At 40.1% G+C, this 72,089-nt stretch overlaps 1 protein-coding gene across 2 annotated transcripts; it reads right to left on the bottom strand.

Moving 5' to 3' along the window:
- Window positions 1–11,598: 11,598 nt before the first annotated feature.
- On the bottom strand, window positions 11,599–70,455 carry POLD3 (DNA polymerase delta 3, accessory subunit). 2 transcript variants are annotated; one of them, XM_020989572.2, is made up of 12 exons: window positions 70,266–70,455; window positions 65,068–65,123; window positions 59,047–59,149; window positions 49,151–49,190; window positions 47,118–47,247; window positions 39,780–40,044; window positions 38,096–38,168; window positions 33,780–33,945; window positions 30,654–30,760; window positions 22,027–22,139; window positions 20,351–20,429; window positions 11,599–12,948 (listed from the first exon to the last, which is right to left on the bottom strand). In XM_020989572.2, exons 1-12 carry the CDS (start codon window positions 70,323–70,325, stop codon window positions 12,746–12,748), a joined length of 1,395 nt encoding a protein of 464 aa, XP_020845231.1. In that variant the 5' UTR covers window positions 70,326–70,455; the 3' UTR covers window positions 11,599–12,745. The 2 variants fall into 2 exon arrangements, with proteins under 2 accessions (XP_020845231.1, XP_020845230.1); XM_020989571.2 differs by having other exon boundaries at window positions 47,118–47,250; window positions 70,266–70,454.
- Window positions 70,456–72,089: the final 1,634 nt, after the last annotated feature.

The raw sequence follows: 72,089 nt of genomic DNA, 5'->3' as shown, positions 1-72,089 counted from the left end.
GTAATTAATGTCTGACCAATAAAAATAATTGTTTGCTAAAACAGATAAGGAGGGGAAGTTCAGTGTGGTCTGATGCATATCCTAGATTCGGGGAGAGCCAATTTTGAAAGATTCAGGATTGTATCCCACAGCCTATAATTCTGCTGGGGAAGTCAGCTCAGAAGTAGTGAGATGCTCTCAAAAATGAATTCTGACAACACAAACACAAAGAAATAGGAGTGGTCAAGGTACAAGGAACTCACTGACCAAATCAGCTTTTTTAAAAATGGAAGAAAAAAGTAAGGGCTGACAATTGAAGAAGGAAACAAGAGATTGTATTGGGCCTCCAGGAATATCAATAATTCTGAAGCCCAAAATGAGTTGAGGTCTACAGTGAATGCTATAAGACAAAAAAAGATGACTTCTTTAGTTAGGTTAAAGCTGTATCTGTAGCAGAATGTCACAAGATTCCAGTTTCTCATCCTGTTTTGTTCATCTTTTTTTTAAATCAGCCACTTAAGTGAAGATGCAGGGGGCATACTTATCAAATTCTCTCCTGTGAAAATAAGCAAGTTGAATTAGGTAACCTCTGAGGTCCCTTCCAGTAATAAAAAAAAAAAAGTATAGGCATCTCTAGCTTTGCTCAATTACTATTGTTCACATGCAGAGGGACCTGGGGAGTCTGCGGGTATGATGCACTACGAAGCAATAGCTCATGGATTAAAAATAGAGAACACCCAACAGCCTAAGGAAGGGTTGTTGCCACCTGGCAACAGAAAGCATCTTTTCCACCTGCAGGTCCATGTCTTGGCATAGTCAAGAGGTGTGAGCTACGTGGCAATGTTGGGAACTGAATTTCATACAAAGGGTCAAGCAAAAGGCATTCCCCCAAGTTGGATTTCTTTTCCCAGTGGGAACTATTCTTCCTGATTCAGAAATTTAAAACTTAATCAACTGACTTGTTCAGGGAAATGGGTCACCCTTAGTTACCTGAATTTTCTGATTAACTGAGGATTAACCAGATATTCTTGTGTTTCAAATCTTGCTGAAAAGACTTATAAAAACATAATAGACTCATAGGATGCTAGACTGGAATAAACATTAGACTTTAGAATATAGAATGTCAAAGGTGGGAGAGACCTGATTCTAGTACATTTCTCTCACTTTACAGATGAGGAAACAGTCTCCTATGGAGGAAGGCGATTTGCTGCTCAATGGCAGAGTTGGTCTCAAACTCCTACCTCCTAAGTCCAAGTTGAGGGCTCTTCATCAACCCAAAGTGCTCTATTGATCCGAGCAACTGTTCTAAAAGTGTGTTCTAGCAGTAACTTATATGGAAAAGGGGTCATCTTCTCCATCAACTGTTGGACAACTACTCCCCAACAGAGCAAGCAAGCCAGCCCAGCTAAAGCAACAAAGCGCTGAGCAAAAGAGAGTTGGAGAGAGAAAGAGCAAAGTAGGGGTGGGGATAGGGGAAGGGGAAGCAGCTTGTTCCAAGCAAGTCAAACCATGACTACCATCTCTCCTGATACCCAAATGGAAATAGCCTAGGACTCTGAACCCAAAAGCCTTCAGAATGGCAATGTCCTTCAGACCACCTTGCTTCACCAAATCATCTGAGATAAGGGTCACCACTCTACCCTATGCAGCCTAGCTGCCCCCATAATCAGGGAGACAACTGTGATGCCAAGGAAAGACCACTGGATTTGGAGTCCACAGATCTGGGTTTGAATCCTGGCTTTGTGTAAATCACTTTGCCATTATGACGCTAAGTTGGTTGGCAAAATGGGACAGAACACTGGGCTCAGAGTGAGGAAGACATGAGTTCACATCTAGCCACAGATGCTTACTAGCTGTATGACCCTGGGTAAGTCATGCCTCCTTCTCCTTCAGTTATCCTCATAGGAATAAGAATAACCCACCTCCCTGGGTTACTGAAAGGCTACAATGAGATAATATTTGTAAAATGTTTTGCAAACCTTAAAGCACTATATAAATAAATAATATAAACAAACATTTATATATAAATATTATTAACACTGTGTGATCCAACATGACTAATATGAAAATGTTTTACATGATTGCATATATATAACCTAAACCAAACTGTTCACTGTTTTAGGGAGGGGGGAGGGGAGGCAGGGAGAAAGTTTGGAACTCAAAAATTTTTTAAATGAATGTTAAAAAATATCTATGTGTAATTGGGAAAAAAAATACTATTTATTTAAAAAAATTAAAAGTTAAAAAAAAAAATAAAGCTGCATGCCCAGGCAAGGAATTTAACCTCTTCTTACCCTGTTTTCTAATCTGTAAAATCATGAGGTCAGACATGATGGACTGACTCTAAGGTATCTCCCAGCTTTTAAATCTCAATCACTTCAAGCGGTCAGGCCCAACTATTTGGAATACTGAAAGAAGTAATGGCAGGTCTGCTGAGCTGCTATAAGTTATCTGTGGGGAACAAAAGTACAAAGGTCAGAGAAAAAGGTCCCATGATAGGACAAAATATTTATAGCAGTCCTTTTTGTGGCAGTAAATAAAAGGAAATGCCCATCAGCTGGAGAATGACTAAAGAACCCGTGGCACATGAATGAGGGAATATTACCAAACTATAAGAAATTATGTCAATGAAGAATTCAGAGGAGCATAGGAAGAGCTATGTGAACTAATGCAAAGTAAACCAAATAGAAACAGAACAACAGTATACACAATGACAATATACTGTTAAAGGAAAGAGCAAAATACCAAACTGAGTGTTTTTTTTCAATTATAATAATCAAGTTTGAGCCTAAAAAAGAGATAAGAAAATGTACCTCCCTCCCTTCTGTGCAGAGGTGGGGAACTAGGAGTATGGAATACTGCATATACTATCAGACTCGATTAATGTGCTGGTAAATTTTGTAACTTTTTTTTCTTTTGTCTGATTTGTTACAAGGTTTAGCATTCTGGGTAGGACACAGGAAGAGATATATTTGGAAATGTAGGTGAAAAAATAAAAGACAGAAATAAAAATTTTAAGACACATGTGAAGAATGGGATTGGCAACCACAATGGCTGTCCTAATTTTTGGAAAGAGAAGGGTAAGGGTGGCGTGAGGAGGATGTATTCTTTCAACTATAACTTGGTGAGTATGACTCCAATTACTGTCAAAACTCTGGAACGCTTTAGTAAAGGGCGTTTTGTAAGAGAAAATGATTTGTTCTCTCCTGGTTCTCCTCCTCCATGTCTTGACTGCATCTCAGTCTACTATGCTGTGCTGGCTCTTCATCCACAGCCAGTCCACTTACTCTGGGTATCCCCAAAGCTCTGTCCTGAGCCCTCCTCTCTTCTCCCCCTATATTTTTTCACAAAGTGATTTTATCAGGATTCAATTATTGTCCCGATGCAGATATTTCTCAGATTTATCCAGGCCACATTTATCCAGATTTATCTGACCTCCTGTTTCACATCTGCAAGTATCAGAGCCAACTGGCTGCATGGTGGGTAACAGGGCTGGGCCTAGAGTCAGGAAGATCTGGGTTCAAATCTGGTCTTGGATACTAAGTGTGTGACTCTGAGCAAGTCATTTAACATCGTTTGCCTCAGTTTCCTTAACTGTAAAATGGGGATAATAATAGCACTTAGCTTACAGAGGTTGTTGTGAGGATCAAACAAGATATTTGTAAATGCTTAGCACAGCACCTGGCACACAGTAGGTACTTAATCAATGCTTATTGCCGTCCCCTTCTCTACTTACTGGCCATCTCCAACTGAATGTTCAGTAGACATGTCAAACTCAGCATGCCCAAAACTGAATTTACTTATCTTTCTGCCAAGAACACCCCACTCTTCCTAATTTCCCTATTGTCAAGGGTATCACCAACCCCCCAATCACACAGACTCACAACCTAAGTGTCATCCTTCACTGCTCATCATTCTGCCTTTGTAATACCTTTAATACGTGGCCCCTTCTCGTCTCCAACACCACCACCCACATGGTGTCAGCCTTCATCATTACTGAATGACCTTCTGGTTGGCCTCCCTGTCTCAAGTCTCTTCCCGCTCTAGTCCATCCTCCAATCTACATTTTCATTGGGTTCCCCCAGACCAGGGATTCTTTTCCTCTTTGTCTCTTCGTTTCTTCAAGTCTCAGCTAGAAGTCCAACATTCTGCAAGCAATTCCCAGTTCCTTTTTATGCTAGTACCTTCCCTCAGGCTTATCTCTAATTTACCTTTATATATCTTATTTGTATATAACTGTTTTCACGTAGGCTTGTAGATCCATGTAGATTTCATGTAGATTTGTAAGCTCCTTGAGGATAGGGACTGGTTTTTTTTTTTTAATCTCCAGCTGAAGTTTAGTGCATTTCCTGGAACACAGTAGGCACATAATGTTTGTTGACTGGTTTGTTACTTGTATGACTGGTGATTACTACTAGCCAGAATGGTTTCATATAATTAACTTAATTTCTCCTTTTGACAAGACTGTTCTGCTCATATATTGGAGGAATGGTGTTAAATACAGGCTGCTTAGATTCTACTCCGGCACTGGACAAAATCTTTCAAGCCGTTCTAGTGAACATGTAAGATAGATGTGAAACGAACAGATGAATTCGTCAACTGGTTAAATCACTGGGGCAAGAGTGTTGATTAACACGTGGATGTCAGCTTGCAAAGAAGTCGCTAATGCAGTGCCAGGGAGCTCTTCCTGGCCCCATTCTATTTAATTTTTTAATCACTTCTAACTTGAATAAAAGCATAGATGCTTATTGTCAAATGTGTGGTTGACACAAAACTGGGAGAAATAACATGTCAGATGACAAAATTGGGATTCAAAAGGATTCTCCTGACAGATCAGTTACCAAGATGAAATAAATGTATATTTCAGTGTATTCATGAAATCATCCATGTGGATATTGCCTCCAATGGTAACCCATTCATACCTTCTCATCCCGTGGAAGCCTAGTCCTTAATCTCTCACAAATCCATGATTTTTTATTCCATCTCTCTCTCTGCCTCACTGCTCTCTCCAACCTATTCTTTGCTCTCACTGAAACTTCCAATCCCTCTACCCTTCAGTGCTTTCTCAGACCAGGTTGTTATGAGGGTAAGACATTTGTAAAGTGTTTTACAATCACAAAACGCCAATATGTGCAAGCCATCATTATCAGATGCACGGTGGACATAAATATAGTACTGTACAACATGCTAGCAGGCACTGACAATGACTCATGAAGAAATGGTATAAGATGAAATCTAATATGGATAAATGTAAGGTCTAACACTTGGGGTCAAGTTCTATTCAACAAACATATATTAACCACCCGTGTGTAAGCCACTGTGCAAGATGCTGGTGATATAAATACAAAGAATTTCTGCCCTCAAAGAATGGCATGCAAATTCTACTGGGGTATATGATGTACACAAATAAGTATAGACAAGGAAAACTGATGGAGGAGAGAGAATAACAAGTTTTGAAGGAAGACCAGGACTCTGGAGAAGCAAAGAAGAAAGGAAGGGAAAGCATCCCAGGCACGAGAGATAGTTTGTGGGAATGCAGGAAAAAGTGTCGAGTTTTAGAAACAGCGAGCATACTAGTTCGGCTGGAATGTAGTTTGTGAAGGAGAATCATGTGAAATAAGGCTGGAAAACATTTTTTAAAAATCAACCACACAAGTACGGGATGAGGGAAATGTGGCTAGACAACAGTTCTTGTGAAAAAGATCTTATAATTATTCACAGAATTACAAGATTTTTTTTAAACCGCAATATCTAGTCCAACTCATACCCCCAAAAAAAGAATCCTTACTACAACATAACCATCACTGATTCTGTGGAATGTACTTCTGTTCTGGTGGACTGAAAACTCAAGGAGTCAACAGTATAATACGGAAGCCAAAACACAAAGGGAAATAAGATAGACAGACAGACAGAGAGACAGAGATAGAGAGAGAATATAATCACAGATGGCACTAAAAGCATAGTATACAGAATGAGGGGATGACATTACCATTTAGTCCATCCTGGAGTACTGTATTCGGTTCTAGGTACCAAATTTTAGGAAAGACACTGACAAGCTGGAATCTGTAATCAGGATAGTGAGGAAATTCAAAACCATGCCACAGACTGAAGCAAAGCTATTTAAACTGGAAGGCTTAGGGAAAAATAAATGGAAAGACGAGGACTCTCCACATATTGGAAGAGCTATCGTGTGTTTTGTCTGAGCAGATTTCAGCTTGACATATATAACAATTTTCTATCAATTAGTTTTCCAAAAGTAGAATAAAAGGACTGTCTCTGTTAGTGAGTTACTTGTGGAGACTTGTAGTAGAGTTCTAAAACGTATATATAGTTTGGGTCAAAGAACTGCTGAGGTTCCTTCCAATTCAGTGTACATAGCACCTCCCTAGATTTATCTCCCTTGACTCTCCTACCTTATGTTTGCTACCCATGTGACCTTGGGCAAGTCATTTTTAAACTCCCTGGGCCTCAGTTTACTTCATCTGTAAAACGAAGGGCTGGGATGAGATGGCTCTAGAGATCCCTTCCAGCTCTATGATCTAGCTATCATTTATCACCACCTGTTTACTGGACATCTTCACAGAGAGGTTCAATATGCATCTCAGACTCAACACGTCCAAAACTGAACTTATCATCTTTTTGCACCCCTCATTTTAACTTTCTAATTTCTCTTTGAGGGTGCCATATTCCTTCCAGCCACCCAGATCTGAGCCTCACAGTCATCTTCAAATCTTCCCTCTCCCTCCATCATTTGCCAATCCTTGCCAGCCCTACTATTATAACATCCTCACACTTGTCCCTTTCTCTATACTAACATGGACGCCTCCTGGTTCAAGCCTTCATCAGCTCCTGCCTAGAAGACCGCAAAGGCTCCTAACCTAGACTGCTAGCTCTTAGCTGTCAGGGTCTCCCTATCTAATCTGTCCTCCACACAATTGCCAAAATAACCTTCCTGCTACCTGCCTGTCTGCATCACTCCGCTGCTCAGAAATCTCTAGCAGCCCCCTACGGCCTCTAGGACAAACTACAAAGCTCTCCTGCTTTTCCAGGCTTATGGCACTTTATTTTCCAGTCCAACTTGCTGTTCCCCAGACTCATCATTGCGGCTCCTACTCCCTGTGTGCTTCCCACAATGCACCCCTCATGCCTGGAATCTACTCTATCACCTCCTCTTAAAATGCCTAGCTTCCTTCAAAGTTCAGCTCCCTGTACCATCACCTAGACTAGAGGAAGCCTTTCTGCATCTCCTTAGACGTTGTTAGCACCTCCTCCCTCTTCTTCACGCCATCACATAGACATACCTATTCCCATCTCACCCACCCAGCAGAATGCAAGCTTCTTGAGGGTAGGGACAGATTTTTATTGACTTTTATATCTCACAGCCTAGCAATGTGTCACACGTAGTAAATGTTTCATAAAAATGGAAAGGCTAGACTGGATTGCTCTCCCTCACACAAACCCCACTCTCTCCAAAGTACCCTACCCTAACCCTGGCTACATAAACTATCTGTCCTCCCTGACTTTACTCACACCAATTCCAAAGTCTAGAATGTTCCAATGAACACAGAAAGGGGAAGAAAAGTTAGAGGAGGACTATCCATAAAAAGCTCTTGGGATAAAAGAGTAATATTTCAAAAAATGAAGAGACAAGCAAGGAGTGGGTGGGAGAAAACATAAGAAGTCTGACAGCATTTGAGACCTGGAATGGAAGAGAAATTGTAGGGTCAAGGTGGGATTACCAGACGAGAAAAGTAGGAGGTCAGAAGCCTTACCAAGTTTCTCTGGCTAAGGACCACGGCAGGCAGTCTGTGGGTGGCCCACATAGAACATCAGAAACTGGACACAGATACAAACGAAAGGCAGTGCCATTTACCAGAGAGCAACAAGATCCAACCCTAAATACAGACAGTTTGGGTACAATGTGCCCTTCAGAGAGGGCATGGTGACAGCCCTAACTAATTTATAGGGCCTCCAGGGTACGGTCAGGGCAGTAACTCAGAAAGCAGTACTACTTCTCACAACACACCGAGGCAGCCTCACTCTGTTCCATGGTGGTAAAAACTCTATTACAGCATCCACAGATCCCGTAACCAATGAAAGGAGACAAGTTTACCCAAACGAGTCCTGACAGAGTGCATTTCTGGCAAACACAATACCATGCACTCATTCTGCCCAGGTCCTGAAGAAACTATTTAGCTTCCTTATATGGCCCTTCTGTTCAGCACTGTCCTGTGCGATAACGAATGCCCCTGCTGGAGGAATGAAGATTCCCAGGGAAGAACACAATTCTTTGTGCCTTGTGCAGGGAGCTCATGTCACTAAAGAGAGGAATACCAGCAAAAGAGTGGAAAGAGCATGAGGACAGAGATCTGGGTTTGATCTGGCTCTGAGACCTCAGACTGACTGAACACCTCTATGACCCTCACCATCCTTCATCTGTGAAAAGTGGGGGGAAATATTTTTACTCCCTACCCTACAAGGTCGTTTCAAGAAAGACACTATATCAGGTCCCTTTTAAAGAGGTGTAGTATAATGGAATGAAGAGCCAATCTGAAATCAAAAGATCTGGGCCCAGTCACTACTCCATCAAGACTTACTTAGCTAAGTGGCTTCAGGCAAGTCATTTCATTTTTCTGGGCTTCATTTTCCTCATCCACAAAATGGAGCCCATAATACTTTTACTACCTTTACTTCATTGGGTTATTCTGAAGAAAGCAGTTTATAAGCAGGAAAGTGCTGTTGAAATACGAGCTGTGGTTAATGCTACTATGATTTATTTCACTAGAAAAATTGGCCATGTTAATGGAAAAGTCAACAAAAACACTACAATCTTCTAGGCTGATTGCTGGGATAAAAATGAAAGTAGATAAGTTGTAAAACTTTCATTTAACTTCAGTAAAACTTTCATTTTCCCTACATATGATACACCTTTTAATTTATTAACATGCACTGTGTAGACAATAGCTTTTCTAGAATATCTGTTATTCATCAATATTTACGTGTATTCAGGACACAAACTCACTTAAATGATCTCCAGAGAAGGGGGCCAGGTGGAAGGGATGACCAAAGCCATCAACAGAGAAAATGAACAACACATGCAAGGTCCAATTTAGATCAATGAAAATTTGAACAGCCATGGAGAAGAACACGTTCTATTACATTCTACCAATGGGTAGAACTTTTTCTTCCCTTTCTTGAAATAAGAAAAATTCTCAAATGTACGCTGGACATACCTAGCACTTGGGTGTCTCGTTGGTCCCTCAAACTTTGTGTCATCAAAACTAGGATTATCTTTCCTCTTAAACCAAGGATTTTAAGGTTTTTTGTGTGTGACTGGTCCCTTTGGCAGTCTGGTAAAACTTATGGACTGCTCATCTCAAAATAAAATACAAATGATCACAAAGGAAATCAATTATAATAGTGCTGAAGCTTCTTCCCAAGTCCACTACAGTCCCTCCAATCTGAAATCAATATGTTCCTTTATAGGATTAGAAAACGTTCCTTTATAGGATTATAGACTGGAAAGCTAAAAGGGACCTTTATCCAGTCTAGCTCCCTAATTTTACACGTGAGCAGACAGAAGCCTACAGACAAGCAAAATTATTTGCTCAAGGTCATAGAGCAAGTCAGTAGCAGAACCAGGAAAAGCCCATGTTTCTGACTCCAAATCCAATATTCTTTCAATTAAGTCACAGCTTTCCATGGGTGCCAGGCTAACCTTCCCAAAGGATAGATCTGGCTATGGCATTCCCCACTGTTTCTTCAAAGAAGCTCTATAACCACCCCTCATTGCTTTGTCTCACTTTCAGGGTCCTTCACAATTCAGCACAGCTCCACTGGTCCAATCTTAACTCATCCTAGCAACTAGCATGGAACCTTGAATGCAGAAGGCCTTTAATGTGTTGAATCAAATACTAACTCCCCTCTTCCAGATGGTCTTTCCTCCAGCCAAAACCACTTTGTATTTTGCTGCTTTTCTGCCTTTACTCATGATGGTCACTAAGCCTGAAATGCCTTCTCTTTACCTGTTAAATTTTTCTCATCCTTTAAAAACCTTAACTCAAACATTATCTTTTGCAGGAAGCCTTCCATGATTCCCTGTGGCTAGGAATGACCTTTTTTTCTCTCTCTCTGATCATAACGTTGTTCATGTATTTCTCAAGGACAATTTTGTATTCAACATTTGTGTGACACAAATGGGTTATATCCTCTATGAGACCCATGATAGCAGGGGTCCAAGTCTTTTCTACACTTGCTTTCTTCCCTAATACCAAGCACAGTACTCTAAAAAGTATAAGTGCTCATTAAATACTTGTTGACTTAAAGAAAGCAGCCAAAAAATTTTCCCTATTTAACCAATCTTTAGATTTCTAGATGAACAGCCAGTATGGTGCTTTAAAACAATGCAGCAACCAGCCAGTGACCTTGGACACACTCCAGGCAGGGCTAACACAATGTCTGAGGACATGACTGCAAAGAGAATGTCGTCCTAAATGAACTAAAAATGATGCTAGTTGGAACGAAGAGGCATCCAGCAGAGCCACAAAAAATGACGGAGGCGGCAAATAGCTTGTCTCTCAGACCGCAGGGTGTACAGTTTTAACCTTTATAAACTGAAAACAAGTCTGCCTCCTGTTAAGAGTTTAAATAACTGCACACATTGCTGCTGTCCTGTCAAATTAAAGAACACATTAGACAACTCAGCTTAAATCATTTTTTAAAAAACAACCTCTCAAATTTATCAAACTTGTATGAATAACATGGCACAGTTGCCTTAAAAAAAAAAGACACAACACACTAAGATTACTTGCTAAGCTGTTTTTACAAGGGGAAGCTTTGCAGACAGCTCAATATTTAGGGAGCTCATTGAGCATGTAACAGAGATCACAGGATTTGTGTTATCCTGGCAAGACAGAACCCCTAACAGAGTACAGTTTCTCTAATTCAGGGATCCGCTTTTTCAATGATCCCAGTACAATGTTCAAATGATTTAGATTGCTGTTGGTGGTTTTTAATTCAATGTTACTGTTTAGAATAAACTGTCAGCACTAATAATAAAAATAAACACCTCAACAGGCTTCTCTCTTCAGAGGTAGGGTCTTTGTAAAGGCTCGTTCAAGAGTCCAGGTTTCCCATACTTTCTGAACAAAGGCCCCATTCCCATTAAGAAACAGTTATGGGAAAAGCCAACCTTTACTCAGCTTGCTACACAGGCCTCAATATACTAATGTCCTTATACATAATGCCAAAACTCACCCTGAAAACCTCTGGTCTTAATAGTGCCCTTAGGGGCTACTTTGGCTGGAAAGCCCTGGGTGTCGGTTATTAATGAAGCTCATTATGAAGCCTGGGGTCAGTTATAACCCTAACCTTAAACAGCAGACAGCTGATTACACTGCCTACTACCTCAGCCACCGTAATGATCCCTTTCAGGACGTAAGCGGCAAGTCAGACATCTCAAGTCCTTCGTCTGTTGCTCAAGATAGGGAAGACTGCCTTGCCAGCACCATGTACACGTCTCACTAAAGCTTATTGTTAGCAATTGCCATGCTTGGTTGAATCCATTCAGATCACTCCAACAGCCTTAAGATAAATCACTTAAAAAAAATACACACACAATTATAATAAATGATTTAATGATTGTTTTAAAGGATTTTCCCCTCAAAAGAACAAGTTAAAAATGTTCCCTTGCTTTTTTGACTCGTGTATGTACTTTTCTCCTTTCAGCTGCCTCCTTGTGCACCCTGTATTCCTGGGCAAATACACAGTGTCAAATAAAGGTCCAGTGGGACATGTGTGTCTCTGTGCTTAGAACCTTCCCCAGCTTAGGGTAGCTCCCCAGGGAGTTGTACTGAGGTTGCATTTCCTTCAGAAGAACAAAAGTTTTTCATCCTCAATATCTGTTGTTCACAGTAAGCCTCCTCCTTAGCTGGGTGGCACTTTCCAGGTGTCAAGAGAGGAGGAAGAAGAGAAAAACTGAAAACCACCCTACACAGTATGAAGGACTCACTGTGTGAGGAATATGACGACTTCAACGTTCACTTTAACTGCCTTCTTGTAGAGTCAAATGCAACCATAAAATGTCTTTGTGAGCTCTGCCTGGGGCCTTTCCCAAACCACGGGCAGTGGGCAGAGGTCTTAGAGGGCTTTTGTGAAGAGGACCCAGCACAAGTCGGCTGTCTCCTGGTCTGGGGCCAGGTACCAGGGTACTTTATAATGGAGAAAAGAGGATGACAGGGAGACTTTTGTTACAAGGCTTAGTTAGGCCAATCAGGATTTCAAGGCAAAAAGAAAACTGCTTCTTTCTTTTGGGGGTTGAGGAAAGGTGATGAGGCAGAGGAGAGTGGAAGAGGAGAAGGACCTGGGAAGGAGAGAGAATTCATCTAGTGAAATTCAAGGGGATGGCCCAAACAAGTAGGAAGAATACAAAGACAGGTATTAACATGAACACAAATGGGGCAGGAGGGTAGGGGGAGGAGGGCCAGGATACAAGAGCCATTAAAGGACTTCTTGAACAAATCTGTCACCTGTCTCTACTGACGGAGAGCAGCTCAGATAGCACGAAAGCTGTGCTTTAAAAAGAATAAGAATGTCATCAGAAGCAAACAGCTTTTGCAACGTCCACTTGTCCTTTGCTTCTAGGAGGCGCCCTTTAGTCTGCATTGAGGAGCTAAAGGTACTCACTTACACGGTAAGCAAGCAAGAATTGATGCTCCTTGTGAACACATGGGATGGGAGGGTCTGCTTCTCCATAGGAAGAGGTTGTTTATTTCTTCTGGAAGAAGCCCGTAATGGACACCTGCCTGTTGGCTTTACCAGGAGCGGCTGCCCCCTTCTTGAGGCCCCTTCGATCCTCCTTGGGCTCCTTCTTCACAGCCATTGAGGGCGGTCTCTGTAAGGAAGTTGTCTTCACCTTAAACTCTTCTTCACTGTCTGTGCAGGATTCACTTTCATAAGTCTTTTCTGTCACTGTTGTTGGAAAAAGAATGAAAAAAAAATCACAAATGGGCAGACTGTAGTGGAACTGGGGTGGACTAAATGATCTCGAAATTCCCTCATCCAGGCCTAAATTGTGTCAGTCAGTAGTCAATCAATAAACATTTATCAAGTGCCTACTATATTCCAGGCACTATAGCAGCACTGGGGATACAGCGAAAGCAAGGCAGTCCCTGCTCTCAAGGAGCTTACAGACTAATGTGGAAGACAATATGCAAACAACATCCAAACAAGCTGTGTACAGGATCAGCCCTAGTGTCAACAGAGACCGGGACAGTCTTTCCACAGAAGATGAGATTTCAGATGGGACTTGAAGGAAACCAAGGAAACCAGGAGGTAGACATGAACAGGGAGAGAATTCTGGGAAAAGCAAAGAAGCCAGGGTCACTGGATCACAGAGTACCTGTATGTGCCTGGAGTGGGTGGGTGAGTGTGAAGATGTAATAAATCCTGAACAAAGCAGAGGGCAGAGGGGGAGAAGTTACAAAGGGCTTTAAAATCTAAACAGCAGATTTTATCTTTGATCTTAAAAGTGACAGGAGGTCACTGGAGTTGACTGAGTAGGGGGGCCGACACGGTCAGAGACTGGTGGCAGGCAAACCAGGCATGAGGTGATGAGGGGGTGCATTAGGGAGGGGGCAGTGTGACAGGAAGGAAGGGGACACACAAAAGAGATGCTAGGGAGGTAAAACTGACAATACTTAACAACCAACTGGATATGAAGGGTGAGAAAAAGTGAGAAGTTGAGAATGACCCCTAGGTTGTGAGCCTGGGTAACTGGGAAGATGGTGATACCCCTGACAGTAATAAGGAAGTTAGGAAGAGGGAAGGGTTTTGAGGGGAAAGGCAGTGAGTTCAGTTTTAGACATGCTGAGTTCAAGATGCCCAATAGGCAGATGGAGATGTGACAGAGGAGGTCAGCTGAAAGGAAGGGCAGGAGAGGTAGATCTGAGAAGAGAATATCAAGGAAAAGAGGATGGCAAGACAGTGTCAGAGTCTAAAGAGAAATTAAGAAGGATAAAGATTGAGAAAAGGTCATTATATCTAGCAATTAAGAGGCTGTTAGTAACTCTGGAGAGATTAGCTGGATGATGAGGTTGGAAGCCAAACTACAGAGTTAAGAAAATGAGAAGAAAGGAAGGTGTGAAACCTACTGTAGATGTGGATGGCTTTCTCAAGTTTAGTCACAAAAGGGAGGTGAGATATGGGGTAATCAATAGCTAGACAGGATGGGAGGATCAAGGGAGGGTTTTTTGAGGATGGGGGATCTTCAGGTCAGCCTATTCTACTTTTAGGCAGCTCTCACTATAAAGAGACTTTCCCTTCATTAGGCCTAAATCTGCTTCTTGGCATTTTCCACCCACTACTTTCAGTTTCTCCCTATGGAGCCAAACAGAAGAAGATTATGGCTTCTTCTACATGGCAGCCCTTCAAAGACCTGAAGATAGTTATCACATTCCCTCTAAGTTTTCTCTTCTTTTTCTTCTTCAAACTAAACAGTATCAGTCCTTTAATCAGTCCTCATATAATATGGTCCTTAGGTCTCTCACCAGCCTGATCACCTTCCTCTGGACTCACTCCAAGTTGTTAATGTACTTAAAATGTCATGTTCAGGAAAAAAACACAATCTTCTTACAGACATGTTTAAAGTAGGACATGGAACAGTAAGTCTATCAACTCCCTTGATTTGGGCAACATGCCTATATCAACCCATCCTAGGATCAAAATAGCTTTATTTAGTTACTCTGTCACACTCTTGATATGGAGATTATATAGTCTACTAAAATCCCCAGATATTCTTAATTTTTCCCAAGAAAGCATAGTGTTAGGCAAAATAAGATATAATATAATGGCCAGCTAGAGGAGAATACAGCACTAGGTGCAGGACGGAGCAAAACAGGTGACTGAACTATAATTCAAAGTCCAGAAAATCCAGAGTGAATGGTGGGTACAGTAAGGCTACTTAGAGTAAGGGGAGATAAACATGGAGACTTGAGAAGGGGCTTTGACTACCAGAACCAACTAGGATGGGTAGTCTGTTTGATTATCCTGGGCTCCAAGGAATTTATCACCAAGAGGAGTAGCACTGAATTCTGAGTCAGAGTACTTGGATTGCATCCCATGTCTGCTACTCACTACATATCACTTAACCTCTCTGGGCCTCAATTCCTCATCTATAAAATAAAGAGATGGGCTAGAGAGCTTCTCAAATCCCTTCTAGACCTAAACCTCTGCTCCTATGATAAGCCTACAACCAGTTCTGCTACCTGTATGATCTTGGAGAAGTCATCAAACCTCTCAAGGATTCAGTTTCTTCTTCTGTAGAATAAGGGAGTTAAGACCAGATGATCTTGAAAGTTCCTTCTGATGCTAAATCGTATGATTTAATGGCTTTCTGTTTCAGGATCCTTTACTTGGGTCTGTGACCTATGGCCTTCTAGTTTCTAAATGTCTTCTACATAATCAGAATTCAACCCTCCATCTGGCCTAGGTACACAGTGCCTGCTCCCTCTTGCTTTGACTAAATACTGTGGACTTGACCTTTGTCCTAACAAGCCAAACATCTGGCCTGCTGCACACCCAGGTCACTAGACAACCTAAGTGACAGAGACAACATGATATTTTAAGTAAAACACTAGATGAAGGTCAGGAAAACTAGATTGTGATCCTGAATCTGTGTAACCTCAGGTAAGTAACTTCCCTCTCTCTGGGCCTCCATTTCTTTATCTGTAAAATGTGGGGATTAGAGCAGATGATTTCTAAAGTCCCTTCTAGCTCTAATGTTCTAAGAGTTTCTCTACTGAGATCGAGAGATAATTCAGCAAACTGTTTAATTTTTGGCTTGAATCAAGCCCAAGAATACAAAAACAGAAAGGGCACAGCTGGGATAGAACCCATATCTCCTGATACCTACTTCATCCTACTATCCCATGCTCCCTCCTTCCCTCTGGGGAAGACCATCTGAGCATCCCCTGACCTTGGCCCAATACTCCTCTCACAATCAAGCTGACATGCTCATCATCATCATCCTGGAGAGAATGGGTTCTGAGTATCTGAAGGTTATTTGTTTCCAGAGAACCTGTTTGCTCTCAAAAGTCTGAGCTTGCTTCTGACTCTTGCCAAATGAGACACCAGTATTCAGTAACAAGTCAATCCATTTTCAGGGAATTTCCATAGGGAAGCATGCCTATGTGCTTAACAATTCTGATCCCCTCACATCTCTCACTATCCCACTTGGAGAAGCAATATGATCATCAACTCCTGGAAACTGACCAGGGACTGTTTCTGTTAACTCAGCACCTCATATTAGGGAGCTTTTAAGCACATTACTGAGGGGAGGCAGGGAGAAAACGCATTTATTAGTAGCATTCTCTAAGGTATAGTATAGAGCTTTGTTCTTCTCTGAGTACGTGATTCTATAATCAAGTAGGGCAGCTGACAAAAATTAATTATACTCTCTAGTCAATCAGCTTATTAATATATGGAATGAAAGAGCTTAAATGTGTTTCTGGTTGACTCATCTGCCAACCTGACTACAGTGCAGTGCCTGGGGCAGTTACAAACCAGTCAGGACAACAGCATTTTGTCAGGCTTCTATTGAACCAGAGTAGGCAATTCCTCCCCTCTCTAAATTCTTAGGGGATTTGATACATTATGCATAGCACTGTAGTTATCTGTCTTTGCTTCTTCTGTGCTAGACAGGGAACACCAGGACACTGAAGGCTGCAATCCATTTTTGCCCCTCTTTGTAAAGCATAGAATTTCCAAATTGAATGGGACCTCAAAGACCCTTTGAGCTGTCGTGAGAGGCAACACAAAGCAGAATTCTAGGCTTGGAGTCAGCAGACAAATGATCTCCTCTGAACCTCAACTCCCTCATCTGTAAAATGGGCAAAATTACTATCAAACTCACAGGAAGTGCAGTAAATCTTTAAGCGCTACATAAATAGGAATCTCTGTCAATATATGCAGTCTGACTTTTACTTGTAGTACGAATCTCTCCTACAAAATCCCTGAAGGTGGACAGGGCTGCCCAACAATAGAAATGGAATACAGTAATAGGTTTTCTGTCATGGACAATTCTCTGCAGAGGCTAATAATTTTATTCTTCACACAGGAATCTGAAAGGCAACCTCTCAACTCTAAGCTACTATGACTGGGATCAGTTACATCACCTCTGCATAAATAATTAGACCATGATCAGTCACTAGAACCTAGACATCCCCTTAGAATGAGGGGGAATTTACTACCTTATGAGATAGCCCATCTCACTGCTGGAGAACTCTCTATTTGTTACAAAGTTCTTAGGATGCATTGGAATCTGCTTCTCTTCAGCTCCCACCCGAACATTCTTCCTCATTCTTCCTTCTGGGGTCAAACAGAACAGTCTAATACTCTCTTCCATGCATGTGCACATAACATACTAGATGTTTTCCTAGAAGATGAAATGGTAGCTATGCATCTGGGAACACCTTCTAAAGTATCTACTTCCAACATTAAGGAAAGCAAAAAGTAGAAATTCCAAGAAAAGCTCAGACCTTACAGATTCATAGGCTTTTGAGTTGGAAGAAACAGATCATCAAGTCCAAATGAGGTTCAAAGAGTCCCAGAATAATTTGTCCAAGGTCACAAAAGTTGTTAAGTGGCCAAGCCAGGCTTTGAACCCAGGGTCCTTAATCCAAATTCAGTGGTCTTTCTACTACACCCTAAAGATGAGCCAACAGCTTCTCTGAAGTCATCATGCCCTCCTGTAGCTAGTAATGCATATTGCATGTGCTGCTTTTCTGAGCTGCCATAACAATGCACCATTTGTGTGGATAACATCTGATTTCTTCCTTACCAACTTGTCTGCAGTTAGAAATCCACACGCCTGGCCTTCCCCTTCCCCCTGGGGGAGGGGAACCTTCCGAATACATCTCAGGGGGCTAAGTCCCTGCCTCTGCTACTAAATGAATTTAAAAGGAAAGGCTGGTCATTTAAAACCACCAGGACAAACTTTGATCAGGGACAGGAAAGGACAAGCCCCCTTGTGCTGGTACGTTCAGAACAGGCTGAGCAGAGGGAGAAAAGCAAAACTCCTTTGTTGGTAACAGGAGCCAAGATGCATTAGGTTGAGCTCTGGACTCAAACATTTCAGGAGGAAAAAACACTCCCCTGGAGGAGCACAGTTTTCATTGTTGCATCCAAGGCTCTTAACAATCCTGTCTGGACGAGGAGTGCAAAAAGGCCCACAGTATGCACCTGGCCAAAACCGAAGAGCGAGGCTATGAACAAAGCGACAAGTAATTTGCTACCACCCTCCAGTGAACTCATTTCCCTCACATAGCCATGTTTTATTTTGCTTCTCTTTTTGGCATTAGGAAAGAGAAGGTCTAGCCCAAGTGTGTCCCACCTCTCTTCTCCTTTTTTTCTTTCTCAAGGGGGGAGAAGACCAGAAAATATAAAAGCACGCGCGCGCACACACACACACACACACACACACACCCATTAATGATGAAACCATAGTGTTTAAAAAGGCACTGAAAAACAAAGTCTAAAAACAGAGGACAGGTTTTGGTAATTAACAAATACTACTTTCTAACAGCATACATAGCAATTAAGATTTAAAGGGCACTTTTCCAGACAGCAAATAATGCAGCAGGAAATGGACAATGTGGAAAGACTTAGGATCATAGAATTTAGGACTGAAATAATCTATAGGTCCTCTGGTCCAATCTCTTCATTTTACAGAGGGAAAAAACCAAGGCCCAGAAAAAGTTAAATAACTTGGTCAAGGTAATGAGTAGCTTAGCTAATAGCTGCCTTCCTAGAAAAAAAGCTTTCTCTCCTATGGCAGGGCTCCACAGACATCTGAATTTTAAAATGAAAACTAGAAGGCAGAAAAGAATTTCTCTGGTAGAGTCAAGTTGAATTAAGTGGTAAGGGTACTAATCATGTAAATAAATTAGCTCATATTTACATAGCACCTTAGAGTATATAAACCTCTTTTCTCACAATAACATTTGCACTACTTGCTAAAAGAATTATGATTTCCATCCGTCAGAAGAAACTAGAGCCCCTGGAAGTTAAGCAACTTGTCTTGGGTCAGAGAGCTAGCTGAAGGCAGAGACAAGCACCAAGACGCCAATCTCCTGATTCCACGTATGGTCCTGTGCCTACACCACACTGACTATGTACATGGTCTCTATCAGGACTAGGAAACCTGGGTTACTTGGACCAAGATCAGTGGAAGAGATATGGGCAAATTCTATAACTCTCCATATGTAGAAAAGCTGAAATATGGGAAACTTCACTGGGTATCAGGTCACACAGCTAACAAGGGCACACAAGAAAGAACTCCTATTTGAGCCCGGTGCCTTTTGAACAGTAGGTGCTTAATAACTCTCTGCTTAACTGAACTGTGGGAAGTGTACTGACAAAGGAAAACCCTGCTAGAATAACTGGCAAACAACTTGCAGCTCAGACCTGAGTTAAAGAGTTAAACAGCTGTAGGACCATGAACAAGTCATTTAAGAAAGACTGAGAATCTGAAAGGTTTTATGTAAAATTCATGCAATCAAAATGAAGTGTCACTTGTGTAAAGGCCTTATTTCTTGAGATGCATGATGAAGCCAGCTCCTGACCGCTATGCTCATGGAGGGCAGGGGACTAGCAAGTCCTCCACTAAATAACAAACGATTCTTCCAACAGGGGCCAGGGATTGGGGCAGGGGGTGCAGGAGGGTGGCCTATACCCAAGGACCAATGTGGTGAACTCAGAGAGGCTCATTCATCTTGGAAAGGCTGATCGCTAGTGAAGCTTTTCCATCTATTAAGTCCTCGTCCACACTAAAAGAATCATAGCTCCTTCCAAGCACCTAGAGGGCCTACAGAGCACCACTCTAGACAGCAAGAGTAAGAATATTCAGATTTCTTTCCTCATGGGGCAGAAGAAACATGATCTACTATCTTATTATTTTTGCTATTTTGTCTCATGACCCCTCAAAATAAGAACACAAAATCAAAGGAAAACTGGATGATGCAATGGAAGAAGTGTTGGATTTGGAGTTGAACCCAAATCTGGAATCCTGCCACTTATGACTTGTGTGACCATGAGCAAGTCACCACCTCTCTGGGCTTAAGCTCCCTTGCCCATGCAATGAGAGAGGGGGACTAGCTGACCTCTCAGGTGCTAAGACCCTGGGAAGAAAAAATGCCCTTCTTGAAAGAACAAATGAAGGGAGAAGAAGGAGGAGGCTCCTGGCCACACAATTTTCTGTTGACCCTTCTCAATTCACTGGTAACTCAGCTAATCTCAATTATCTGTTTGAAAACACACACCATCCCGTTTCAGGATCAGCCATCCTTCCTGTATCTGGGGACCTCACGCCTCTTACCGATACAGCCTTCCTCATCCTCAAAGGTTCTGGATTTCAATACTCTCCTCCGTTTTCTTTTCTTTTCTCCACTCGTGGCCTGAAGGATCAAAAATGACAAAGCAAATTTTATAACTCACTGATAGATGAATAATCCCAAAAGAGTGACAGTAGTTTACAAACTAAGCCACTGAATACTTCTGACCTGGAAACAGGAGGAAGAATTCTATGATTCTACAGAAGGAAGGACAGTATACAGTGCAGGCACCGAGAGCAGCAGGAAATGGCATGTCATGTGTGAGGAAGAGCAAGAAGGCCAGTCTGTCTGGACCACAGAAAGTTGGCATATAGTAGGCACTACGTGCTTACTGACTGTCTGGCTTCTATCCTGGGCTAGAGTTCAGCAGTCTATATACTGAGTCCCTAGTGCTTGCTGACTGACTGATCCTCTAGGCAATAGGGAGTCACCGAAGATTCTTGAGTAGGAATGTCATGATCAGACATGTACTTTAGGAAGACCATTCTGAAAGCTGATGAAAGATGGATTGGAGAGAGATGAGACTAGATAGCAGGAAGACCACTTAGGAGAGTACTGAAAAAGTCCAAGTAAGAAATAATGAATTTATCGAAAACACAGATAATACAGAATAGAAAGCAGACACCCAAAATTTTAGGACTTGGCTTAGTCAGAAGATTTAGGTTAGAATTCCAGCTCTACCAGTTACTAAGTGACTTCGAATGTTTTAATTAACTTCTTAGAGATTCAGCTTCTTCATTTGCCAAGAGGAAGACAATAGAATCTGCTCTGCTCCTCTCACACATCTGTTGTGAGGGTCAAATGAAGCTATTTACATTAAGTACTTTATAAATCCACAAAAGAAGAGGAGGGAGCATAGGACAGTGGAAAGAGCCCTGGTTTTAGCAGCAGAAGGTCTGGCTTTCAAATCCTTGCTCTACAACTTACTTGATATATGACCCTGGGTGAGTCACTTAACTATGTGAGGCCTCAGTTTATTCATCTGTAAAATGAAGGGGCTGGACTCAATGGCTGCTGAAGACTAGCCCAGCTGTAAATCTCTGAGCCTATAATAGATTAGTATCAGCTATTATTCTTTTCCTATTTGCTAAACTATTGTACTTCTCAACCTTCTTACTGGAGAGTTGTCAGAATGCAATAAAAATGAGTTAACTGAATTTGCCTTCTTTATTCCTCCCACTACTCTGTCTTTTGGGCAAGTGGTCACACATAGCAAAACAAGGATTCATGTCCAGACCATCTCATTCTCCCTTGCCAAAAACTCCAATCTAAGAGAAGGGAACAGGTGTAGCACAACTCTAGGCTCAGTGGGCAGACAGCAGGCCTACAATTATTTAAGGGCATATAAATATAGATAGTTAATAAAAAAGGCCTTCTTCAATTGAAGAATAATTCATGATGATAATAAGAGGAGCAGCAACAACTACTTATACCATGTTTAAACGTTCACAAAGCACTCTCCTCACAATCCTATGGGGTCAGTAATGAAACTATCATTCCCATTTTACAGATGAAGGAACTGAGATTCAGTGTTGACTTGTCCACAATTATCCAAATAGCATGTAGAATATGGCAGAGACAGTGCTATGGAAACTTTAGAACCTTGGATGAATAAGGCAGACTGAAAGGCAACAGCAAGTCCCAGCCATAGACATTTTACCTTGATGGAAGGAGGCTCTGGCTCAGTTTTCGGGGCTGGCTCAGGAATGGGAGATTGAGGAGGACCTGAAGGTGGTGACTCAGCTTCATAAGCCCCTGGAGATTCTGGCATAACTACAATGAAAACCAATTAGACATATGAGAACTGGATGCACTCTCCAGTAAATGGTCTTCTGCTTACACTTGACTTTACTAGGTCCAATAATGGGATTTCTGGCCATTTTCTCTTAAAAATTACATGTGTTAGAAATGATGAGTTGGCTGATTTTAGAAAAACATGGAAAAACTTGCATGAAATAACGAAGAGTGAAATGAGCAGAACCAAGAAAAAGTTGTATACAGTGACAGCAATATTGTTCTAAGAACAACTCTGAACAACTAAATCATTCTGAGTATTATTAAGTACTCAGATCAACTACAGAGGACCTATGAAGGAAGATGCTATCCACATCCACAGAAAGAACTGGTAAACAGAAGTATGTATAGTATGGTTTTACATATATAAACATATTTGTGTCTAACAGAACCTTCTCTAGAGCAGTGTAGGGAGGAAGGGAGAAAAAAAATAAAAGGTGCACAGCAGAGAACAAAAGAAAACTTAGAAGGAAGCACAGAAAAGCAGGGTAGCTATGAAAGTGTGCAGTTTTTATTACAGTTTTTCAAAAAAAGCAAACAGTGTGAAATGGAAATTCATGGTTTTATATGGAATCCTTTTTAAGCTGTGCTGTGTACAAGGGAATGTTCTTTTTTGTATTTAAGTTCAAAATTAATAAAAATTGTAAAAAAAAAAAAAAGAAAAAAGAAAAAAGAAAAAATTGCACGTGTCGTTGGCACCATACAAATAATATTAAAAGTACACAAGTCTTTTTTCTTACCAGTCAGAAAGCAAGCAGGAGGTTGTACATTTAAGTTGACCTTTATATACATGAAGGGAACATATAAACAACAGAATGCACTGAATGGATGCATGCCACTGGCAAGCATAGTGTGGGGCAAACAAGGCCTGCTTGGGGTCTTTCCCCAACAGGACATCATCATATGGCTATGGTTGGAACCTGTAGCTTATGAGTCAAGATTTAAATTTATAGAATGTCAGAGTTGAATTAAAACAATTATACATTAGAACATATTACCCAGAGGGTCAGAACTAGAAGGGACCTTATTATATAACATATGCAAAGCATTTTGCAAGAATGGGCTATATATAAATGTCATCAATTATTATTATTGTGGTAATAGGGAAGGGACCTTAAGAGATCATCTAATCCAAATTTTCATTTTACAGAGGAGAAAACTAAAATCTAGAGAAGGGCCATGACATGGTCAAGGCTACACTGCTAGGAAGTAGCAGAATACAGTCTTGAACTCAGCTCTCCAAACTCGAAGCACTCTCTTCCCTCCATGCTGATTTTGCTCCCATGGGAGGAAGCTTCTCATGGCCCCTCTGTTCTTCACCTGGGAAGAATGTTCTACACTGAAATTAGTAAGGGAGAGAGATTGTTAGGGGAAGACGTGATTGATCAGCTAGTCAGTAAGTATCTATTAAGTGCTTACTGTGTACCATGTATCGGGCTAAGCACAGGATATATAGAAAGGTTCTCTCCTCTTAAGGAGCTCTCACTGTAATGGAGAAAACAATATGTAAAAAATTGTGTGCATATAAGACTTCTGCAGAGTAAAATGAAGGTAATCTCAGAGGGAAAGCATTAGCCTAGGGAAGCCTTTCTATCAGATGAAAATGAAGGACAGCATCACTGAGGAGATCCCATCTGTTAGCAAATGTGCAAAGCCCATGAGTGGAAAAGTCAAAAAACCTCACCTGACCTATTGCTCAATCAGCATAATGAAATTCTTGGACAGAGGACTGAGTAGCTGTTTTGCCTCACCTGCTTCCTGAATCTCATGCCTGGATTCAAACTCAACACAAAATCTGGATCTACTATTCTCCCCACTGATTAGGTCAGTCAGTATTAAAAATTATGACCACGCAGGGCACTAGGCCAAATGACCTGCAGAGGTGAAGAAGACTGAGCAGCAGCCAACACAAAACCATAAATTATCTACTGCAAGTATGAACTGAGACAGTAAACTTTGGAATAAAAGATACAGAACCACAATGGGATGGATGCTGCCCAGAAGGATATCGGACTTTAAACAGCTACAACAGAATAAGTCGTTCAAGTACGGAGAAAGAAAGCAGAGAACCAAACTTATTTCCCTGAAGGTAAAGGGGCTAAAATGGACAAACCACAATGTTTATGTTTTATTTTTCTTCCCAGAAGGGGAAGAAAACACGTTACATGACCCAACCATAACCATTCCCCCTTCTCAGAACTTGGATCACACTTTAGTTTTTGTTTTTCTAATGTGTCACTTATTAATGTATATTAGTAGTCTTTCCCCGGTTCCTAGCACAGTGTTCTGTACACAGCAGTCACTTAACGTTTGCTGAGATGGTTTTGGTCAAGATGGCTGCCTGAACAGGGAGACACTCCCTGGTTCCCACATACCTCTCCAGCCTAATCCTCAAGCTCCCACCAGACTGAATAACGATCAAGAAATGCAATGGGAAACTACAGTGACTTCTTGCACTTCCCCAAATGCCCAAGAAGTCAGCTAGAAGATGAAGGGCAATAAGAAAAGGGTCAGCTGTCCAGGGTAACCTCCCAGAGCAAAGTACAGCCAGAGATAGGCTGGTGACACTGGGGGCCAGCAAAGCTCTGTGTGTATGGAGGCAGCAGAAGTGATCAGAAAACCCCAGGGTGAGGGCTTTGGAAGCCCAAAGAGAGAGGGAACAAGTGAGGAACAACCCTGTGGGGCAGCACTGAGAAGGGTCTCCCTGGACACTAGAATAAACAACAACGGCTCCATGAGACAGCAAGAAATGCCAGAAAAGACTTTTTAAAATCTTTCTGAAACAGAAGAAAATATAAAATACCTGATATCAAAAAAAACAACTGACCTGGAAAATGGCTCAAGAAGAGATAATTTTAAAATCACTGGACTACCTGAAAGCCATGACTAAAATAATCTAAATAATAGCAATACATTTCAAGGAATTGTAAATGAAAACTGCTGATCTATTAGAACCATAGGGCAAAGTGTAGGTAACAAGGACTCATGGAAGGAACCCCAAAAGGAAAAGTTCTAGGAATGTTAACTCCAAAAAGGACCCACTTCAAAGAAAAAATACCATCATCTTTCAGAAAGAAGCAACTCAAGTTCTAGGGAACTATGGCTGGTAGCAAACAAAACCTGACCACTTCTACTAAAAACCAGCAGATGCTGGGATTAAAATATTCCAAAAGGTAAAAGAGATCTAGGCTGACAATCAAAAATAATTTAGTCTGCAAAGCTACAGGACAAAAATCAGCCTTTAATGGAAAAAGAGGATTTTATGCATTCTGATGAAATGACCAGAGCTGAGTAGGAACTTTGGGGAAATAAACAAACAAATAAGTAAATAAAAACAAGTAAATGAATAAATGAATTAATAATAAAAACAACACTTTATATAGCCCTTTAAGGTTTGCGAAGAGTTGCTTTTTTTTTTAAGTTATCTCATTTGATCCTCAAAGCAACTGTGACATAGGTACTATTATTAGTCCCATTTTATAAATGAGGAAATTGAGACTGAGAGATTAAGTGACTTTCCCCCAGTCACATGGCTATTAAATGAGAGGCCACATGTGAACTCAGGTCTTTTTGACACTAAATCTTGCACTTAAAAACACAAAGAGAGTTGGGGGCAGCTAGGTGGCGCAGGGCACCAGCCCTGAAGTCAGGAGAACCTGAGTTCAAATCCAGCCTCAGACCAAACACTCAACACTTACTAGCTGTGTGACCCAAGTCACTTAACCCCAATTGCCTAAAACAAACAAACAAACACAAACACACACATACACAGAGTCCAGAGAAACCTAGAATGGTAAATTTATTTAAGCAAATACAAGGAGCTGCTAAGAAGATAGAACACTAACATTCTAACAAGAGAAAAAAAGTGTCCTTCAAAACCTTAATATCTTCAAAGGATATTAAGGCCACAAACTTAAAAAAAAAAAACACAACAGAGGTCTTGGGGATGATTAGTTTAGTTCTGTTCTGAGAGTTTTAAATGGGCAAAGAAAATGAGAAGGGAAGAGGAAGAGGAGAAACATTTATACCGTTTACTATGTGCCAGTCACTGCTTTAATAAAAACTTTTTATAAATTTATCTCATTTGAACCCCAAAACAACTCTGTGAGGGATGCTGTTATTATCCCCATTCTACAGTGGAGGAAACTGAGGCAAATAGGGTTGAGTGACTTGCCCAGGGTCACACAGCTAGGAAGTATCTGAAGCCATATCTGAACTGAAGTCTTCCAGACTCCAAGCCCAGCGTTCTGTGCACTATGGCTCTACCTAGCTGCCTCTAGGGAGGGGAAAAAGAATACAGAATATAGAAAAGAAGGGCATGGAACTTGCCAACTTCTCATAGATGGAGTACGTGAGAAGAAAAGTATACAACTATGGAAGACAAGGTAGGCGGAGGGGGTACTAGAAGAGCCTTACTCTTCTCTGAAACGGACAAAGGAGTGCTGAATACATCAAACACTGGCAGTCTGGGGTAGAAAAAGACCAAATTCAACAGGGAGACAAAGCGGAGAGGGAGGATAACGCCTGGGAGGGTGCAGTCATAAGCAAAAGAAATTTCAAAGAATCTTAGGTGCTATGAACTGATGAGGAGTAAAGTAAGCAGAACCAGGAGAACAGTTTATACAAGGACAGTGACACTGTAAAGAAAAACACCTTTGAAAGACTTGAGAACTCTGATCAACAGACCTGGGATGGATGCACGTCATCTACTTCTAGATGGACACGAGGTACAGAGTCCTATTTTTTGGACATACGCCAATTTGTTTTTGCTTCACTGTGCTTGTTACAAGGACTTTATTTTTTCTTTCAGTTTTTAATTGGGGTTGAAGGGAGAAGGAGTTAGCAACAGTGATGCTCCAGGCTTCCGGCCTCCACTTCTTAAAAACCTTGTGTGTTCATTATTGCCTCCTTGGAAGTCGGATTCTACATCCAGCAGACAGGGAGAAACTTTGCATTTATTGTTGTTGAAGAGGGTCCTTGGGACTGTTGCTTTTTTAGTCTTAGCTGCTAGTGAGTCCTCTCTATCTTGCTGGCACCTTTTTTTAAATTATTTTTTATTGGAAAACAAGGAGGAAGAGGAGAAGGCCATTGAAACATTTTTTTTAATCCTCAGAAGAGAAGGAATCTTAGAAGCAAGCAGTTTTGAAAGTAATATGTAGAATTTATTATAGGCTTTAAAAAAAAACAAGTGGTATGAAATAGAGACTCATGGTTTCATCTTTGTGTTCTGCTATATGTAAGGAAATGCCATTATTTTTGGTGTTTTAAGTTCAAAAAAAACAACTCACATACACATACCAAAATGACTGAAAATGTTCTCTGCCTCCAGAAAACTATACATTATTAACCAAAATTACATGTAAGAAAAATAATTAAATAGGCTGACAGTTGAATCCCTCAAAAGAACAACCAGCTGTTAGAGGCCTTTCTCCCAGCAGTCCCCTCAGACCTCCTGGCCATCTCTCAGGGAGAGGAATCCCTATAGAGCTCCCCCGAACCACCTCCTACGACATTTTGATCCACTGACCCAACTGCATCTGGTGTCTTCCCCTGCATGCTGCTACGTCAGGAAAGTGAGTGCTAGAAGCAATGAACAAGTTTGTTTGGGACTGGAGAATGAAGAAACTACATGATGATAGCTACACGACAAACTGGCGGCTCTGGCATTTTTGAGAACTTCATCAAGATTGCTATAAAACATAAAAACATCAAAGCCACTTCTTCATCTGGTGTGTGGGGCTCTCCGTGGTGGGAACTTCCAGGGCAGAAGTGACTTTTCACTGATGTCCACATTTAGAGTTTAGGGAGCATTCTCCTAAGCCTCCTGTTTTTTACTGCTTATAAGACAAAAGCAAGATCACCAGAGCCTGAATTAGAAAGAATCTCAGCTGCTCTCCAATCCAATCCATAGTTAACCAAGGCACAACAAGCTGAACTGATGACCATGTCACTTCTTCTTGAAGTCATCCAAGGAGGAGAACTGATGACATCCCAAGAAAGAGCATGCTGCTTTGGTACAGCTTTAATTGTCAGGAATCTCTTTTCCTGACATCAAGCTAGCGTGCACCTCTTTGAAGCTTCTACTCACTGCTTCTAGTTCTGTTCTCCTGAGTTTTGATTTTCATAAAACAAACAAATTTACCCAAAGATTATCTGGAGAAATTCTTTCAGAAGACAGCTCTCTGGCCACATTCAGAGAACTGGTATCAATTTCCTACCACTGGAATTTAACACCCTGAATGACTTGGCATGAAAATCCAAAGAGCTCCCAGAAATACCTATTCTAAGAACATGAATGGAAAATAAAATTCAATGATATATTTTTCAAAATAATATTTGCTGAACTGAAGCAGTCAAAGAAAAGCCACTTAATAGCTTAATGAAATGATTCATTCCTACAATCTATTTCTAGGTTTTTTAAACTAGCTTGTTTTAGACTAAAACAAGATACCTAACCAATCACTTTTCAAGTTAAAAACATCCTTATCAAGAGAACAATTCACTCTATTGACTTTTCAGTGCTAAAAAACCAGAATTGTACACTGCTATGATTTTATTTAAGTTATCCGTATACGGTTTTTTAGCATTAGATAACACAGCAATGACAAAATTGTTAGAAGGGACCAGGAAGCTCCTCCAGTTCAATTCCAGTATGAAGAATAAATCATCTTGACAATCTATAACAAAACTATCATCCAGCCTCGACCTGAATCCTTCCAGTGTTGAGGAAATCACAGAACAGAAAAGCCCCCACAAAACCTCAAGATTCCCCAAGTACCTCACCTGGTTCCACATATTCTTGAAAAGGAATCATTTTGCAATATCTCTAATAAATGGCCACCCAACTTCTACCTGAAGCCCTCCAATGATGGGGAACCTACCTTCAAGCTAGCCCATTTCACTTCTGGAGAACTGTGTTAGGATGTTTTGTTTTGTTTTGTTTTTAAATCTCATCAAGTCAAAAATCTACATTTCTCCAATTTTCCTCTACTGTTCCTCACTGTACCCTAAAAAGAACCAATCTAATGCCTCTTCCCCTTGTTTGCTCTACAAATGTTTAAAAATAACTATAATGTCATTTAAGTTTTCTTTTCTCCAGGCTTACTATTTTAGGTGCTATAGAACTGTAATCCACTCTGGTGTCTAGAGGAGATGGAATGAGAACTTCTTGAGTTCATTCATAGCTCCATGGAGCTCTCCTAATCTCATTTCCCTACTGGCAAAATGGAATCATTTTTTACTTTCTTCACAGGTGGGCTTTAGGGACTAACCAGCCAATGTTGACAGAGTTTTGAGCTCACTAACTGAAAAAATTTTCCACTAAAGCACTCCTTCGATGCCTTCTTAAGGCATGAAGCTACCCTTGGTTCTCAATGGGGTCCCGGTTAAGCACAGTCCTCTAGCAAGCTGAGAAGTCTTCAAATATGGGCCCAGCAAGGGACAGGGTGTCTGTCATCTAGGAACTGGCCTAGTTGCATTTAGACAGGCTCATCATCAGAAGTTATCCAAGACAAGAAGTTTTGAGGCAAGAATTCTTTCCCCCAGGAAATTAAGAGCATCTCTATCTATACTTAGGCTTTTGTTTGCTGAACAACTGTGTGTGTAACTGTAATGAGTCTTCCTTTTAGTTTAGCTGGGCTAAGGACAATTTTCAGAGGGGGGGTAAAAAGTTCTCCAATGATAAAAAACCATTTTTGCATATTGGAAAGCTATTTCAGTTTTTTCAAAGCTATGTGAATCCATTATAATAATAGTTAATAGTCAAATAATATTATTAAGCAGCTAGATGCCACAGTGGATAGAGCATCAGGCTTGGAGTCAGAAAGACTCATCTTCCTGAGTTCAAATATGGCCTCAAGATACTTACTAGTGGTTATGACCTTGGGCAAGTCATTTAATCCTGTCTACCTCAGCTTTCTCATCTGTAAAATGAAGTGGAGAAGGAAATGGCAAACCACTCCAGTATCTTTGCCAAGAAAATCCCAAATGGGGTCACAAAGAGTCAGAAATGAATGAACAACAAAAGTTAGATTTTGTGTCCTTACTGTTTGTCCATTAATTTTAAGGAAGAAGGGATTTTTGTTCCTTCCCTGGGTCAGGAAAGGTGAAGAACACACGTAACCCAGGGTACAAGTCTACTAGGGGAGAAGGAATTCCTCAGAAAGAGTAGTCCAGGATTCAAATACATGTGCTATCCCACCATCCAGCTGGAAGAATTGTGTTTGCTTCTTTGCTTTTCTTAACCAGGAGTCTAAAATAATTTCTAACTATTTCAATCTGAACAAGAATAAGACATGTTTTCTAAGGAAAGAATTCTATAGAGAGCCATAACTATAAGCCACTAACTAGGCCCCTAATAACCTTATTATACCTTAAATTATACCTAAAATAAAGCTACTTTTAGAGCCTAGATAGCCATATAGTAAAGTGACCAAAAAATGAACAACCATAGCAAAGATTCAATTCCACAGCCCCAAGATGAATAATTCTTACCTTCATCTTCGCTGCTGTCTGATTCAGGAAGTTTAATTCTCCTCCTCTTTTTCTTCAGGTTTTCAGTTTCTTTTGCTTCATCATCAGAGAGTTCTGCCCGCTTTCCCCTATTGTCATCCAAGAATAAAAATGAGTATGTTTCTTCTCACCACCTCCCTTGTACCTCTTCTGCTTGGCCCACCCACAATCACGGTGTCTTTCAGAAGAGCAGCTGGTGAGGAGAGAGTCGACCCCGATGACTAGGACTCAGCTGCAGAGAGGGGCAGCTGAGGAAGCCATCTACCACCTAGCAGATGCAGAGTGTGCAAGAGGAGCAGCAGAAGGACCCTAGAGCAGCCTGCAGTGCCAAGCCAGTGAGCTGCCTTGGTGATCTGTTCTCCCTACCTGTGTGCCTCTCCACTAAGGCGAGCTGTGAGCGAGCTCTTTGCGTATTATTTGTGAGATAGTGTATCCCAGGTTGAGAGGGGAATATTTTTCTTGTTTGTTTGTATTTCAGTAAGTGCCTTTGCTTTCAAAAACAGAAAATGCTACATATGGCAAGAATCCATTGGCTCAAATGTTCATACTGAAATGGTCCATCAGTCCCGCTTGATAAAGTCCATGAAATGAGCACCAGAGAGTGAAAAGTAGGTGCAAGTTAACAAGATTAGGATTGAAAGAATACTAGACAGTTATTTAAGTACAACTAAAACTGACTTGCACTGCCATTGCCATCCCAAGACCAGAAGAAGGGCTCAAAGCTGATCAGAGGAGTTTCTACTTTCCTTCTCACTATCCTTTCCAATCCTCTCTAGGGCTACTTCTCCTATGCATCTTACTAGACCCTCTCATCCATTCAATGAATATTCAAGCAGTGACAAGCACTGCAAGGGATAAAAAACATGTACAAATATGGATCCTGAAGCTTTAAGAACTTCATAATCCTTTATATAAATGTAAATAACAAATTTTCTTCAGAGGTTGTTAGGAAAAAAAACAGGATTTATCTGGTTAGGTGCAACTGTATCTGAAGACAAGTAATTGGCTGGAACGGTCTCTTAACTGAAGTCTCCTCAAAGGACGATTCCCAAGGGTCCCTTCTCCCAGGAAGCCTATTCAGAATCACCTTAAAAATTTCATGGGAAAATTTCATGAGAACCAGAATAGAATCATCACTGTTAAAATCTACATTCTTGCTCCTCTCTTTTTTCCAATGCTTTTCCCATTATCACCCATTATAACCCTGTTTGTGTCAAAACAGCCAACTATGAATTCACAAGTGTGTTAAAAAGTGAACCTTTTCAAGTATTCTGGACGAAGTGACAGACTAATATAGAGGAAAGAACACTGGATTTGGAGTAAGAAGATTTAAGTTCAAATTCTGGCCTCGTCACTTACTACCCCTATGTCCGGAGCTTCAGCTTCGTCATTTGTAAAATGGGATGTTCTCTGACCTCATATTGTTTTGAGGAAAATACTGAATACACTACACACACACACACACACACACACACACACACACACACACACACACACACACACGGCTATTTTCATAAATATTACAATACATAAGTCCATCATACTAAGTGCATAATTAGTACCTTAAGGAGGGGCATATGTAATGACATACAAACCACTCATGAGAAATAGAAAGACCTCTGTTATTATGGCATAGATACGGCTATAAGCTCATCAATTCAGCAGACACAAGGGCTTCTAGAGAGAAGGGATTAGGATAAGGTTTAGGTCTAGAAGAGACCTTAGAAGTGATCTAATTATCTAATCCCCTTATTTTACAGCTGAGAGCAATGAGTCCCGAAGATGTTAAATAACTCCTGCAGGATCTCATGGAGTTAAGCCTGGGGAAAGCTAAAATAAGCATGCCCTTATCTGAGCTCCTAGGAGCAAGATGGAAACACTATGTGATGCTAAGGCTCAGTGGTGCTTAATCTGTAGGCTAAACTGAACAGACATGGACCAAAAAGAAAGGGAGCTTCAGGTAATATCCCCGGGACGCTCTATTCAATGATTTCTGAAGTACTCTAAAGTATATTTCTACCCTTTCCCTAACAGATGGTAAAGTATTGCTAGCTCAATGTCTGGCTTGGGTCGATGGAGGGAAGGAGGCAAAGATGTGATCAAACACACTCTAGTGGCATTGGGAATGAATTTACAAAAGGCTGCCAAGCCCCAAAAGCCTTCAAAGGTTGCTGAAAGCATCCCCGAGAACAAAAAAGATGGCGTGGGTTGAGTGGAAGGAGACTTAGACGTCCGATCCCCCAACCCCGAACCGGAAGGTAGCAGCAGCCTGTTCTTTCACAGAGCCCAATGACCAAGGACTATATAAACCACAAGGTCTACACGATACACTTTGTAAATGAGATAGTCCACAGGTACACAAGAGTTCTCCCCCACACCTCCCGCTCCTGGGAACTCTGCCAGCCCCACTTACAGAACCAGCAACAGCCATCCCAGTGAGCTGGGAACATTGTAGTCCATCCATATCACCTGTGCACAGCAAGGGGAAGTCCCCTGGATAGTGCTCCAGCTCAGCCTGAAACCTCAGGAGAGCTGGCTGGCATCTGTCTGGCAAAGAAACAGCCCCAACCTCCACACAAAAGTCGGACCTTTCTAGGGCCTATCGGTCCTGACGGAGGCGCTCAGAGGTTCTCTCAACAGACTCACTGCTACCAACTATGAGGTAGCGTCTCAAACTCCTGGACCCATTTTTAATAGCTTACGTGCTTTTTAGTTTCTCTTCTAATTACCTTTTACCACTTGAAAAATAAACTCATTGATAGAAAAAGTAAACACAGAAAGTCTTCTCTTTAACTTGACTAGAAATAGTATCCCTGAGTAAACCCTCACTTGGCAATCTGAAGTTCAAAAAAAGAAAAGAAAAATGAGGTATTCTTAGGCTATGTCTACAAGACTAAAATAAAGGTGGGGAGACAATGATCCAGGCCTGAAAGGGTTGGCTTCACAAGATACACTGGGGCTCATTATTCTGACCATATGGATCTATCCTAGGGTACCAGGAAGGCCTCACCATTCCGCTAAAAGCCACTGCTGTCAATAAGCTCAAGCTCAGACCTCTTGGCCCCCAGCAGAGATGCTTTTCCTCCAAGCTCCACAAAACTTTCCTACCTTTTTTTCTCCTTTTGCTGCATTTTAACAGGCTCTACTTTCTTGTAGGGTTTCTTCAGGCCTCCAGTGCATGCCAGCTTTGGTTCAGCGACAGAAACTAGAGGTTGTTCCAATGTTTTTTCTTCCTTTACTGCTTGTTCGGAGTCCAAACTGACTTTAAGTTTATCTGTGCACACAGCAGGGTAAGTTATATATATAATTGAAAGGCAATATTATTCTGTCAGGCAATAGTAAATTACCTTATCATCACCTCTGGAATTAAGCACACCAGTCAATACTTTCACCTCATAAATCATCAGTATTATTAAGCATATATCTGAGTTTTAGCTCTTTTTCAGTAGAAATCTAATCACTATCTTTCAGAATTTTATCATTTATACATGTGAACCATATCCTCAACTTTTTTCCTTCGTTCTCCCTAGAGGCCATCTAATACAATTCATAACCAAAACTTTACAATATCCCCAACAAGGGGTCATCCATCCCATTTGAACTGTTCCAGTAATGAGGAACGCATGACCTAACGAGGTAGACTATTCTATTTCTGCAAAGTTTTAAAACGAGCCTAAACCTATTTCACTTTATCTTCTAGCCAATGGACCTGGTTTTCCCCTCTGAAGCCACATAGATAAGACTACAATAGTCTTTTAAAAATTTTGAAGACAGGAATCAAGTCACCCCTTTCATGTCTTCTCTTCTCTGGCCTAACCCCCCAGTCCTTTCCATCTTATCTTCTTTTTTTTTTAAAGGCAATTGGGGTTAAGTGACTTGCCCAGGATCACAAAGCCAGTAATTGTCAAGCGTTTGGTCTGAGGCCGGAGTTGAACTCAGGTCCTCCTGACTTCAGGGCCAGTACTCTATCCATTGTGCCACCTAGCTGCCCCTCCATCTTATCTTCTATGAAATGTTTTCAAGTCCCCTCACCATCTTGGTTGCCCTCTCTTCTGTGGACATAGTTGATTTTGCTAACATCCCTTCCAAAATGTGGCACTGAGAAACTGAACAAAATATCCCCAAAACAATATGACCAGGGGAAAGGGCAGTAAGAATTTACTGGATTTTATACTTCCATTAGTGAAGTCTAAGATCATATTAGCTCTTCTGGCAATCACATCATTCAACTAAGTCATACTGAGCTTACAGTAATTAAAATGCCTAAGTTTTTTTTTAAATGCTATTTGACTACATCTCCCTCATTCTATACTGGCATAACTGATTTCTTTTAACCTAAACAAAGGACTGTATGTTTATATAAATTAAATCTTATCTCGTTAAACATCTGGAATTTGTGGCACTGGTCTCTACTTCCAACACTGTCACTCCCAAATTTTGTTAAGAGTTTTCCCCATGGTAAACACTCAATGAAATGTCAAATGACCATTAAGAATTGACAAGGGAATAGGAAAACAACCAAAAGAAAACCAAGTCATGAAGTCTTTTGTGAACCTGAAAGATGGATTGTGGCAATGCTCCAGCATCACACTCCAGGTCAAATTAAAATGTGAAGTGGTAGTGTTTAGTCTTCTTTAAGGCTGGGACCTGACACTTGATCTCTTTAAGGAATCTCATAAGTGTCACCAATGAACTGCAATTAACATTAAATAGCAAAGCAAGATCATCAACACGTAGATCCTAGAAAAGAGCCCAAATACCAGCCCTGAAGCACAGACTAGTTACAATATAATTCCATTGGCTAGAAGATAAAAGAATACCCAAATAGCCATTGTGTAGTGCACCAAACTAGGGCAAATGCAAATTAAGATGGACAAGGGGGAAAAAACCCTCAGGGATGTACCAAAACACAAATTCAAACAATGGGGCCTAGCTGTGGGAAACCAGTGCAGCATACAGACTAGCCTGGCACACTGCGGACAGAGATAGCTTGGGCTGGGTAAAAAACCAAAAAACAAAACCCCCCAACCACCCTGAATACAGTATAAAATTGGGCTCAACAAATTTGTTTTGGGCCTAAAGCCAGACCAAAAGTGGAGACGTATTTTTCAAAACGTATGTTTCAGTGACAGTGACACTTTCCTGGATCACTGATTTCTATGCCTTCTTTCCTTAAATCCTCTACAGGAGTCACTCAAAATCCTGAAGACCTAATGATTCTCTCAGAGGCATCAAGGTAGCACTCAAGCTGTCCATCCTTTATCTCTCCTTTTAGCTTCACAAATGAACCACCCATTTTCCAGTAATGCCTGTTCTCAAGAATCTATTTTGTCATTTTTCACATGGAAGTCATGGGCATGCTATAGTAGCCCTGTGAGTACCTGGAAAATCTGAGTTTTCTATGAGTGTGGACTTTCTGTAATTCACAGGTCTCATTAGAGGAATATTAGTGTTAAAGAGCAGCGAACAGTTGGGGATCAATGAAAGCGTTATGCAGTTTTCTAAATATGGGGTTTCTGGATCTCTGCCTCTTGCTCAATTCTTGGCTCGGATCACTGTCTGTCTATATCAATTGTCTAAGACATACCTACTGATGGACAATTGGGTGGGCTGCCTGTACAACTACATGGCAGGCACATTTCAACAAAGACGCAAAAAATATATTAGATTTTACACATAAACAAGCAGAGAACCTAATATTTTAGCTTCAACATGTGTAAGGCATTTTCTGTCTCAGCTGGCTGAAGTCTCCTCTACCTGTTGAGGCTGACAACTCCCTTTACCTTCATGAGAAAAAATGATGAGAGATCAGGGAGACAGATTATAGAGCAGCAAAATGAAGACCTGCCTACCAATTAACCATCCAAAAGCAGAATGAACTGCCTTGGGGCTTGCTCAGCACCAGCAAGCAGAGACGACAGTACCATTTGGGGGGATGTTGTAGAGGTGATTCGAGCACTAAAAAAATAAAAATTATACTAGATGACTTCTGAGGATTCTAACTTTGAAGTTCTATCATAACTATGTTAACAAAAAAAAATTACATTTCCACAGCAAAAAATATGTTTCTCCACAACAACCCTAGAAAGTAAGTAGTACTATTATCCATTTTATGGCTGAGAAAACCAAAGCTCAAAGAGGGTAAGGGGTATCCCTAAAAATCCCATGACTGATCCTTAAATCTAGATCTCAATTCCACCTGGAGTTGTCTTTCCAATCCTCACTCTGATCAGGATTTCTGACTTCTCTAAAGATGAGATATAGAAGATGGAGTTACTGATATCTAAGATAGTCCACAACCCCCATCCCACTTTAAGGTCTCCTTCCAATAGGAACAGTGCCAATATAACATAGCCAGGCCACTCTCCTGGTGGGTTTAAACAACCCACCTGCCCTATCCAAAAGTCCATTCTGAATACCGGGCACCACAAAAAAAATGTCAGGTGCCATGGTGGCCCTGAGTTTGCTTTGCCCTGGCATAAGACAAAGGGGAAACTCTAAAAGCAGCACTAGGTTTTGCAAATGGTAGTTTTAGCTAGAAGTTATACAGATGCAAATGTGGGGGGGGGGGGGACTGCTGATTGCATACCTCTCTTTTCTGCTGCACAAAGAGATTGGTATAAAAGGTCATAGGGAAAAGAAGAACAGATTTGCCACCTATGCATGACCTCATTCATAACATAGTACGATGGAAAGTGCACTCCATCTGGAGTCAGGAAATGTAGGGTCAAATCCCAATTCTGACACTCACTGGACATGAGGTACCGGGCAAATGATTTCCTGTCTCTAAGCCTTAGTTTCCTCATCTATCAAATGGAATAACCCACTTGCTGGGTTACTGTAATTATACTGTAAGCAAAGTGCTTTGGAAATCATAAAGGACCAAACGATACCGAAGAGAAGTATCATTGTCTTTAAGATAAGGGGGCTGAACTAGATCAGGGGTTCTTCACCTGAGACCGATGTGTGGGGGTTTGTAGATAGATTTCAGGGGGTCCATACTTGGATGGGAAAAAAATTACATCTTTATTTGTACTATTCTCTAACTAAAATTTAGGCCTCTCTTCAATTACAAATATTCTGAGAAGAGGTCCATGGAATTCACCAGACTCCCAAAAGGGCCCATGACCCCAAAAAGGTAAAGAATCATTATCTAGAGGCAACCTGGTGTAGTGGATAGAGGAGTCTGGAATCAGTCTCTGACGTACACACTGGCTGCATCATCCCACTCAAGTCACATCATTGCTCCAGGACACAAGCAACATTCTAACTCAGCTAATTTCCAGAGAAGCTACTGGTCTGCATGGCAGAGGGAGCCTGTATAACAGGGAGCTGCCACACTAATGAAACCACAGGTCAAAATAAAAATTTAATAGAAATCTATTCATTAGCAGAAGCATCTAGGAAGACAGAGACATGCTTACTCATAGCAGCTTTCCCAAAAAAATTGCTCATCACATTCCCTTTCCCTGGTGGTTTGCTGCTTGCTGAAGATGTCTGAAAACACAGAAAAGAAAACGGTTCATTCCACAATTCTGGCGTCAAATTCATCCTACCTATGCAGAAGCAGTCTTTGCCATCCACTCCAACACTAAAGACATCATCCAGGATGGAAGAGTTCATAAATTAGACTGGCTCTCCATAGTTTAGATAAAAGCACATATGAGGTGGAGCCAAGTATCCACCTAACTCAAGGGATGGAAGGTTTGAGACAAACTTTCAAATGGCCCAGTTCCTCTTAGTAATCCATTATAGATATATAATTAGTAAATGTATTTAAGCTGTTCTGAAACCTAGATTAAGTTAGAGGAACTGAGTTCAAGTTCCACCATTTACTAGTGATAAGTTATTTAATAATTAGCCCTCAGATCACACTAAGAGGGGTTCACATTTATATAATATTTTACAAAATACTCCCCTTTATAAAAATCTCATGAGGTAGGTAGTACAAAATTTATCAACTCTATTTTACAGAAGAGAAAACCAAGTCCTACTCCATAAGACTATTTTGAAGATCAAACAAAGTAACAAATTAAAGGCCCTTTCTGGGCATTCCTCTGGGGTCACTCTCAGAGAACAAGCACTATAATTGTCATGTCTTTCTGTGATGCTAACTGTGGGGGGACCTTGAGTAGGGTTATACCAGTGGAACTGTATTTCCAGTCCCATTGTGCCACAAAAGCTCTGAACAGAGGCCTAGCAGAGGACTCGACATCTCCTGGGTGAGGACCAGCATGTGGTGGAGAAAGAATGATTACTGAGTGGGCCACTCTTAAAATTGTTTTTTAAGCCCCAGCAATTGATGAAGATAATCAGTAAGGTACAAAGGGACTACAGTCCATACTGGTGGAGACAGGACCCACAACATGGAAACCTAAGACCCTTACAAATATTTCTTCCATAAAATCTCCCTAGTTTGACAGAAATGCTGCTTTTTATTTTACACAACCAAATTTCTCTCTAATGATGTTTAAAACATCTGAGCCAAATGTTATCTAGTAAATGCGTACAAAGCAGGGAGGTGAGGCAATGGGGACAAATATCTAGGTAGGCACCCAACTGAATTATGAACCTTATCACTCTATTAATGCATTTAAAAAGACTAAAATGGAGAGAGAACAAAGGACAAACCAAGATTTAAAAGTGAAGAACATTTATAGGGCAAATCCATGAGAATTCCAACCTGATAGAAAGAGAAACAATGCAGAATTAGACATCGGAACAGGTTCTAAAAAGGAACAAAAACTAGTCAGCCAGAAGATCATAGATCAAGGGCAGAAAGATCATCTAGTCCAAACTCCTCCCATTTTATAGAGAAGGAAACAGGCCAAGGGGTCAAGAGACTTGCCATGGGTCACACAGCTAGCAAAGGGCAGATCTGGAATTCAAATTCAGGTCTTTGAACTGCAAATTCAGTGTTTCTTCCACCATATCATGCCCCTTCTCTCATTATGAGGTAAAAACTACAAGTATTATTGGATTCAAGCTGACGTTAATGTTAACTTAGCATTAAATATTAAAATATTAATTAAAATATTTTAAATAGCAAGATGTTAAAAGACAATCTACACCACATAGGGAAAATGTAAGATCCAATGACTAACTTACATTTGTTGCCTCTTTTGACTCTGTTTTAGTCTCCTTGTTAGTGTCTTGGGGTTTGGAAGCCATTTTGGAGGCAAACATTCCCATAATTCCTTTGGGATGCTGTGAGGTCTGTTTGGTAGCAGAAGGACCATGGCCATTGGTGGTATGCTCACCATTGGGTAGGGCCTCATTTGATGGCTGAGGATCAGCCTGTCCAAATTTCTCTGAAGGAGAAATTTCATCAGGGGCTCTGGGTAGAGCAGCTGCACATTGGATGGCACTAAACCTAGGACAAGAAAGCATTCTATTAATTTCATTTCCTAACAACATGAAGCCAACCTTGGCCTTCCTTTCCATCTTAACCTTTCCCCGAAAGAATACCCTCTCAATTAACTCCACTTACTTATCTCAGTTTCTGGAAAAGAAGCAATCCAAATCAGAATGGAATGTGAACCACCAAATAACAACAAACTTTAGCAAAGTCACTATTAATGTAAAACTGAATGTCTTCACTAGGCTCTTAATCCTAAATCTATAATAACAATTATCTTGTAGATAATTTAATAACTAATAAATATGAAGCTAAGGGGCTTAAACAACAAAATCACTGGCAAATTTCTTTGCTGTTACTATTCATGATCTAGTACAGGGAAGTGGCTGGGATCTGAGTCATGGAGCTCCTATGGCTACATATCTCTTTGCTACATTTAATTCTCTTTAATATCAAATTAGTGGTACCATGGGTAAGAATTCTCAGGACAGGTGGAGGAATATGCTGGAATATTTTGTTCAGATAATCAAGAAATAATCTCTTTCTTTGTATATTTCTTTCTCGTGGAACTCTAAAACATAAAAATATTCAGTTCAATACTGCTGAACTAAACTAAATTTAGCATTTAATTACACACACGCACACACACACATGCACCTGAGTAAACCAAAAGAGGGATATGTCAAATAATTTAAGTTGAGATTTACCCAAAACTAAATTGACATTACAGCAGGTGCTGACTATTTTGATTACCGTGTTATATGACAATTTTGTTATATTCAAAAATCCAATTTGACAAACCTGAAATACCTACTATTTGCAAAGCATTGTAGTAGGAGCTAGATATACAAAGGCAAAAATGAATCAGTCCCTGTCCTCAAGAAGCTTATGTTCAAATCAGGCAACAATGGAATGAATGGGGAAGGGGCATATTAAATATAAAAAGTCTTATGGAGAATAATCAAGTGTTCAGCAGGCTGGTGGTAGAAAAGTGATTAGATCTGTTCTGCTTGGCCTCTACTGGCTGAAATAAGAGCAACAGGTTAGTTAAAGGCGGATTTTAGCTCAATGTGAAAGAACACTTCCTAATGATAAGAACTGCCCAAAAGTAGCCTGAGCTGCCTTGGTTAAGTAGTAAGTTCCCCATGGCTAGAAGTTTTCAAGTGGACGACGTATTGACACTGGTCAGAGATACCACCAAGCAGATTCATGCTTCTGCAGAGAGAGGAGCTAAATGAGAGACTCAAGGCAGCCAGGAGGGCAGAGGTAAGAGAGCTGAACTTGAGATCAAAAAGACCCAAGTTTCAATTCTGCTTCAGACACTAGCTGTGTGGCCCTGGGCAAATCGTTTAACCTCTTTATACCTCAATTTCTTCATCTGTAAAACGGGACAGACGATAGCACCTAACTCAGAGTTATGAGGATCAAGTGAAAGATCACACACAAGGCTCTGAAGACCAAAAAGGGTGAGACGTGAATGCTAGCTGTTGTTGTTGTTGTTCCAATTCTTAAGATTCTAGGAGTTTAAGATCACACGGAAGTTATAAGGAGGTAGGTTTTAGCTCAAAGTGAGAACTAACTTTCTAACACGTTTCTAATTCCTCCCCACCCTCCACCATTGCCAGCCCCTTCCCTCTAAAACTGTTGTTTTCCTTTTACACTGTGTATGTCTTATACAATCTAGTTATTTGCACGCTGCCTTCCTGATTAAACTGCAAGCTCCTTGAGAGCAGGAACTTTCTTTGTATCCCCAGCACTCAGCAGAGCTCCTGGCACATAGTAAGTGCTTAAGACTTACTGACGGACTGACTACCAAAAATAACCCAAAGAAATGGTGGTTTCACTCTCATCAATTAAGCCCTGCAGGGACCTGCAGAGGGGGTTCTTACCTTTGAAGTGAAACATACTAGAGCAGAAATGTCAAACTCAAATGGAACAGGGGCCACTAAGCCCTACATAAGGATCCCTGAAGACCACATACTGACTTAGAAATTAATATTAACATAACTCGGAGTCACACTACACACTATCCTCTATTGTTTTTATACTTTCACCTGGTTCTGCACCAGGGAAGTGCAGAAGACTGCCATGTCTGACCCCTCCGATGGCCTTCCAACTCTGTATACCAGAATTTCAGAGCTGGAAGGATTCACAATGGCCATCTAGTCTCACTCACATCCAACACACCTACCTGTGGTTATCCAACTTTTGCTTGAAGACATTCAGGGAGAGAGAACCCAGTACTTCCTCAGGAAGCACATTCCACTTTTGGAGAGCTCTAATTATTAGAAATTCTTTCCCTGACACCAAGTCAAAAGGAGTCTTCGAAAGTTTCTATCCATTGCTCTTAGTTCTGACCTTTGCGGGCAAAAAGAACAAGTCTAATCCTTCTTCCCCAAGACAGCCTGTCACAAAGTGGATGTCCACTGACTGGGGAATGGCTAAGCAAGCTGTGGTACGTGACTACAACGGGATGACTCCCATGAACTGCTGCAGAGTGAAGTAAGCAGAGCCAACAAAACATCATACGATGGAAACAGAGCCACTACAAAACAATCAAAAGGGAATGCTAAAAAATTACAAAAGAATAAGTATTACCCTAAAAAAAAAAAACATGAGAAGACACTGCCTTCCACTCCTCTGAAGAGGTAGGAGGTTCATGGGTATGGAATACCGCATACATTTTGGGACTGTTTCAATGTACTGATCAGTTTTGCTGATTTTTTCCTCCTCTTTTTCTTTCCTTTTTAAAAAAAAAATTGTTATACAGGATGGCTCTCTGGTAGCTAGGAAGTAGAAAATAATAGAAGAAATGTAGATAATATGAAAACAAAAGATATCAATAAAAATTACTTGACCAAAAGAAACAAAAAAAATGCTTCTCAAGTACTTTCATGCCCTGCCTAAGTTCTCTTTTTGGAGACAGCTAGTGATGCAGTGGACCTGACTGATCTCAGACACTAGCTAGGTGACCCTGAGTGAGTCACTTAACTGATACCTGCTTCAGGTTCCCCACCTGTAAAATGGGAATAATAGTGCACCTATATGGGGCAGCTAGGTGGCGCAGCGGACAGAGCTCTGGCCTTGGAGTCAGGAGGACCTGAGTTCAAATCCAACCTCAGACACTTGTCATTTACTAGCTGTGTGACCCTGGGGCAAGTCACTTAAACCCAACTGCCTCGCCAAAAAGAAAAAAAAAATAGTAGCATCTATCTCCCAGGGTTGCTGTGAGGATCAAATGAGATAATACAGCTCTTCGCACAGGGCCTGGCACATAGCAGGTGCTATACAAATGTTGTTTCCCTCCATCCCTACCCTCTTTTTAGACTTAACATCCGGGGGCAGCTAGGTGGCACAGTGGACAGAAAACCGGCCCTAGATTCAGAAGGACCCGAGTTCAAATCCGGCCTCAGACACTTGACACCTACTAGCTGTGTGACCCTGGGCAAGTCACTTAACCCCACTTCCTAGCAAAAAAAAAATTCTCTTTAGACTTGACATCCCCAGTTCTTTCAACTGAGTCTCACATAATATGGACTCCAGATACTTCACCATTCTAGCTGCTATCTTCTGGTCACACTCCAGCTTACCAATGCTCTTCCCAAAACATGGTATCCAAACTGAACCTGACACTCTAAATGTGCCCTGATGAGGGCAGAACACAGTAGAACGACCCCATCCTTATTCCTGAAAGTTTTCCTCCCTTGATCCAAGGTCACATGAACTTTTTGGATACATCATGCTGCTACTTTGTAATGAACTTGCAATCCATTAAAATTCCCAGACCTCTCTCAAACTGCTATATAATCTTACCTCCCCATCTTGTGAATATGAAATCAAATTTCAAGTATAGCCTTTACATGTATCTCTAATGAATTGTATCTTCTTATATTCAGCCCAATGTTCTAATGTTTTTAGATTCTGTGGTGTAGTGTATTTGCCACTGCTCCTAAATAGACCTTCTCCAAATTAGATAAAGATGCCTCTATCTCTCTGCCTGAGACATTAAGCAGCACAGCTCCCTGGGGAACCCTCCACCAGAGACATCTTTCCAAACTGACATCCAGCCATTACTGACTTCTCTTGAGGCCTGGCCAATTTGCTTTCTCACAGCTTTGAATATAGCCACTTGATTCCCCTGGAAGACCACGCAGCCCAGAGCTTTCCACCTTTTCCATAAGAATAACTAACACGATACAAACCCTTAAAAAAAAAATAGGTAAACGAAGTCTATAGCAATCCTCTGATCTACCAGTTCAGTAGCCCTCTTTAAAAAAGGAAGGAAGAACTCAGATTCTTTCTGATGATTTATGAGGTCAGCACCAGAAAAGGAATAACTTTAGTGAACTTAACACAGCACAACTTAACTACCACAAAGAGAACAAAAATAGAACTAAACAAAGAAATTAGAGGTTAAGTTTTTTTCCTAATATTTAGAACAAAGACCCAAGTTCATGAGAACTGAGCTCAAATTTGTCACTGGTACTACTATTCCAGTATCACCACTGCTGAGGATTAAAGAAAATGGAATCTCTAGAAGGCACACTGTTCAGGCCTGCTCAAAAGGTTAACCCAAGCTAGAGTCACCAAGTTTTTCTCCATGAAAGAGTACATTTGATTTCTTCCTCCCTAACTTTCCACCTCCCTGACCCTAACTTTAGAGTACAGACCAGACTGTGAGTTAGAAGACTCAAAGTTTGAGTTTCAGCTCTGCTGCCACTTACTATGTGACCCTGCGGAAGTCAATCGAGCTCTAAAAATCTCAGTTTCCTCATCTGTAAAAGATTTTCCTCATTAAAAAGGTGAATAACACTTGTACTACTTCCATTCAAAGGGTGGTTATGAAGAAAGTACTCTTGCAGCACTATGGAGATATTAGCTATAAGTATTATGAAGATCCTTGGAGAGGGACAGGAGTGAAGAGTGTACAAATGACTTCAGATCCCCCTCAGCTGGGAATCACTCAAAAGTCATGGAGAAGAGTGTCTGGTGGTAGTTGCTGTTTTGGATATCAAGAAAATCTGGCTTCAAGATTTACTGATGGACTGTAATCTACTGATCATTCACTAAGTTTCAAAAGCCATCCCATGCTATAGGGTAGTTAGGTGGATAGAACACTGGGCCTGGAGACAGGAATACCTGAGTTCAAATTCAGCCTCAAGACACTTATTAGCTGGATGACACTGGGTAAATCACTTAGCCTCTATTTGCTTCAGTTTCCTCATATGCAAAATGGGGATAATAGTAGCACCGACCTTTCAGGGTAGTTGTGAGTATCAAATAAGAGCTATTATTATAGCTATTATTATTGGAGCTCCAAAAGCAGGGGCAGGGAACCTGTGGCCCTCTAGGTCCTCAAGTACAACCCTTTGACTGAATCCAAACTTCACAGAACAAATCCTCTTAATAAAAGAATGTGTTCTGTAAAACTTGGACTCAGTCAAATGGCCCCACCCAAGGACTTAGAAGGTCACAAGTGGCCTTGAGGCTACAAGTTCCCCACCCCTGTAAAAGTTTTCCAAAGACTATGTACACATAAGGTTCCTATGTGGAGATCACCTTTTAAGAACCCACACTTACAAAATAATTTTGTCCACTTAAAGTTAGGAACAGGGTATCAGCAATGCAACAGCTGATAGCCATTCATCCTCCCTGACTACTCTCTATCAAGGGGGCTGTGTTTCACAGAACTGTCTATATCTACTGTCAGGTCAGTGACAATGACTCTCTTCTTAGTCTATATTTCTCAGCCTAAGGATTGGGCTGGAAACAGCAACAGGGCAAAGAGCAAGTCAGGTTGTAAATCTGAGCCAGGATACAAAGGCCCTCTGCTCAGTTCTAAAGTTCCACCTCTCTTGATTCCATAGCACTTCTTCAAACACATGAAACAATCCTAGAAATGAGTCAGTTCCCTGGTGACCCACAATTTTCAGAGCTAAATACAAACTTCTTTATTGAAGATAAATTTTTCATATCTCTACTGGGAATAGCTTAAGTGAAATTTCATTAGAATGCTTCCTGTTACCAAGTTTTCCACTTGCCTTGTTTATTTTAGGGGGCCCTGAGCAAACTGCATTTTCAAAATGCTGGAGTCCCTTTTCTTCTTGCTTACTGACATGCTGTTTGTAATATGGTGACTGGTTTTTGGAACCTAACATAGCATTCCAAATTACAATACAGAAGGCTTTTCAAAAAACAATAATCACTCAATTTGACTGACATCTACCAGAGTCTTAATAATTTTTTTTTCAATTCTCACAAAACAAATCATATAATTTTTTTATTTTATCTTTTCAGAACTTACTTTCTAGCTAGGCTGACTGAAAAGAAGATGTCCCTGCTGGACTGTGAACCAAATGAGGCCAGGGACCATGTCTTATATAAACTAGGGATCTTCCCCAGTGCCCAGCACAACAGGTATTCTACACATAGTAGGTACTTAATGTGTGCTATCTGGCTCCTGTAGGACAGAATGTGGGGGTGGGGAGGGGACAGCTATCATTCTACAGAGGCAGATTTCAATTCAACATAAGGAAAGAGCAGAGCAGGCTGCCTCATTCAGGAGACAGTTTCCCTATCACCCCTTCAAGCAAAGGTTGGATTGCCTCTAGTCGGGGATGCCACAAAAAGGATTACTGCATCGGAGAGGTACTACACCAGGTGATCTCCCAACACCATTCCAACACTGAGATTCTCTGAGTCTGTGCTAGAGGGGATTCCTGCTTCAAGGGAATGATCAGACTACCCAATTTTTCTAAGATCCATGACAACTCTGAGGTTCTGTGATTCTATTAAATAATCATTTTGTGGCATACTGCAGTAAATACTGGAGTTCTTTCTAAGAAAGGCATACAGGGACTCCACCGGGATTTCAGTATGGGGGTCCTAGGGAAATCCAGTCTTCCTTTACACAGAGCTTTTGGGTTTTTTTCAGCTCGCAATGCACCACCAAACCAAGCCCTGGCTATCCTGTAAGGCCATGGGGCTTTTACCATAGCTGACATTTCACATTAAGAGGGAGCCACTGTATAAACAATTTATAAGACCAATTAGCCAAAAAGCCCACAGAGAAGGTTTAAAGCACTCACTTGCTGCAGCTCTGCAGGTTGGTTTTGAGGATGTCATAATCAGTGTTGAACAGAGGCCCGCTGTCCTTGAGCATTGCTTTCTGGACACTGTACACATGGATGCTGGCAGTCACAGCAAGCCTGGACTTCACTGCTACGAGTCAACAGGAAGAGTACACTGTTAATACAAAGTCTTCATGGCATGAAGAGGAATATAACAACAACTTCTGCATTAAACCATTCGCAGTCTGTGGTAGTCCAATAGCTTTAAAGGCTAACAAGCCACCCTGAAATAACATCAACTCATCTGTCTGCAAACAGGGACATTCTGACAAGGTAGGTGGTAGTGAGTCAGGCAATATAGCACTCACTATCGTCTCCCACACGCAGCGGGCACTCAATAAACAGTAACTAATGACTGATGATGACAACCAGGGGTTCTCTTTCCCTCAGTCACTGGAGGATCTGTTGTCTAGCATACTGCTGATGGGAAACAAGGTTGCTGAAGGTCATTTCTGCCTGAACCAATATACATTAATATCTATTAATCTCTGCACAGAGATACTATTCTCTCAGGAAGACACTTAGCATGGTATAATGGGAAGAGTACCAGAACAGGAGACAGAAGACTGGGTTTGAGGGCCAGTTTTGCTCCTTGCAACCTGGATAACCTCTGCCTCCGTTTCCTCATCTGTGAAGCAAAGCAATAATCCTTCCGTGACTACTCCTCAGGGTTACTCCTAGAAATACAGCATGATGGAGTAAAATGAAGAGTTGAGATTGGAAGACATGGTAGGCTCTGCCACCTTGGGCAAGACACTTAGCACCTCCATGGTTGTTTTGCTCTATACACAAAGGGATTGGATTAGATGATCTCCAACATCCCTTCTGGCTGTAAATCATAAAAGCACAATCCTTTGGAAACAAAGAGCTTTTAAAGTCTCAGAATTTTTTTTCAATTTAAATTTCACTTTTATTATAAATTTAACAATGATCAACAGGCACATTAGTAGAATTAGGAGAGGACTACTGAGCACAGCATCAAGGAAAAATGAAATAGGTCTTCTCATAAAGCCTTGCCTGAGGAGACAGTATGGTGTAGAGTCAGAAAGTCTGGGTTCAAATCCAACTCTTCTACCTATTATTTTACAGCCTTGAGCAAGTCATTATCTTTCTGGGCCTTAGTGATCTCTAAGGTCTGTTCCAGTTCTAAATATATGATCCTATTACCCTCATATAAATGAGAGGTATTATTATGGAGTAGACACAACAATACCTGCCTATCACATAAAGAAAAAACAAAGGGAAGAGATACATCTAGGTTATATAGCCAATGCCCTAGACCCCCATCAGCCACCTTGCCTTTGCTACCAGAAGAATATCACTATAAGCAAAGAAATGGGGGGAAAAAAGTAACTATCACCATTAATATATCAAATTTAACTTTGACTAACAATGGAAAGTTTGGAATGGAAACGAGTCTTTACATACAAAGACAATAGATGATGCTTTGGTGGGAAACAAGAGATCTAAGACCATAACATCTCATTAAATATAGATTCCTGGTTGTTGGGGTTTTTTTCTTCTGCTTAAAAACAAAACAAAAACAAAACAGAAGAGTCTTGTTATGGTGCTCAAACATTTAATTTGGAAGTGACATGAAGCCCTTTGGGATTTCCAGAGAAGTTCTATTTCATTTCCTTCCCAAACAACTGTCAAAGAACACAGTGCACTGATGAAAGGCTACTGTCTCTCCATGATTGGTAAGAAAATCCACCGAGCTTTCAGTAGTTTGGAATGTCCATCAGAAGTTTTGAGGTCTTCTGCTGAAAAGTGCTATATAAATGTCAGTTGTTATTAAGTTATAAGAGTATGAGGTTAGGCAGATGGAGTATCATATTTTAAAAGGTTTGAGGAACTGGTAATAAAAGGAATACAGAACTCTCCAGTTAAGCAGCTGAAAGTATTATGTGCAGATGTTAAAGTAGCTTTTTATGATACCTACATTTTGGTACCTTAAGAGGAAAAACTTGCTTAACAACTCAAACACTTACCCTCCAGTTTATCTTCTCTCACTACTGCAACCTTGTGGCACTGCAAGAAATAACAATTTATCTTCATTAGAATTTTAAGGTTTTCTTTCTAATAGTTCAATGGTACTTGGAAGGAGTATTAGGACAGCAAAGGATACCTCAAAAATATGTGATAACCTGTATGTTCAGCACTGGCAATACAAAGATAAATATGGCATAGGCTTTGTTCTGAAGGAACTTAAATTCTAATTGGCAAAGGGAAGGGAGGTAGAGAGAAGAAAAGAGAGAGGAAGAGACTCACAAGGAGAGAGGGAGACACAGAGAGAGAGAAAAACATATACCCATAAACACGATGCAAAGGACAGGATGCTAAATGCAAAAGGAGGATTCCACCGAAGAGCTATGATAAATCTGTGGGAGAAGAGATCACTTTTGGCTGAAGGAAGGGAAGGGAACATTAGCTCCTGCTTCTTGGAGGAGGCAGCATCTGAAATGGGGCCCTGAAAGAAAGAAGGAATTTCAACAAATAGAGGTCCTGGGGTGGGGTAAAAGGCAGGGAGAGGGGGTCCACTCCAATAACAGGGACAGAATGACACTGAGATTGGGAAAAAGGAAGAATAACAGGTAACAAAGAGTAGTCCAGTTCGGCTGGAACATAAAGTGCATGATGGGGACTAGCACAAGTTCAAAAAGCTTGGAGCCAGACTGTAGAAAGCCTTGAATGCCACGATAAAGTTTGAAAAAACTCTTTTAAGCCTTTCCTACTATGAGTCTTCTAAATTAGATTAAGGAAGGTTACAAGGTTTATTTCAATATTACAAATATCTTACAAACTACAACTAAATAATTCTAAATTGCATTCTGAACCTAACAAATGAGAATTTTCATATATATGTAATACATATGTATAGATAGATATCAGAACTGAAAGAAGACTGTAAAAGAAATTGCAAATCTCTATAATGTATAGCTTGCTTTTCTTTCAAAATATTCAATACATTCGACACATAACTTTCAAATCCATCCTGCTTAACTGTGATTCTTTCTGGCCTTCTGTTCTCCTCTGTCCTTTTGACCCTCTTTTCTTTTTCTTCTTTTTTGAGGTAGAGAAGAGAGGAAGATACTCTAATTTGTAACCCCTCTTCCACACACCCCCAGTGGAAAAAATAAAAATACTGCCCTTGTAATAAGAATGGATGGTCAAGAAAAACAAATCCCCAAATTGGCTATGCCTACAAATGTACAGTTCATTCTGCACTGAGGCTATCACTTCTCTGTCAGGAGGTGCCTCATCATTCTATCACGATGCATCATCATGACAGAACTGAGACTGGTCATAAGTCTTTCAAAGTTATTATTCTTTACAATGCTGTTGTTATTGTTTAGATTGTGCTGGTTCCATTCACTTCATCCAGTATCAGTTCATATAAGTCTTTCCAAGTTTCTTTGAAATCATCTCTTTCATAATTTCTTACAAAATAATAGCCCAGTTACATGCACATACCATACACACACACACACACACACACACACACAAAACCATTCTCCAATCCATGCATATCCTCCTTTGTTTCCAGTTCTTTGCCTTTGCTGAAAGAGCCACTATAAGAATTTTAATATATATGGGGCCTTTATCTCTTTCTAGTATTTCATAGTAATGGTATTACTATGTCAAAGTTCAGTGACATAGTTTTGTGATTTTTTAAAGACATAGTTCCAAATTGCTTTCCAGAACAGCTCTACCACCTCACAGTTCCACCAACAATGCCTTACTGTGCCTATTTTCCCACAGCCTTCCAGCATTTTCATTTTCCTTTGTTGTTATCTTTGCTATAGATGTGAGATGGAATCTCAGTGTTAAATTTTTTAAATTTTTAGTGATTTAGAGAATTTTTTTCATATTGTTCTTGATACTTGAATTTCTTCCTTTAATAACTGTTTGTTTATATCCTGTAACTATTTATCTATTATGGTACAGTTGTCATTATTATATAACTGAATCAGTTCCTTACTTACATATACTGTATATCAAGATAACAAAATCCAATTACCTATTTCCATCAAAAATACCAAATAAGTACAGGAAACTTTCAAGAAATCAGCTATAAAATTTTCCCCCAGTTTGCCTGTTTCCCTAATAGTTTTAAATGCACCAATTAGCTTTATGCACAAGCTTTTTAATTTTAAGTAATCAAAATTGTCTATTTTATTGTCTTTGATCCTCTCTATTCCATAGTTGATCAAAAACTCTTCCCCATCCATAGCAAGGAAATGTGTATTCTTCCTTGATCATCTAGTTTATGATTTGATCTTTCAAATCTAAGATATACACACACACACACATAAACACACACACGGAAGTTATCGGTCTATCCTTAATTTCTGCCAGACTGCATTGCATATATCCCCACAAATTTTTGTTGAATAGTGTGAGTCTTTACCCTAGTAGCTGTGATCTTTGGATTTATAGAAAAGGATGCTACTATGTTCATTTGCTTCTACAAGCTGTGGACCAAATCTGATCCACTGAATGTCTTCTCTTAACCAATACCAAGTCGTTTTAATGATTACTGAATTGTGGTGCAGTTTGAGGTCTGAAATTGCTAGGGTTCTTTCCTTTCCACCTTTTTTCAATAATTCCCTTGAGATTCTTGACCTTTTCTCCTCCAGATGAATTTCATTAATATTTTTCTAGCTCTATACCAAGTAATCATTTGGCGAGGTACTAAATAAGTACATTTATTTAGACAGTATTGTGATTTTTGTTATATTGGACGCCCATGAGCAATATCAAACTTTTTACCTTCATCTCTAGTCTGTAAAGAATGGTTTAGATTATACTATTAAGAGCTCCTGTGCGTGTCTTGCCAGGTAGATTCACAAATGTTTTACACATTCTGTAATTATTTTGAATGGAATTTCTCTATCTATCCCTGCTGGATTTTGCTGGTAATATACAGAAATGCTAGTAGTTTATGTGGATTTATTTTATAACTTGCAACTTTGCTGAAGTTACTATTTCACTTAATTTTTAGTGGATTCTTTAGTTTTCTAGATGGACTATCAAATCATCTGCAAAAAGTAATAGTTTTGTTTCCTCTCTGGCTTTGCTTATTCCCTCAATTTCTTTTTCTTGTTATATTGCTATACCTAGAATTTCTAGAATTGTATCAAATAGTAGTGGAGATAACAACCATGTGTGCTTTAAACTGATCTCATTGGGAAGGCTTCTATTCATTCTCCATGACAGAAAATGTTAGCTCTTCATTTTAGATACTACTTACCATATTAAAGAAAGATCCATTTTTTCCTTCCCTTTTTAGTGTTTTTAATAGAAGTGAGTATTGGATTTTGTCAATCTTTTTCAGCATTTACTGACATAACTGTGTTTTTTAAATTAATGTAGTCTATTGCATTTATTGTTTCTTTCTATTAAATCAACCCTGCATTCCTCACATAAATCTAATTTAGTCATAATACATAACCTTTCTAAAATACTGTTGTTACCACTTTAATAATATTTTATTTAACATTTCTGTGTCAATATTCACTAGGGATAGTGAGCTATAGTTTTCTTCCTCTGCTTTGTCACTCCCTGGTTTAGGAATAAAGAGCCTACCTGTATCATAGACAGCTTGGAACTCTCTCTTTTTTTCTTGTTTTTTGCAAATTGTTCATGTAATTTTGGTCTTAATTGTTCTTTAAAGTTTAATTAAAATTACTTGAAAATAAATCTGATCTCCCTTTTTTATGAATTGTTCATTTATGAATTATTCAATTTCTTTTTCTGATACTAATTTATATACTGTATCTCTTGTTCCATTAACCTGGCAATTTTATGTCTTTGTAAACATTCATCAATTTCATGTCAGTTATCCTTTTCGTTGGGCACACTGGATAAAAGTTAACTATGGTTTCCTTTATTTCATATTCAATAGCTGTGAATTCTCCTTATTCCTTTCAGTTTTTTTTTCCATTTGCTTTTGTACTTTTTTAAAAATTAGGTTATTTGGCTGTTTTTATTTTTTAAGTAATTCCTAGTTTTATTTGTCAACTCAATGGTTTTTTATTTTCAATTCTGTTAAATTCTTCTTTGATTTTCAAAATTTTTACTTTAGTGTTCATTTGGAGTTTTTCTATGTTACTTTCCTAGGTCTGGTTTTGTTACATGCTCAATTTATTAATCTTTTCTCTAGTCTTCGTTAATGAAAGCAGGTAGAATAAATTTTATCCTAGGCACTGCTTTTGTTGTATCCCATGAGTTTTGGTATGCTGTCTCTCTGTTGACATTTTCTTTAACGAAATGTTTTGTTGTTTCGATTATGTGTTCTTTGACTCATTAATTACTTGAGATTAAAGTAGTCTCTAATCTTTTTTTTTTAATCCATACTTCAAAGCCCCTTTACTGAATATATTTTTGCTGTATTATGGTCAACAAAGGATGCTTAATATTTTTGCTTTTTCTCATTTGTTTGTGAGGTTTTTAATTCCCTAATACATGATCATTTTTTGTAAATGTGCCACGTTCTGGTGAGAAATATGTAAACCTCTTCTTGCTCCTATTTTGTTCCTATTCTGTTTCTAAATTTTGGCTCTAATTACAACAAATCTATCATATTTAACTTTTCTAAAGTTCGATTCAAGTCTTTAATGTCTTTCTTGTTTTATCTTTTTGTTAGATTTGCATAGTTTTGAAAGGAGTACAATAAGGCTCCCCCAATATTATAATTTTACTATTTTTTCCCTGCAATTCAATTAACTCTTCCTTTAAGTATTTATGCTATGCCATTACAGCATACATAGGAAGTACTAATTCATTTTCTATGGTACATTTAAGTATAAAGCAATTCCTGTGCTTATGTTTTTGTATCCATATTTATTATTGTTATTATCTGAAATCACGATTGTACCTCTAATTTTTTTTAAAGTTCATTTGAAGCATAAGACTTTGCTCCAACTATTTTATCTCTGGGTTGAGTTTTGATCTTTCAAATGTTTTTCTTCTAAATAACAATTGTTGGGTCCTGCTTTGTAATCCATGATATCCTCTTCCATTTTCATGGGTCAGTTCATGCCATTCATGTTGTTATGATTGTTAACTGTGTATTTCTCTTCATCTTGTCTTCTTGTACTTTTTTCTCTCCTTCTCCCCCCTATATTCACTTCTTTATAATGAAGGGGATGAACGAGGAGTTTGCTTATCACTAGTAACCCATAACTGAAGAGATCTATCCTAATCCATTGTCCCTTTTCTATTCATCTCACTGTCTCTAATCTTTCATTTCTTTCTTTTAAACTATTCTTAACACTCTACTCTCCGATGTTGGAGTTTGTTTTGCCTATGACTATTCCCCCACCTATCCTGGGCTCCTTAAACCTCTCTCTCTTCTCTCCTTGCCCTAACCTGACTCTTCGTGTGTGTGTGTGTGTGTGTGTGTGTGTGTATGAATGTATGCAACTTTCCTTGTCTAGTTCAGATGAAAGTAAGATTCATGGGATGCACATTCTCCCTATCCTTTCTTCAATGGCACATTCTTCTCCCAATCCACTCCTCTTATTACATTAATGGATGAAACATTAACTAACTAAAACTAACTTTAAGTTTTCTCCCCCTTTTCCTTCTCCTAAGGCTGTTGAAGTAGAACAGAACTACCCCCACACTGTCTCTTAACTCTTTCCATGATTCCTGAAGACATTAGAGGTCTTCCATCTTCTCCCTCATTAGAATATAAGTAACTCACTGTTACTAAATGATCAAATATATTTACCTTTTTACATTTCTCTTGTTTTATGCATCTGCCTTTCCAAGTTCCTAGGCCCTTCTGGCCTTTTCAAGAGGAACATTTTCAAGTCCTCTATTTCATTAAAGGTAAATTTCTTTCCCTTGCAGGACTATACTCAGTTTTGTTAATGTTATTCTTCATTGCAAGCCTTTATCTTTTGCCTCCCGTAATACTGTATTTCAAGTTCTCTCCTTATAACAGCAGCTGACAAATCGAAAGATCCTGACTATGGCTTCTTGGTACCTAAATTCTCTTTTTGGCTATTTGTGATATTTTTTCTTTGACATGGAAGCTCAGGATTTTGGGTTATAATGTTCCTGGAAATTTTCATTTCGGCGTTAATTTCAGGAGGTGAATGGTAGATTCCTTTTATTTTCTTCTTTGCTCTCTGGTTCCAATAAATCTAGGCAGATTTAAAAACTGATTTCTTGAAATATGGTAATCAGGCTTTTTTAAGTCATGATTTTGACATAATCCAAAGACTCTTAGATTAATCTCCCCTTGACTTGTTTTCCAGGTCAGCTGCTTGCAACATTTTCTTCTGTTTTCTCCATCTTTTGATTTTGTTTTAGTTTCTTCTTGTCCACTGGAGTTGCTGCTCTCCGTTTGGTTCGTTCATCTTCAGAGAGTTCAATTCCTGGGTAAGTTTATCACCTTCCATTCTAAACTACTGATTCTTTTTGCCAGTTTTTCCTCTCCATCTGCCATTTCATTTAACATTACATTTTGTGTGTCACACCTGTTGTGTCTTTTAGGTCCTCTCCAATGTTGTGGCCAGGTCTTCTTTTCTCAGAAGCTCTATTTGCTGGGTTACTCTCCTCTTTTGTATTTACCTCTTGGGCTTCTCTAAATCCATTGTTTCTCTTCATTGTGTTCAGCATTTCCTTCTTTTTACTTATAACTCCAGCCTCAGCAACTGATTTAGGATCTTATACTCGAGTCACTCTGTTCCTTCCACATTCTGTGATGGCCAGGGCACATGCCCTGTTTGGTCCTGGATGGGGGGGCTCAAACTAGATCCTGCCTTCTGCAGGAATTCCTGGGTTTGGCTCAGCCTCCTGGTGGCTCAACTTAACAGTGGTAAAATTAATTAGGAGGAACTGTGGAAGATAGTATGTTAGGATCTAGAGAAGCTGACATCCCTCAACAGCTGGTTTTGGTATTGGTCTTGTCTGAGTCCTCAAACATTGGTCTTTTCTGTGTCCTACACCTGGAGTTGTCTCCATCCCTTACTATGACCTGTCAGACTCCAACCAGAAGTTGCTGACTACACTGGTTTCAGGTTTCCTACAAAACCTCAGATGCTTTTCTTCCCAGGTGCTACCATGGCCCTTTCTCCTGTTGTTCCTTGGGTACAGGCTGCCCAGAACTGAATCTAGCCTGGTCTCCTACTATGCTGTAGGCAGGCCTACTGGATGCTGCACCACTGAGTCTCTTGGGCCCTGGGTGAGGCTGCCTGGGTGCTGATCCTGCCCTAACTACTACTCTGGGTCTGTGTTGCTTGCAATCTTGGCATCTGTCTGCCTACCCTGGCTGATAGCCACTCAAGAGCTTTCACAGAATTCTGGCAGTCACTTTGTACAGTCCTGGACTGGATAAAAGAGATTATAGCTATTTTTCTTTGGCTTTCTGTCTTATTCTTTCTGGTGATTTTTTTAGAGCTTTAGTAGGGTATTTCTAAATGGATCTCAGCATCTCTAGATCCTAACACATCATCTTCCCACAACTCCTCGTAATTAATTTTACCACTGTTAAGTATGTTTGTACTTTGTCTTGGTGCTTGTATTTCAGAAGAAATCTATTAAACCCATTTTATGTTTACACAAAAAATTTCACAGGGCTTTTTTAGGTGGGGGGAGGAGTGTCTGATGAGGGGAGTGTGATAAGGTGACACATTTACAGACTACTTATGCCTCGCTATGAAAATTTCTAGAGCAATAATGAAGAGTTCTACACAACAAATCACTGAAAGATATCAATAACTTACCCAGTGATGTGAGGCAGAGATGTAATGGTGCAGACTGTAGTCTTACCTCTGTCAGCTATTAGTCATGTGACACTGAACTAGGTCCAAGGATTCTAGTATTAGCTCTGCCATTAACCTGATCTGTAGGCTTTAGTAGGTGGCTTAACTTTTGAGGGCCTCAGTGACCTCCCTTCTAATACCACCAGCCCTACTCACTTCACAGAGTTACTGTGATAACCAAATGGGCTAATAGATTTGAAAGAACTTTGTAACCTATAAAGACTGTACAAATACATTAGCAGTCATCTTTCTTGGGGATATCATCTCTCTAGAGAGGGAAGCATAAATCTATCTCACAGTTCCTAAGCTAGAGATCATGCCATAAACTAATGAATATAGCAATCTTAAAAAGAGTAAGAAATTAAATTCCAAACAAAACTCTTTTATTTTTATAAGAATGACTTAACTCTCCTAGTTTTAAGGAAAAAGGAGCCCACAGGACAAAGGTGAACTGGAAACTGAAAAAGCACCCACCTGACTACCTGTTTTGGAGGAGAATGGGGACTCGATCAGTGATTTCACAGATACATAGAACTGCCTGACAAGGAAACGCTTTCATCCGATGCAAATTAGCACTTTAGCTTTAGAGAACTGCCTACAGCATGGAGAAGTTAAGGGACTTGCCCATTCACACAGTCAGCCAGTATGTGTCAGAGATGAGACCTGGAGTCAGGTCTTCCTGGCTCTGATGCCAGCTCTCCACTATGACATGTTCTTCCCTCTCTATTTCAGAAAACAACAGCAGTAGTGAAACAAGTTGCCAAAGATTTCAACTTTAGAACGTTCACTATATCAAATCGTTGTGGTGAGATGGCCTGTAACAGAAAGAGCACTGGGCCTGGAATTAGGTTTAATCTCAGCTAAATGGCTCAGGGGACAATGCATTAGACCTGTAGTCAGGAAGTCCTGAATACAGATCTGGTCGCAGGCATGGGACCAGCTATGGGACCCTGGGCAAGTCACTTCACCTGTCTACCTCACTTTCCTCAATTGTAAAATGGGGATAATAACAGCATCCACCTCCCAAGGGTGATGGAGAACCAAATGAGATAATAATTGTAAAGCCCTTAGCACACGGTGTCTAGCATTTATTGGGTGCTTAATAAATACTTGTCATTTCCCTTTACCTTGCCATTTACTATGTGATGATAGGCAAGTCATGTAACTTCTCTGCACCTCATCAATAGGAATGATGTTATTCACACAACCTACTAGTATTGTGGTTAAATGCTCAAATGAGGGAAAAAGTATGTGAAACACTTTGCAAATAAATTATTATTAATTAACAAATTATTATTATTATTATTATTAATAAATAAAATTTAATCCAAATCCCTCATCATCATAAGTTTTGAAGCTTCTGTGCACAAAAAACAGTGTAATCTAATGTGAAGAGCACCAGTTTCCCACTCTGTTCATAGGAGCTGTGCAAACTTGCTAAGTCCCTTCCCCTCTCTGGTTTCTTTACCTGTAATCAAACAAAAATTGGCTGAGCACCTGTAATGTTGAAGGCCCTTTGCTCAGTGCTGTAGATACATGATGAGAACAAAGAGTCCCTTCTCTCAAGAAGTTTATAATCTAACGAGCGGAGAGAGATAACACACACACAATTCAATAGAAAACAAGACATAATTTAGTAACAGTCACATAGGGACCTAAACAAAGCAATAAGGGAAATATAAATCAAAGAAATCAAGAAATCAAATAAAGTTGGACGTGTTGATATTTCAAGTCCCTGCCCATTCTAGTTGTCAATGGTCCCATAATGTGTTAGCCTTCTCTATGTGCCATTAACTATAGGTTATCTATAGTTCAAGGGCAGCTAGATGGTACAGTGCATAGAGAGCTGAACCTGGAGTCAGGAAGACTTGAACTAACATCCAGCCTCAGACACTTACAAGCCGTATGATCTTTAGCAAGTCATTTAACCCTGTTTGCCTCAGTTTCTTCATTTTAAAATGAGATGAAGAAGGAAATGCCAAACCATTCCAGTGTCTGTGCCAAGAAAACATCAAATGTGGTCATATACAGTCGGACACGACTGAAATGACTAAACAACACCTATAGTTCAAGCATACCTCAACTTATGAAAGATTTTAGGTACTTACAGAGTTTCCATTCTGAACAAGGTTGCCCGACACTAAGTAGGTGACATGTAGCTGGGCTCCTGAATTTTCCTTTCTCTTCCTTTCAACATAATCATACAGCATCCTGATCAAAACAAAAAAAAGATAAGGAACAAGTAAACCAGGGGCTTGTTTTGCTTGACTGTCTATTTGTTAGAAAGATTTCAGTTTGGGTTCCATTTTCTCCCCTCCCTGAGGTGTGGGAAAGGTGAAAAGGAAAACAAATAAAAACGCTAATTAGTTGAAAAAAAATTTTAAACATCAGTGGACCCTAGAGAATCATTTTCCTAAAACTATTAAATCCAGCTTTGCCCATTCTCTCTAAGGATCCTTCTTTCAAGAACTGAAGGTGAACTCAAGAGATAATTCCATTAACTGAAGTAGTAATCAAAGACTTCTCTTAATCTGATCATTACCCCAATCCAGTCCAGTCAAGGAAAAACAAGATATCAATCAAGGGTTTCCATCCCTAATTCTATCCTCACAGAGTATTCCCATAATTTTTTAATCAATTTCATCAAAGAAAGTGGTTGGGCCCTTGGTAAGAAGGTAAAGGGATTAAGAGCTGTCTTATTTCAGTCGACGGTTAAAAGAAAGCCTGATGTAAACTTCTAATTCAGGTTAGACCAACTAGACTTCAGACTAAAGTAATGTCCTAATATTAGGTTTTAATATGTAGCTTAAAAAGGAAGGGGGGGGGCACAGGGTATATAAAAGTGTGTGGGTGTGGGTGTGTACAGGGAAATCAGTATGCTTCCACAATACCTACAAGAAAAGCCTCAAAGAAAATAAAGAATTCTTGGAAGAAATAAAGCAAGAATCATATAAATGAAAAGAAAGCTTTACAGGAAAGCATGGGAAAGGAAATTAAACCAAAACAATGCAGTTAAAATTAGAAGGAAAACTGGTAACTGGAGAAAAAATCTTTGTAGCAATTGTATCTGATAAAGATCTTACATCCAAAATATATATGGAATTAATTTAAATCCACAAGAACAAGAACAATGCCCCCCAACAGATAAACAGCCAAACAATGTGAATAGGCAGTTTTCAAAGAAAGAAATCTAAATTACTAAACATGAAAAAAATTCTTCAAATTACTAATAATTAGAGAAATGCAAATTAAAGGAACTCTGACGTTGCACCTCACATTCATGAGATGACAAAAAAAAGGAGAAAGATAATTGCTGGAAGGGCTGAGAAAACAGGAATACTAATGTACTAATGACAGAGCTGTGAATTGGTCCAGCTGTTCTAGAAAACAAGTCCAAAAAGTCACTGAACTGTATTACTAAATTTTGATGCAACAGTATCATTACTACTCCTATAACACAAAAGAACTTTAAAGACTCTAGGGTACAAAAATATTTATAGCAATTCCTTCTGTAGTAGTGAAAAACTAGAAACCAAGGGATACCCATCTATTAGGGAATGGCTAAACAAATTATGGCATATGAATGCAATGGAGTATTATTCCACTGTAAAAAAGGATGAAAAGGATCTCAAATTAACCTGGGAAGACTTGTATAAACTGACATGGAGTGAAGTGAGCAGAGTGAAGATAACAATGTATACTAAATGTAATAACATTATATAGAAAATCATCTTTGAAAGACTTGAAGACTCTGAATGAAGCAATAATGATAGCATTTACATAGTGCTTCAAAGTTGGCAAACCACTTTACAAATATTATACCATTTGTCTTCACAATAACCCTGGGACAGTGCTATTATTACTATCCCCATTTTGCAGATGGGAAAATTGAGGCAGGCAGAAACTTGCCAGGGCCACACATCTTGTAAGAATAAGGTTGGCATGCTGTACAGTAACTAACTTTGATAGACTTAACCCTTCTCATCAATGCAAGGATTTAAGACATCTCCAAAAGTCTCATGATGGAAAATGCTATCCATGTCCAGAGAAAGAACTATGGGGTTAGAATGCAGATCAAAGCATACTATTTGCTCTTTTTTTCTCTTCCATTTTGTTTTGTTTCCTCCTTCTTGTGGTTCCTCCTATCGGTTCTAATTCTTCCTTACAACATGACTGATGTGAAAATATGTTTAATAAGAATGTATATGTAGGGCCTACATCAGATTGCACACCATCTTGGAGAAGGAGGGGGAGAAAAATGTAAAACTCAAAAGCTTATGGAAGTGATTGTTGAAAACTAAAAATAAATTAAAAAAAAAAAGAATGAGGTCATCCAAGCCCAATGCTCATCTATGCCATCTAGCCAAAATGACTAACTCCAATTTAAGAGAACTGATGATGAAACACACTTCCCACCTCTTGACAGAAAGGTGATGGTCTTAAGATGAAGAATAAGGTACACGGTTTTTAGACACAAATAATGTTGGAATTTGTTTTGCCTAATTATGCATATTTGTTACACGGCCTTTTTTTTCTTTTTGTCCCAATGAGACAGGAATTGGAGTTCAAGGTAGATAGCCTTGGTGAGGGAGCCAAAAAAAAAGACGAAAAGAGGGTCATTAAGGCATCTTTTTTAAAAATGCTGAGAAGGGAAAAGAAGAAAGGCCAGAAAGAAGCACAAACAAGCAGGATAGCTTTGAAAGCTATTGGTTAAGTTTAATATATACTTAAAAATAAAGACAAACAATTCATAATAGAGACCTGCAATTTCACGCACAATCTTTTCCTTCTTTTCTATTACGTATGTGTCCATTTAATTTAGTGTTTATTAAGTTTTGAATAAAATTGTTACTTTAAAAAACAAAGGAAATGAGAACTGTAAAGGTAAGAATAAGAAAGGAAGTGAGATCTCTAAAGGAAAGCATTAGAACAAATTGTTTAGCAAAAGAGGTGCAAAACTTTTGTTTTTGTTCACTATTTTTCAGTCGTGTCCAACTCTTCATGACCCCATTTAGGGTCTTCTTGGAAAAGATACTGGAGTGGTTTGCCATTTCCTTTTCCAGCTCATTCTACAGATAAGGAAACTAAAGCAAACAAGGTTACTATGACTTGCCCAGGGTCACATAGCTAGTAAGTGTCTAAGACCAGATTGAAACTAAGGAAGAGAAGTCTTCCTCATTCCGGGCCCAACACTCTAACCACTGTACCACCTAGCTGCACAAAACCTTACTGAAGTAACAAACTCCTGGAAAAATTAGAAAATTAAAAAACTGAAAATTAATAACAGCTAACATTTATATACGTTTTACTATGTGTCAGGCACTGGGCTAAGCACCTTAACAATTATTATCTCATTTGGTCCTTACAACAACCCTTGGAGGTAGGTGCTATTATTATTATTCCCATTTACAGATGAAGAAACTGAGGTAAACAGAAGTTAAGTGACTTGTCTGGGGTCACACAGCTAGAAAGTGTCTAAGACTGGATTTGAACTAAGGTCAGCACTCTTATCTATTGCACCACCTAACTGCCCTAGTACTAAAACTGAAGCAAAAAGACTGAAAACATTTCAGGGAAGAATTTTTTTTTAAAGGGGTAGAAAGGAAAATGACTGCAAAGATGTTGCAGTGAAACTCAAATGAGGTAGATTATTTTAAAAATATTTACAGATGAAACTGGGAGAATAAAAAATAGACAAAAAAAATTGAAAAAAATATGCCAGTTTCTATAGTGACCAATTTTCATGCTGTACCACTAGAAAACTATCATATCTGCTCTACCATCTCAGACTGGGACAGAGAGGTGGTACAGTGGATAGAGCACTGAACTGAGTTCAGTTCCAGCCTTAGACACTTCCTAGCTGTGCGACCTTGGGCAAGTCACTTAACCCTGTCTGCCTCAGTTTCTTCACCTATAAAATTAGCTAGAGAAAGAAATGGAAAACCACTCCAGTGTCTTTACCAAGAAAACCCCAAACAGGGTCATAAAGAGTTGGACGCTACTGAAACAACTGAACAACAACAAAAAAAAATCTCAGTCCCAAAAACGCTACACAGAAGTAGAAATGGAACTTTAAAAAAATGAAACTGGGAAGAGCAACTCAACCAAATCAAGGACGAGCATAAATCCATAATGGAAGAAACACAATAATGAAAGCTTGAAGGATCAAGTTCTTTAAATATCTGAAAGAAGAAAAGATATCAGATGACTAGAAAAAATTGTAAATGGTATCATTACCCCCCAAAGGTGACTGGAATAACATCAGCAACTACTGATCCATATGCTTACTTTCTAATAACTATAGAATTTTTATAATGAGCATCTACATACACAACAAGGGTATCCTTGGGGATAATTAAAAAGTGGACAAGACAGGCTTTCACAGTATTCTAGACATCTTCAAAGTTCCAACTGCCTGAAAGATATAAGAAATAAGATTCCACTGTCTGATGGTTATTTTTTTAAAGGCATTTAATTCAGGAGACAAAATGGATTGTTAAAGCGATCTCCTTTAACAAACTGTCTCCCACAAAAATGTTAAGATCTTATAAGATTCTTTGAAAACTGCACCAAGAAAATGATCTTTGGGCAATTATCCTCTGACAAACAATAAGAGAGATGTTTGCTTGACAGCACCAATATCCATCTGTCACAGAATCCAAGTGGAAGAAATACAGTCCACCGGATGTGGAATCCCAAGAACACTCAAGAGAAAAGCCGAATAATCCAGAAGATGAACCGAACTGATGTGAAAGGTCTGCTGCACAGACAAGGAATTGTAACTAGATGGCAATTCCATTGAGGTAGTTCACCAGTACATCTATCTTGGAGAAGCACTGCAGATGGACAATGAGTTGGGCCAGAACCAGAGGACGAGAGAAAGCTGGGTTGAATCTGGGAAATAGTGCAGCACATTCAACAATCCTAACCTATTCTTTGTCACAAAAGCCCACTTTTTAAACATCAATGGTCCTCTGGTCATATTATATGGCTACAGATCATAAACATAACAATCTCCAAACAATCAAACTTTGGGTGAACAATCTGAAAGCTTCAGCAGTACTCAGAGAATGCAGGGGGATGTCATAGAGAGTGCGTACTGAACTCAGAGTCAGAAAGACTGGGTTCAAATCCTACCTTGAATACTTACAAGCTGTGAGACACTTCAGCAAATCAATTAACTCTTCTGAGCCTCAGTTTCCTCACAGGTAAAACATAGATAATACCTGTACTATCTATATCTCACCTAATTGTGACAGTCAAATGAGAACCTCTATGTAAACGTCAAGTCCTCTGCAAACTTCATAGCGCTACGTAAATGTCAGTTATATTATTATTGCAGAAAGACTTATGAAATGTTAGGTGATCACATGTGGAGAATTTACAGGGAAAAAATAGACATGAGGCACACAGAACAAGAAAGCAGAGACAGATAGGTAGCAATTGACAGCACTCAAGAAAGCACCCACATTAGACCTTCATTGAAGTATTGTCATCGTGCAGGCCCTAGTAATGGAGAAGGTAGACGGGAGGAGGCGTTAAAACAGAAGGGACCGAGCCAAGAACCACTGTTAAGAACACAAGTTCAGAACCTCACAGATAAGCCCGCCACATTTTTCCAGTGGCAGCCCGCCTCTCACCCTGGCAGTGTGCCCACTAGAGGAATTATCCCTCTTTACCTCTGTCTTCTGCCCACTATTAAGTTCCAGCTAAAATCCCACCTTCTACAAAAGGCCTTTCCAATGCCCCTTAATGCTAGTGCCTTCCTTCTGAGATTACCTCCCGCTCACCCTGTCCAGAGCTTGTAGGTACAGAATTGTTTGCACATTGTCTCCCTCATTAGACTGTGAGCTCCTTGAAAGCAGGGACTATCTTTTGCTTTTGTAGCCATAGCACCTACCACATAGTGCCTGGCACACAGTAGGGAGCTTCATAGATGCTTATTGTTAACAGCCACAAAGGTAATAAAATAATCAGTAAATGCTCTTTTTCACCTGTCCTGAATAAGTTACAATTCATAATAGTAACCTAGTTTGTTTGGTTTTTTTTAAAACAGGAAAGAAATTGGGAGCTTATTAAAAAAAAAGTAATTACAGTCAGTAAAGTTTTTGAGCAATCTGGTTACTTACTGTTTGGCCTGGTTGACATGGACACCTAGTGTGTAGCTAAGCCATTTGTAGGTCACCTATAAGAGAAAGCAATTTTCAAAAAGTTATCAGGTATAGATGGCAAAACACAAATTAGCCCTCAGAACCCACTCCTATGAACTTGACAAATATAAGCAAAAAGAAAGACTGTCTCTGCCCTCAAGGAGCTTACATTCTAGGTAGCATATTGGATAAAGTACTAGGCTTAGAGGCAGAAGTTCATATCCTGCCTGAAACACTTACTAGCTACTTAAAGAAGTTACAGGTAATTGGGAAAATGGCTCACAAACATTCCTGGGAGAGGCCAACAAAGGAGAAAGCAGACTAGGTTTCATCACAGCTGGGTGATGCTGGGGACAGAGTGCTAAATCTGGAATCAAGAAGACCCAAATTCAAACCCTACCTCAGACACTCAACAGCTGTGAACCTGGGCAAGTCACTTAACCTCACTCAAGCCTCAGTTTCCTTACCTATAAAAGGGAATAATAACCACCTCTACCTCTCACAGGGTTGTTTCAAGGATGAAATGAGATAACATAGCACTTAGCAAACCATAAAGCACTGCATAAATGTGAGCTGTAATTATTATTTTATACCCCAAAGCTACAAGAAATAGTATGGCTTGAGACTTATAGTCATCATGTGTTGTACTATGACAAGCATTTGCAAAAAGCCCACAATGAAAACAATTGCAGCTTATGCATCAACATCAGTCACTAGGGAAGTAGTAGAGAAATTCCCAGAAGAACTTGATCCTCCAAATTAAAGCAGCATACACTCTTGATATCTGATGATTTCAATGCAAAGGCAAGAAAAGGTAAGGATGGGGAAAAATATGTAATAAAGCATGCTTCAGGAAAAGTCAAAGAATTTCAGATTATAGAGAAGCTTCATGCCTCTACATCATGAAACCTGTCTTCAGAAAAAGAAATGGCAGGATGTGGATAATGATAAGCACCAAATATCAGAAAGAATGAAATTGAATACATTTTAACAGAGAGAAAAAGATTTATTATGGATGTGGACATTATTCTTGTCAGCTGTCTATGCATGGTCAGACCATCTTCCTGTAAGAGCTAAAGTAAGAATTTATAATAAAAAGAAAGACTATAATAATAATAATAATAATAATAGCTATCATTTCTATAGCATGTGCTATAGAAAGTACTGTAGTAAGCATTTTACAAATATTACCTTAAAATTTGATTTTCACAAAAAAAACATTTAAGAAGATTCAAGCTTAATTGTTTAAATATGCTATTAAAAATCAGAAGTGAGAGAAGGAAAACAGAAAAAATGACATCTATCATAATAATCACTTAGCTAAGATGAAGCCCAGTCCGCTTTCTGTCCATCTACACCAGAAAGACCAAGTGTTCAAGATGAAGAATGTCTACCTCCCAGATTCCAACATTCATTTAACATTCATTCTGATGACACCCATAAAGTGCTAATGCAAAAGAGAAAATGAAGAGGGCCTCCTGCAAACTGGTGGATGCCCTCTGCTGAGCTTTCTGAAGAACATGGATAACAACAGCACAGAATGGAAAGGCATAGATAGATTATAATCTGCCTAGTTGGACACAACTCCTAAGCAGGTAAGATCACAGATCAATTAGAAGATTTAAAGATACATGAACTACTATTAAGTAATAGCAATCAATAAACATTTATTAAATGACTATTACATGTCACTATGCCTAAGTGCTGGGGAAGAAAGAGATGAAAGACATTCCTTGCCTTCAAAGAGCTTACAATCTAAAGGGGGAGAAAATATAACAACAAATACTATATTCAGGATATACAGGAATATATACATATTTATATACATATATGTGTATATGTGTTTGTGTACACACACACATACATAATACATACATACATACATAACATACATACATACATACATAACATACATACATACATACATACATACATACATTCAGGATATCCTCCGAGATGGGGCAGCTAGGTAGCACTGTGGATAGAGTGTCAGACCTGAAGTCAAGAATCTTCCCAAGTTCAAATCCTGCCTCAGACACTTAATAGCTGTGTGACCCTGGGCATGTCACTTAACCCTGTTTACCTCAGTTTACCTGAGTTAGAGAAGGACATGGCAAACCACTCCAGTATCTTTGCCATGAAAACTCAAATGAAATCATGAAAAGGCAGACATGATTGAAACAACTGAACAACAAAATATTCAGGATATGTATCCAACCATATTCAGGAAAAATAGGAAATAATTAAAAGAGGAAAGGCACTAGAATTAAGACGGGTTGGAAAAGGCTTCCTACAGAAGGCAAGGTTTTAATTGGGACTTGAGGCAAACCAGGGAGGCCAGCTGACAGAGACTAGGAGAAAATCTTCCAGGCCAGAGAAAATGCCTGGGTCTGGAGATGAAAAACAGACCTCCTGTCATTAGATAGAAGAATATGTGGTGAGGAATAAGGTTTAAAAAAACTGGAAAGGTAGAAGGGAGTTAGGTATGCAGGATTTTTAATAGGGGATTTTGTATTTGATCATGGAGGTAATAAGGAGCAACTGAAGTTGGAGTAGGAGGGGTGACAAAGGTGTCACTGAACTATAGGAAAATCTCTTTAGCGTCTGAACAGCAGGTGACTTGGAGGAGGGAAAAGATTTGAAGCAGACAGATCCACCTATCAGGCTACTGCACTTCCAGGTGATGAAGGCCTGCATCCCAATGGTGGCAGTGGCAGAGGAGAGAAGGAGAGAGTATGTGAGAAATGTTGCAAAGGTAAAATAGACAGGTCTTGCATATGGGAGGACGAGAGATAGTGAGGAATCCAGGACTGCTCCTAGGCTGTGAGCCAGAAGTATTAGAAAGACGTTATTCATTGTACACAGCAACAGAAACATTGTGTGATGACCAACTCTGATAGACTTAGCTCTCCTCAGCAATACAACGATCTAAGACAATTCCAAAAGATTTATGATGGAAAATGCTATCCACATCCAGAGTCCGAATGCAGATCAAAGCATACTATTTTCACTTTTTCTTGTAGTTTTTCCCTTTCGTTCTGATTCTTCTTTCACAACATGACTGACATGGAAATATGCTTAATGTGATTGTACACATATAACCTATATCAGATTGCTTGCTGTCTTGGGGAAGGAGGAGGAGAGGAGGGGAAGGAGAAAAATTTGGAACTCAAAATTTTACAAAAGTGAATGTTGAAAACTATCTTTACATGTAATTGGAAAAAAAATACTTTTAAGAAAAAAAAAAGAAAGACGTTATTTCCCTCTACAATAATAGGGAAGGTAAGTGAAAGGGAGGTACTTGGGGGAAAGAGCATGAATTCTGTTTTGGATGAGCTGAGTTTAAGACGTCTACTGGACATTCATTTCAAGATGTACGAAAGGCATTTGGAGATGTGAAACTGGAAGTCAGCAGAGAGGTTGGGGCAGAAAAGGCAGATTTGAGAATTGTCAACATAGAGAGAGTAATTAAGCTAATGAGATTATCATGAGAAACAGTATAGACAAAGAAGAGATGAGGGCCCAGGATAGAATCCTGTGAAACACTTTTGGTTAGAGGACATGATCTGAAGGAGGACTCAGCAAAGAAGACAGAAAAGGAGTTGTCAGATAAGTAAGTCAGATAACAGCCAGAAGAGAGAGTGGTATCTTGAAAACCTAGGGAGAAGAGAGTATCAAAAAGGAGAGGATGATCCATAGTGTCAACGGCTGGAAAAAGGTCAAGAAGGATGAGGTTTGAGAAAAGGACATTGGATTTGGTAACTAAGAGATCATTAGTAACTTTGGAGAAAGCAATTATGGTGGAATGATAAAGTCAGAAGCTAGACTGTAACAGAGTGAGAAGAGAGAAAGTGGAGGCACCCATTCTAATAGCCTTTTTGAGGAGTTTAGCTGCAAAGGGCAGAAGAAATAAGATAGTCTATACATATAGACTCCTTTCATTTTTATCGCAATGTAGCTGGCCTTGAATACCAGCTGAGTAGAAATAAGCTGTGCTTTCTATTCAAAATCCATTCCATAAAGTCTCACAATCAGACAGAGTATTACATTATTATACCCCATGCAAAACAGGAGTGGAGTAGTGGCTACAGGCAGTCTCAGGGTGAGGAAGATCTGACTTCAGGTCCTGCCTCCGACACAGAGAGGTCTGTGTAACTCTAGGGCAAAGTACAATCTCTTAACACTATACGTTGTAGAGGAGCTACAGATCTGAACGGCTAAGAGTGAACTCATGCCAATGAAATCACAAGTCTGGTCCAAAAAAAAAAAATGGTTCAATTACTGCTCCTTTGCCCTTATTCCTCCTGTTTCATGACTAGGTTCTAGAGCTTCCTTTGTGATGATTATCTCCAATTCTCATGTCTACATACTGTATATATATATATATGTATATATATATATATATACATATATATATATACATATATATATATATATATATATATATATAGTTGTTTGCGTGCTGTCTTCTCCATTAGACTATGAGCTCCCTGAGAGCATCAGCTTCTTTTTGCCTTTCTCCGAACCCCCAGCGCTTAGCACAGTGCCTGGCATGTGGCAAGTGCTTAATAAATGCAGGCTGACTTGACTGCTGACCTGAGATAGCACTAGAGTGGAGACGAGATGAAGTCCAAAGTATTCTAAGAGACAAAGAGGTAAGGAGGGAGGGCATTTTAGGCATGCTGGACAGCCTGCGCAAAAGCTCTTTGCAGGGAGAGCAAAGCAAGCAGGTCAGTAGGGCTGGAATGGAAGAGAGTCGAAAGAGAAGCCACTGGACATAGCATTAAAGCCAGGAGAGGTAGGCTGGAGTCAGACTGGACTGCGAAATGCCTTAGAAAGACAAATTGATATTTTATTCTAGGAGCAACAGACCTAGACTCTTCGTGTCCCCTTCCCCACTCTCTCCCTGTCACAGCCCCCCCCTCCGCCGTGGGTGGTCCCAAGCTCCTCCGCTCCACTTCCTCCACTCTCAATCCCAGAGGGAGGCCTGTAACCCCGGCCGAGAGCACGAAGATTCGGGGGCACAAGCTCAGGCCGCGCCGGCCCGTTTCCTCGAAGCCCACCGCAGGCCACCTCTGCTCTCTACCTCTTCCTGCCCCTCCCGGCCGAGGTGCCGGCGCACCGCCCCAAGGCAGACGCCCCTCCCCTCCCTCCGTCCCGGCCCCGGGGCTCCTCACGATCTTGTTCTGGTCCGTGACGAACTCGTCAATGTTCTCCAGGTAGAGCTGGTCCGCCATGGCGCGGGGCGCGACAGTCCCCAACGCCTTCTCTTCACGCCGCAGCAGCAGACACCACGACAGCCACAGCTCCCGCCGGCGGGAAACGAGTCTCCCCGCACGGCTGGCCGGAATAAGTGCTTCCGGCGGGGTCAGAGTTTCCTTGGCAACGACGGCGAAGCACTACGGCGGCCGCCGAGGGGTCAAACCAGCTGTCACTGGAAAGGGAATGGGCGCACGTGACCAGAAAAAGGCGGAGCTAAGGGGGAGACGGACAGAGGGAGGGAGCAGGAGAGAGCTGCGTTTGACCGAATCCAAACTTCACAAAACAAATCCTCGTAATAAAAGCATTAGTTCCGTGAAACTTGGATTGTGTCAAAGGGTTGCACTTAAGGACCTAGAGGGCCACATGTGGCCTCGAGGCTGCGGGTTCCCCACCCCCACCTAGTCCAACCTCATTTTACAGAGGAGGTAACAGAGGCACAGAGAGGGCAAGTGACTTTCCCAAGGTCAGCAAGTATTGAATATCAGAGTCACTTCAAACAGAAGTCCTTAGGCTCCAAATTCAGGCCCAGGGAAGCCTCTCCCCTTTGGCTTTCTTCCCTTTTCTACTTTACTACCAGAATCTCAGTTTCTCTTCCCATAAAGTTGGAAAAATTCTAGCCATGAAGTTCCTCTTACATAATAATAGCTAATATTTCTATAGCGTTGTAAGTGCTTTACAAATGTTATTTTGTCCTCACAGCAACCCTGAGAGGGAGGTGCTAATATCCCCATTTTACAGATGAGGAAGTTGAGGCAAATAGCCGTTAAGTGACTTATCCAGGGTCACATAGCTGGTAAATATCTGAGCCAGCATTTAAACTTGGAGGGTTTTCCCAACTCCAGGTCTAATTCACTTTGAGACCTAGCCCATTGATTCAGGTTCGAGATATGGATACCCTATACAGTATTCAGAGTCAGAAGACTTAGGCTTTGGTTTCCTTCTCTCTGAAATGATGAAATGGGACTAAACAATAGAAAGAGTGATATATTTGGAGTCAGAGAACAAGGGTTCAAATCCTGGTTACTTTATGTCTGTATGATCTTGAACAAGTCATTAAACCTCTCTTGAGCCTCAGTTTCTTCAACCATAAAATGAGGAAGTTGGACTGAAGGGCCTCGAGGGTCCCTTCCAGCTCTGAATCTATTATTCTATGACCTTACGACCAGCTCATCCAACTCTGCCATTCTGTGTTCTAAGGCTCCTTCCTAACTTGTCCAAAAGTAGAGTTGGGTACTCCAGAAGTAATGGGTTCCACTTCATTAAAGTTTTTCAAGTAGAGGTTATATGACCACTCATTGGATATGTTGTAGAGGGTATTCTAGGATTGGATTAGCTGGCTGATTAGGTCCATTCTAACTGTGATCCCATCATCCCACTCTCTAACAAGTACCCCATATCCTCTCCCATGCCCCAGAGGCATGTTAAATTTATGAGAATGACATACATCTTCCATAGCCTGGGACAGCAGGAGATCTTCTGCTTAACATGCTGAAGGGTTTCCTTGGTATCTTTTAAAATTTCATGGATCAATCCATCAACAAACATTTATTAAGCACCTACTGTGTGCTGTAGATACCACAGCTACATTCAGGCTGTCCATCTGCTATTCCTCATTCCCCTACATAATTAGTCTGCCTCTTCTGGTCATACCGATCCAGAATGATTTCCTTTGCATCACTGCTTGCAACCAAGCCAATATTAGTAATATGTTGGGTCAGATTCAATATGAATGGATGCAG

The sequence above is a fragment of the Phascolarctos cinereus genome, unplaced genomic scaffold (genome assembly GCF_003287225.1).
Source record: "Phascolarctos cinereus isolate Bilbo 61053 unplaced genomic scaffold, phaCin_HiC Scaffold_726;HRSCAF=1367, whole genome shotgun sequence".
Taxonomy (NCBI): Eukaryota; Metazoa; Chordata; class Mammalia; order Diprotodontia; family Phascolarctidae; genus Phascolarctos; species Phascolarctos cinereus.
Note: the sequence above shows the minus strand (reverse complement) of the source record. Positions and strands in the feature narration are given on the sequence as shown.

What these genes read in the sequence shown, in the direction of transcription:
- POLD3 (XM_020989571.2), bottom strand. Translation starts at nt 70,325, where the DNA reads ATGGCGGACCAGCTCTACCTGGAGAACATTGACGAGTTCGTCACGGAC. An exon ending in AGACAGCAGCGAAGATGAAG is followed by an intron (nt 22,140 to 30,653) that starts GTAAGAATTATT and finishes TTTTCATTGTAG; the next exon opens with TTATGCCAGAATCTCCAGGG. An exon ending in GGATGAGGAAGGCTGTATCG is followed by an intron (nt 12,949 to 20,350) that starts GTAAGAGGCGTG and finishes TTCCAACAACAG; the next exon opens with TGACAGAAAAGACTTATGAA.